At 36.0% G+C, this 72,089-nt stretch overlaps 4 pseudogenes; 2 read left to right on the top strand and 2 right to left on the bottom strand.

Moving 5' to 3' along the window:
• Positions 1-4,861: 4,861 nt before the first annotated feature.
• Positions 4,862-6,991, top strand: LOC145684134 (lanC-like protein 2 pseudogene; annotated as a pseudogene).
• A 21,958-nt stretch (positions 6,992-28,949) lies between these two features.
• On the top strand, positions 28,950-30,155 carry LOC145683154 (lanC-like protein 2 pseudogene; annotated as a pseudogene).
• A 14,876-nt stretch (positions 30,156-45,031) lies between these two features.
• On the bottom strand, positions 45,032-46,592 carry LOC145684133 (lanC-like protein 2 pseudogene; annotated as a pseudogene).
• A 21,211-nt stretch (positions 46,593-67,803) lies between these two features.
• Positions 67,804-69,937, bottom strand: LOC145684132 (glutathione S-transferase LANCL1 pseudogene; annotated as a pseudogene).
• Positions 69,938-72,089: the final 2,152 nt, after the last annotated feature.

Raw genomic sequence — 72,089 nt, 5'->3', positions numbered from 1 at the left:
AGGATACTATTTCCACGAAAGAAGCTGTGTTATCAAAGTTGCTCCACATTCTTAATCTTAACGATTTCCTGTACAATTTAAAATTCATTTTTATACCCATCCGTATTCAAATACAGTAGGACGTGGATAATCCGAACGCTGTCCCTAGAAGCATTTTACATTTTATCTTAGCGCTAGCGATAAACAAACAATAGGCGTTGTATGAAGTCAGAGTTTTTACAAAAGTTCATTCATATGTAATTGTTTGTCATACATATTTTATATTTTTATTTTCCCTTAGCGTGTTTGCACACGATACCGACAAAATCGGAGGAAGCCCCGATAATATCGGTGTCGGTGTACTTCGCACACGTCGCCGACAATATCAGTGGAAGCCCCGACAATATCGTTGACGGTGGTGAGCGAAGTAAGAGATACACACAATATATTCTGCACTGTTTCTAAAAATATCTTCTCCATATATGAAAACAAATAAAAGTAATAATAATCGGGAAAATTATTTTTTAAAACAAGGACTACAAAAACTGTTCTGAAGAGGTGTGGAGAACGGTACAAAACTTAGAAAAAATAGGTCTATGCCTAAACATGTTTAGATTTAACAGTGCTGTTTTGAATAGATGTAAACATATTATTTTCGTTTCGATGAGAATTGATGCTGCGGTACATTGCAAGCTATATTAGTTTTTAATATTTTTTTGAAACACTGTTACATATTTTATGTAGCCTATTTTGTTTTCCATGCAATTAACACTAATGTTATAGTAGATTAAATTATAAGATTCGAATTAGTGATTTTGTTTTACATTGCTCCATACATACACTAGCGCAAATCTTGGGGGGATAAAGGGGACATGCCCCCTCCAATCTTGGAACTGGAGAGGTGGTCCCCCCAATAATCCGATTTCAAATTTGTTTTTTGGGGAAGAAATTTGATTATTTGTGTCCGGTCGCCAGAAAGGAAAATGAGATGAAATTAATTTACACTCAGAATAAGCTTCAAAATTCCCGCCTCCCAATGTTGAAGACAACTCTCCTGCCCTGATCCTCCACAGCATTGTTTCTCGACCACAGAACTTTTTTGAATATCGTTATATATATATATATATATATATATATATATATATATATATATATATATATATATATATATATATATATATATATATGGGAACGATCTTACCCGTCCCCCCCCCGCCCAATGTTGAAGACAGATTTACGCTGTTGCATGCATACCTGTCGTTTCTTGTTTCTTTTTGTCCATGAACTCAAAATCATGGGCAAGGCTTGCATAAACTTCTCGCCATGCTTTTTGCTTTTCAATTCTGTCCTTAAAAGAGTCTGTTATCTTATCCCATATGCAAGGTGTACATTACACAAGTTCAATAAGGGTTAAAATATCGAATGGAAAAATTCTTGCCATCTATAAAAATCTAAGCAAAACTAGAAAGATAAGAATGCAATAATACACAACCTTTTCATCCAGTCACTGTAGCTAAACTGCAGAACTCTATGAGGGGGTCGATCCCGGTACAAAGGGGAGAGGGAAAACTTGAATACATAGCTTTGGTCTTTGTTTTCAATTGCCATTCCACATATTCTTTTAAAAAATGGGGGATTTGGGATAGTTTTAGAAGTGAAAGAAAAAATCTGCAACAAGTGAAGCATGAAGTCACATCCTTGTTGTTGAGATCGCAATCAAGAAAATGTCAAATGAGTCACTTGTCCTTGGAGCTTTGGAAAGAGTCTTTGATTATGCTGGTTTCGTTTCAAAATATAATAATTCTACTTTGACTTGTCAACAAATATTCTATTCAATCATTGCTTATTGAGTGGGACCGGGAAAAGTGATCTGCACACAATTCTGATGAAAATAAAACGAAGTAATAGTAAGCAGGATTTTTCCATATGCTTATGTTCACACAGGCACGTAGCCAGGATTTCGTGAAGGAGGGAGGGGGGGGGGATCCGCGACATGAAATACTGTGGTAATCACACCAGGGGCTTGATCATTCTAAACTATTTTCTGGAACATATATTGTTTTTTTTTAGCCAGGATTTCATAACAGGGGGGGGGGGGATATGAAATTCTGAAGGCCCAGGAAATCGATCAATCTAAACTACTTTATTATTAACATGTATTGGTTTGTTCGAACAATAAAATGAGGATATGTTGGTAAGTATTTTAATAACAAACTATGAAGAAATCTCGAGTAAAATAATAATAAAAAAACGTATTAAAAAGATTTTACAATATATACGTCCTTCCTCTGTTTATTCAAATATAACAATTTTCCTGTCATTATGACCTCAACTATTATAAAAAGTACATACTCAATAATGTCTTATAAACTATTTTACAATATCTGCATTCCTTTCTCTAATTAAATTCTAACAGAATTTTTTTCCACATAATTTTTTTGCTTTTATTATTCTGTCAACTACTGTCGGTTCCAAATGACAGGTTATTAAAGGAGTAGTAGAAAATTATTTTTGAAAAAACATTTTTGACACTGCAAGGATGCAATGACGAAAAATTCTGATAAAAAATGTCCACGCTGTTACACAAAGGCACTATGATAGTGAAGCTTGAAATCTCCCTGACTAGTAGCAGAAATTCTGAGAATCCCGTAACTTTTCTTGAAATTTCAAATTCCCTGACTCTTCCAGGATATCTCGCTTACCTCGCCACCATGTATTGCAAATAATACAAACCTCATAAGAAAGAGTAACCAAAAGCTTCCTGTAGTTTCTTTTTTTATTTTTAACGGTGATCCTTGTTTTTCTCATTTCATTTTATTTTATCCTTCCTTAATTCTTTTCATTTCTAGTCTCGAAAGGGGGGTCCGGACCCCCTTTTTGCTACGTGCCTGGTTCACAGTGTATCAAGCTTTGAAAATTACGCTTAAATTAATTTCAAAAATGTATTAAAATTTAAATGCATTAATAGATTAAAAAATATACCATCAAAGAGTGTGTGTGTGAGAGAGAGAGAGAGAAAGAAAAAAATTTAAAAAGGAGCTATTTAGAGGAAAACTAGTACTCTTCAGACTTCCAACATTTTATACTTATTTAATAAAGGGAATTAGCTACTCCAAAACAGAGACTGTAAAAGAAATAAATAAATAAATAAATAAATAAATAAATAAATAAGCTGTTCCGAAGTTGTTTATAGAACAAGATAATAATAATAATAATAATAATAATAATAATAATAATAATAATAATAATAATAATAATAATAATAATAATAATAATAATAATAATAATAATATACAATTGTAATAGAAAAAATGGAAACAACAAAATTCCAAAGACAAGAAACGAAACAAGAATATACAGCGCCTTGTCACTTACTCTCTTCATCTAACCCACTGGCCAACCGACATTATCGGCCGCAGTGCATCCAATCATAAGAAAACATTGTCCTCGACAAAATCGGTGTCGGCGATATTGCCGACAATATCGGGGGCTTGGCCGACAGCATCTGCGTGTCGGAGGATCGGCCGATAATATCGGTGGCGTGTGCAAGCTACGATTTGAGTACTTTGAAGTCGATTTCACAGCAGACATTATCGGCGCTTCCACCGATATTATCGTTGCCGTGTGCGAACGAGGGAGAAAATTTACGGGATTCTCAGAATTTCTGCTACTAGTCAGGGAGATTTTAAGCTTCCAAAAGCATAGTGCCGTTGTGTAACGGTGTGGCCATTTGTTTTGTCATAATTTTTCGTCATCGCATCTTTTATATTAACAGAGGAAAATCATATTCACGGAGAAATTAAATGTCGACTAAAAGCAGGGAATTCGTGTTACTATTCGGTTCAAAATCTCTTGTCGTCGCGAATTCTGTCGAGAAATTTGAAGCTTAAAATATACAAAACGATAATCATGCCTGTTGTTTTGTATGGCTGCGAAACATGGTCACTTACTCTGAGGGAAGAACATAGACTGAAAGTATTTGAGAACAAGATCCTGAGACGAATATTCGGACCCAAGAGGAACGGGAATGGGGAATGGCGGAAACTTCATAATGAGGAACTACATAATTTATACGGTTTACCCCTACATTGTTAGGGTCGTCAAGTCAAGGAGGCTTAGGTGGGCGGGTCATGTAGCTAGAATGGAAGAAAGTAGAAACGCTTTCAAAGTCTTGACTGGAAGACCAATCGGAAAACGACCATTAGATGGCGATCTAGGCGCAGATGGGAGGACAATATAAAGATGGATCTCCCAGAGATTGGAATACAAAGTAGAAACTGGATGCAGTTAGCTAAGAATAGAAGTCAGTGGAGAGCTTTTGTGAACGCGGCATTGAATCTCTGGGTTCCATAGGCCATAGAGTTAGTTAGTTGGTTAGTTAGTTAGTGCGAACGCACTTAGGCTTAAACAAGTTCCACCTTATGCAGAGTCGTTTTGAAGCATGATTAGAGTCATACTAAAGGCCTGACTAATGCAGGAAACATATGTTAGTCGAACTCTTTAGTATGGTACTTATCACGTGACAAAACGACTCTGCATAAGGCCTGTTAAGTTTTAAGTGTGAGTTACAAAACCAGTGTAATTTAGTGTAGAGCATGTTCTTCAGAAACATTAAATATAAGTAGCCTTACGTACTGTATAACCATTGTGTCGATAAAAGAGCATATCGTACGGTATATTTAAGCCTAAATGTCATTTTCTTGGTCACTTTCGAAAATTCGAACAATTTGAAAATGCGAACTACGTGTAGTCCCAATTAGTTAGGATTTTCGACTTCCTACTGTACAATGAACTTTTTGTGTATTTATTGTTTTGATTCTAAAGTGTAATGTCTGTATAGTAGTCAACTTTTATTACAATAGCTGGCAGCATTGATATTTTCTATTCGTCATTTGTTCAGATTCAGAGTGCTAGAAGCTACATAAATTTGACGAACGTACTTGCTAATTCAAGTTATTTTTTCCGTGTTACATAATATGAACTATTCGAAATTATGAACTAGAAATATTATAGGTGAATGTCCTTGTTGTTACGGTTATTTAATACTGGAAGAGCATGTTCTAATGTTATAAGAAACAAGTGTGTTCGTAGTAGAAGAAGGTTACTGTCATATTTCAAATTTAAAGTGGGGAATATGGAAGAGAAAAGAGAATTTGAAAACCCATATGAAGATTACGAAAGTCATCGTGGTAGTGACGTAGTAGAGGCACCAGGCGGACAAATTCGTTCAAATTTCAAAGATAGATTGCAGAATGCGGTACAGACTTTAGTTGGCAGACTAGATACAACTTTCGATAGCATGACAGATCCGCGTGATTTTTCTGTTTACACTGGAACAACAGGAGTTGCTTTGTTGTATTATTTTGCAGCACAACATGGTGTTAATGCATCGTACATGAAAACTGCAGCAGATTTAGTGGATAGATGTTTACCATCATTGAGGGGTAAAAGAGTGAGTTTTTTGAACGGAGATGCTGGACCATTAGCTTTGGGAGCTGTGATCTACCATTGTCAGGGTGATACTGGAAAATCATCATCTTTAGTCAATAGATTACTCTCTTTGTTGCCACAAGTTCTGGATGTGAAATCTGACTTGCCTGATGAGGTTCTGTATGGTCGGGCCGGCTACTTGCATGCTCTTCTGTTCATCAACTCTCAGCTAAACAGGGAAATAATCGACTCGAAAACCATCCGTCAAGTGGTCGAAGCAATTCTTGAATCCGGACGGTCATTGGCTAGATCTGAACGTCGAAATGTTCCTTTAATGTATATGTGGCATGATAAATATTACTTAGGAGCTGCACACGGCATAAGTGGTATATTATACATGTTATTACAAGCAAGAAGATATTTGCATAATGAGGAGTTGAATTCATTGGTGAAGCCGACTGTGGATTACTTGATGGGTGTGCGGTTTCAGTCAGGCAATTTCCCATCATCATTAGGAAACAATACTGATCGCTTGATTCATTGGTGTCACGGTGCACCAGGTATGGTACATTTGTGTGGGCTAGCTTATCAAGTGTATAATGATCCCAAATATTTGAAAATAGCTCAAGATTGTGGAGAAGTGGTTTGGAACAGAGGGTTATTGAAGAAAGGGTACGGTATATGCCACGGTGTAGCTGGCAATGCATATACATTTTTATACCTGTACCAGATAACAAACGATATCAAGTATTTGCATAGAGCTTTGAAGTTTGCGGAGTGGTGTACCGATTATGGGAAACACAGGTGTCGAAATCCAGATCGTCCTTTGTCGCTTTTTGAAGGGCTTGCAGGAACAATTTACATGCTTATTGATATTCAGAATCCTTCCAATGCCAAGTTTCCAGCGTATGCTATTTAAATGTATGTAGTGAATAGTACATTTTTTTTTTTTCAATCTAGTTAAATATTGCACGAATCGATAGTGGGAGTACTCAAAAAGAAGTAAACATGTTGTGCACTAATATTTGAGTTTAATTTTGCTCAATGTTTGGAAATATTACATATTGGAGACAAAGAAAAGTATGTTTAGAGAACTTATTCTTCAGATTAAGAATGGGTGTAGCAGTGTAAAATCATTTAGGATATATCCATCTCTTGGATAAAATTTCTATTTAGCAGTTTGAAAACCGACTTCGCATTGCACTATATAGGTTTGTTTAGGCACAGCATATTAATTACGGCTGTAAATACGCCTTCTTTGGGCATTATTTGACTCAACTTGTATATATATATATATAAAAAAGGAAGAAAAGAAAATGTACTTGGTTGTTGGCACGAAAAAAGTGGTTTCATGATCTAACGATAAGCACAAGTGGTTGAAAAATCAATAGCAAGCCAAGGCAGGCGAGTACCGCAAGGTTAGGTACTATTTGCGGTAAATTATTATATTTAAAAGTGTACTAGTATCTAGCCTACTATCTCTTTCCATGTTATTTGTCTTTTAAACTTTTATCGATTCGTCTCCTGTATTTTATGTGATTTGACTTAGAGATTAAAATAAGGGGTGCTCATTAAGAGAGAATTATGTATAAGATTAATTTCTACCGCTCCTACGTTTCCTCAATGTGTAGCTGTACTTTATCCTGACAAGAAGCTCTGTCCATCACGACTCTTGAGCTTACTGTAAAAATAACTAAAACTTTTCTTATCAGCGTATGTACACTTATTAAAACTAAAATACATTGTTACTGTTTTGAGAACGTAATGTTTGTGTCTGATGAAGATAATGTTAAGTTGCCGATGCCGTAACCATGTATTTTAGTTTTAATAAAGAAATGTATATATACTCTGGTAAGAGAAGTTTATTTTTATCCTGTCAAGATAAGATTACAGGTATGAAACCATTGCTAGTACTATAGGAAGATATGTTAGAGTTTATATCAGGGTGGATTGATTTAAATCACGATTTAAATCAAGATTTAAATCACTTGATTTTTTTTAATAAAAATCGCTGATTTAAATCGAATTCCGAAATAAATTAATTTAAAGTGAAAATAAGTAAAATCCCGTTTCTGTTCTGTTATTTCGATTATGGAAGTTAATAATCATAATACAACGAGACTCAAATGTACAGTATAGTATGAAAACAAGTGTCATGCAGAGGATCATTAGGGAAAATCCCGTTTTGAACAGGTAACGGAGCATTCCTGCTTTCTTCTTTTTGTAACATTGGGGTTGGGTTTTAAAATCGTTAACTATTCCAACGGGGAAATCACCATCGACTTTTAAGACGAAAATTCTTTTTTGTGCGTGTCTGTTTGCTTCCAGATAATAGGCGTATTTGGAGGGGTCCTATCCCCTCTCCATTTTTTTAAGTTTATAACTTGAGGCGAAATTTATGTATTTCATGCCGCAAGCAAGTTCTGAGTTTTTAAAAAATAGGCCCCTGCCAAATATCAGTAACTTTTGTGATAAAAAGTGTCATTTTGATAAACGTTACTGTACTTTTTCCTTAATGCTTAACCTTTTAAATTATACGACCTATTTTTAGGTGATAGGGTAGAGTCTTCATTATTCGATTAAAAAAATACCAATAAGGCTTTTTAGAACACGTTACATATGCTTTCACGCCTTTCTGCGTTGAGAGACAGTGTGTGATGACGCCATAAATTTAAGATATTTTTTGTTATGCGTATTATTATTATTTTTTGGCGGGTTACATTTTGCATTCAGAAGACTGAAATTTTGCACACTCGTTCAGTGCACCCCTTAATAATTTTCAGATCTCTGCGTGGAAATAGCGGGATCCAGAGGGGCAAAAATGTTTTAAAAAATGATATTTTTAACAAAAAAATTAGCTTTTTTCGTGATTTTTCCCGCCTCAGATGGACACATATGAATGGTACCGTTTGAAAGGCTGTTCTGTATTCTGAAGAAGATGATGTACGTACCATGCTCCTAGGATAAATAGGGATGTCTCAGGAAACTGTTACCTGAGATCTTGTTTTATAAGGGAATCTGGGGCATTTGGGTAATATTATTTTTCGTGTGCTTACTTTTGCTTCTACAAGATGAAATTTTGCACATTTACTCAGTGCACCCCTCAGTATTTTTCAGATTTGTATGAGATCTCTGCCTTAAAACAGAGGAAGGGCTCCACAGAGGTAAAAATTTAAAAAAAGATATTTTTAATAGAGAATTCATTTTTTCGGGATTTACCCCCCTCCCCCCAGATATATGATGAAGACATTTGAGGGGTACCGTTTGAAAAATTTTTTATTCTGAAGAGAATAATGTACAAATCATGATCCTAGGATAAATAAGGATGTCTGAGGAAATTTTTATATTACATCCGGGTCATCTGGGGCATTGTGGGAATATTTTTAGCTCATTGTTAAATAGTTTCCTCACTCTTACTACTCAAGATAGAATCTTGAAATTTTGTATACACATTTAGTACAGCCATTAGTATTTCCTAGTTGATTTTGAGATCTGTGCCTTGACACAGGGGAATCCAGAGTTTTTTTTTTTTTTAATGACGATTACTCTCAAAATTTCCTGCTTCAGGGACATGATAGGGAAATGTGAATGTTACCGTTTCAAAAGCTGTTCTATTCTAAAGAGAGTTATGTATGTGCCATGATCCTAGGATAGATAGGGATGATGCTGTAGCTGCTTGACAAAGTCTATAATTTACCTTTAAAAAGAGCCATAATTTAAAAGGATTAAGAAACATTGTTTGGGATTAATATAGGTTAAGGATTGGGGATAATTCAAAATTCAACCCCTATACTTTCACTTAAATGGCGTAATTAGCATTTAATACTAATTCCTAATGATTTTTCTTCAGTTCACGACTTGTATTATACGAGGAGAAAGATTTGATTTAAATCAAAAAAATCGATTTAAATCAAAAAAATCAACAAAAATGATTTTTTTTAAAAAAATCATGATTTTTTTCCACCCTGGTTTATATTAGTGAGTATTCACATTGGTTTTCGCTGCAGGATGTATGTTCTTATCAGTAAATCCGTGGGATACATTCAGACACATCAAAATAAACAATTTCAGTCCTAGTACATGTAAATAGCATGTTGAACATCATGTCCCTCTCGACTAGTGGCTAGTGTGTGCGCCTTTGGTGCATGGGATTCCGGGTTCGATTTCCGGTGGGAACACAGAAAAATTAATTTTATAGTCATTCATTGTCATTAGTCATCTGTCGTCTTGAAAATAGAGGACATTACGGTGGAACGTTAAACTAAAAATTCATTTTATTTCCGAACGCATGCTTACAACAGTATTGCACAATAACACAATGTTAAATCTATCGGTGAATCCGCGAGGAAAATATGTTTGAAAGGATATTGTTTAAACTGAAAGCACATGCAGAATGAGCACATAAAAGAGAGATGTGTATAATTCTAAGTAATTTCTAATAAGTGTAGTGATTGGAGTTTCGGGGTTAACTGCCGCAGATGGCGGCCCCGAAATAGCTGCGGAGAAAAGAAGTGAATCAGACGAAATCTCAGCATGAGACTAAGAAGAAAGGTAATAAACGCCATCATTGTAGGGTGAGTAATTATACAGAAAAATGTGTTGAGCTTAAATTCTAGAGTATGTTGCGATATTAGGTATACAGGCAATAGAGTGTAATGTGTCAGTGTTTCAAACGAACTGTCTTACTTACCAACCTAGGATGTGTATGCTGCAACAATGCAGAAAGCGGAAATGTCCAGCAAATGAAATGAAGCCGATTCTACAGCTGAGCCAAAAGATTTATTTCATGAATTGCGCATGATGTATCTGAAGTGGAACAATATTTCATGTCGAAAAGACATGCTTTGATTATTCCTGAAGGAATCAAGAAATCCTCTCCCCGCACAACCAAAGCATATGTTGACCATGAAGTTTATCCACTCTTCTCATTTATGTATATGCCCACCGTCACTAACGCGCCTGCTCCCTACTGACGCACCTCCGCGCGAATCTCCCTACTGTACTCCTGTCTGACTCAGATACCATTCGTGCTTTTCAGTGGCCTCCCAGGGCTATAAGTTGGTCTGTTTTTTATGTACTGTAATTTTTATGCTATGTGTCCAGATTGTATTTATGCCCACCCCTTGAAGTAAATCTGCACTTGTTAATACAACTCTTTCCTCAACAAACACGCAACAAAAGGGACTAACATCGTTCATGAATTCTTAGTAGCACTTGTGTAACTGCCCTCCATTGTAGTGAGAAGATTAGGATTCATTGTTTTTGTTATTTATCAATAGTGCATAGTTTGCGAAAGGTACCAGTTTAAAGGTACTAATTTTTCGCAGTAATACAATATAGACGCGTAAATATGTAGAAAAGATTGAAGAAACCATGAACATAAGAACTATTTGTGGTTAACAGTTAGGAGTGAAGGATGGAATTGAAACAGGAGTAATTAGAGGTAAAGAATATTAAAATAACTTTATGATTAGTAATACAACTTTGAAAACAGGTTCATTTGAGTGCCATCTGGGACCGCTATCAGCGTAAGATTAGCCGTAGTTTCATTATACACATTCCCACCATCGCTATCGCACCTATCTACGGACGCCTTCTTCGATGACCTACCTGTTTTGCCTTACCATGAATAGAGTTTAAATACAATTTTTGTTCGTAGTGAGAGATAATAACGTGTGTTTTTCCCATAATCCTTTCTATGGCATATTATTAATTAATCTGTATGCAATTAATTGGGTATTCGCTAAGAAAATAGTACTTTAGAAGATATTAAGTAATTATTTAACGTAAGAAAAGTGATTTCAAGTAAGCTCGTAAAGAAGCCCACTTTATTTCACGTGATCTTTGACAGTGCTTTGCAAAAACTTGAATTCTCTCACTTCTTGTCAGCAGTATGTGTCCATTACAGGTCATGTGGTTCTTCGGTAGCAGCTCATACTTTCGTTCTTGACAGCGCACAATATATTTGTTACAGAAGGTAAGGATATTGGTTTTGTTCTCTGAAATTCCATTAACCTGTTGAGTTTTCACAATAAAACGCAGAGACATAATAATGATTTTTTTTCTACTGACTTAATGACATTCGTTTGGGTTAAAAACCACAGAGAATCATGACAGTAATGACTTACGATTATTTTGCTAATGAGTTAATGACATTATTCATTTGCGTTACCCTATTTTCTTTTACTTACCTCAGTACTTCGGTTTGTAGACTTCTGTACTTGGGAATTGGATGTTGTATACAATTGTTTCTTGTAGTCTTCTCTCTAAAGAAAGTCTATAAGATACTCTTCAGAATTCTTTCTCACCACAGGGAGGGAATATTTTATGTTGCGCCAACCTCTATTTCCTGTGTATACACGAACAGGCTTTTTCACCATCTACAATTTCCATATTTTTGTATAGGTCTCCACTTGCTCCTGTACACATAAGTTGAACACTGTGATTCACCCGGAGGTGTTTAAAGCCATTTTCATTTAATGTATGATACAATTTAAAACAGTTTTTAGTAATTTTTAGTTGTTGTAGTTTTAAGTAATAGATGTATTTTCGTACATTAAAACATTACAGTAATAAAAATTCATATTAACACAAACTAGCATATATTACCCGCTTCGCTGGGTTCAAATAAATAATTTAAATGCACACTGGTATTGCTCATTTTCGATCATTTTAATGTATATCACCCCTCCTCATCCCCCAAGTGTCGGGGCTGAAAATGGACTTAAACAGCATCAGAAGTGTCACTGTTCATCTCGGCGACCGCAAGAACTATAGATTCAATACTGATATGTCATTTTTGACCATTATACATATATTTCCCCCTCCCCCATTTGTTGCTGGCCAGTTTTCAGCAGTCATACTATTTACACTAACCTTACGAATAACGTTTTTTTTTTTTTTTACTATATTTTGTAACTTTTTCTTCTGATTATCTTGTGCGTACACAATGTTCCATAGTATAATTTACACTATACATTTCTTTTTATTGTTTTAGCCACTCTTCATGTAGTTTGTTCACTACAAGATCGAGTTTTTGTGTGTGTGTGTGTATGTGTGAGAGAGTGAATGAGTTTCTTCCAATGGAAGAAGACAATTTATGTCAGACCTGATCGAATATCTAATCTGATCTGAAATTATTTTTATCTTCGTAACTGATTTGTGTGGTTTCATCTTGGCGATTCACGTGGGTTACAGACTGCTCCGCAACATTTACTTCATCCTTCGTTCCACACTTCATGCATTCTAAAGCTGAGAGAGCAACAATACTACTTCTGTTGTTAGTATTTTTCTGCGCCTTCTAGTTTTTTCTTTCTTTTCTTGCTGACAACGATATTCTTTTCCAAAATCCAGGGACCAGACTTTGGCGCGATGTTTGCTGCCTACTTCACACATGTAACGATAGAATGTTCTCTTTAGCCAAGAAAACTTCTCATAGCAAAAAAAGAATCATCATAATTTGACCCGATGTTGAAGATGATGATGATAAGATCCCTCCTTAATGCACTGGTTTTCAACGTTCTTGGCAGATATACGTTCAATTGGGGAAGTCAGTATGAGGACATTTGCTTCAGTTAGTGAAAATTTCGTGACAATCTTTGAAAGAACTCCATCAAATTGGTCTCCTAGATCTTTGGATGTGCTTTTAAAAATGTATGGAAAGGAGTCCCTTGTCTTTTCTGTTGGTGTTAAAGATTCCTGGTAATCAAAAAAAAAATCGTTATAGGAACTATATCTTTTATCTAGCGATGACAATTTCGTAAAAACAAAAATAAACAAAAAAGTTATAATTATTCAGAGGTTTATATCCAGAGAAATATTTTTGAATTCGAGTCCCATGAGTAGTGCATATATTGAAGCTTGTATCAGAGCATTTGCCTAGTTATAATAAGGGCAAAGTTATAACACTGAGAAACAACCAGAACTCAGAACGGCGGGATCAAACAAGGTACGAGTCCACGTCGGCTCGCCTTGTTCCCTAGTGTTTATCCGAGCGCAATCACTGCACCACCACGATTTGGTATTTAGTTGGAACTCAGATTATTAAAATTAATATGTAGGAAGAGAGAAAGATAACATCCGTTTAAGGTGAAAGTATGATAGTCAGTACTCAGCCTAAAACGAACTGGTCATATAGCCAGAAACAATCTGAAATAATTAACACAAAGCCTATGCCTGGGTGTGAGATATATGCCTGAATTTACTTTGAACATAGCCTTATGGTGCCTTCAGAATGTCAAATTAAGGAAAATAAACAACAAAATGATATTCCAGAAACATAAAAATGGCTTCAAATTCGATTCCCACTTTTTTTCCTTCCAGTGCAAAAGCAATAGCAGATTTACAGAGAGGAAAGGCAACTATGATTATTATTGTTATTATTATAGTTGCACAGTCTGAATAGTATATACCAATTAATTATATTTTATGCTGTATATTAATCTAAGGATGGCGTTAGTAAGGAAATTAATTTAAAGTATTGAATGATATATAATTTGGAGGGACGTATTACGTCCCTTCTTCGCCACAGACGTCCATGCTGAAATCACATTCGTTTAGTGGTTAATACGTAGCTGCAATTTCATTTTATTTTTATTTTTTTTTATTTATTTATTTTTTTTTTAACATTCTAACCTTAATGTTAATTTTTGCCATAGTGCCAATAAGAGGAAGCTCGAGCTGGCTATACCACTATCTCTAAATGCTTTTCATTCGAAAAGTTGTTTACTGATTTTACTATTTTCCAGAATCCCAGATTTTCAAGTTACCAATACTTTTATCTTTCGATTTCGTCGTCTTTTGCAATGTGATAATGATAATCAAATTTTAATAATCCGCTGAATAAAATTACGTGAATAAAAATATACTTTACAAAAACTCAAGCTATCGACTATACGTTGCTGCATAATACTGAGCTCAGCTGAAGTATATGATTTTACCTCGATCGATCTCCTCATTTCTATCACCCGTCTACACACCACTTGCACAGTGGTACCTGTCAACCGAATCTGGTATAGGCCTGTTACGTTTCATTTTTCTGTAGTGAGGAGGCAGGTAAATGAACGCTTAAGATGTTGCCAATTTGATATTCAGTCGGCTGTATCTGTGCATCGATCTCTTTTCTTGGAAGCGACCGTGGTGCGCAGAAGAGAAGGGTTCAGCAGGTATCTTTTTCCAGTTGTCTTGATCGGAACCCCGAAACAATGAGGTCGTGTGTTACACGAAGCCATATATGAGTGTAGTTACTTCGTATTTTGAAGGGCAGAAGAATATTGGGGGAATATTCCTTTTCCATCCAGAGGTGTGTCAGGAAATTTTTAAGTACAGAATACTTCCTGCTGTGTAAGACGTGATTCATATCTCCCACAGGCGCTACGTTGGAATCACTACTAGTGCCAGTGTGTTTTAAAAACTTTAGGCCAAATCTGTGGATTCTTGCTGGACGTTTAAATGTCTATATATAACTGCATTTCCACCATTATACGAATATAAGTGAAAGCATTCCTTGTAGAAGTTTCGTGCCATAGTTGTGTTCCGCTCTAGTGACAAAATATTTATCCTTAATTGTACTGAAAGTCTAGTGAGTTTGAAGAAAACTGAAAGCCATCGTTTAAGGGTACATTCGTTGTTGATATTTGATTGAGGACCTACTTTTAGTTGTCTATACTCGGTGTCAGGAATCACCTCCCAAACGTTGTTGGTGTTGTTTTGAAACACCCTGTATATCCTAACAATGATTGACTGATGAGATAATATTCATGTATATATTTGTACATTCTCATATGTTTAAGTGTGCAGTAGTGTATAGTATAACATTGATTAGGACAGCAAGGAAGACTTCTGTTTACTTTCCAGCTGTTGTAAATTACTAAATGAATACTCTTATGGAAATGTTCTATGCAGAAAAAAACTCCTGTATTAATAATATGGTAATTTCATATCATCTATGTTCTATGATTAAATTAGATACATGTGGATGAAATTTTACTATAAGTCATTCTCATTTCTTTGTAAAAAATATAACTTACATCTATTGCAGTAATAAGTGTTGAATGTGTATCTCGATATAAGTTTTACGTAAAGTATGTAAAGTTGTCTATGTAGGCATCCTGAATTGAGATTTGTACAGTATTAAATAAAAGTGATGGCTTACGTACGTTTGTGTGTACGCTGTTTTAGCTCCGAGAAAAAAGCGTTACCATATATATATATATATATATAATCAGGAAAACTTTAGATAAAAAACCTGTATATTAAGAAACGTTTATACTGTACATGTTACGTGAAATTCCAAAGTTTGGCATGGTTATAGAAGTATATATTCGTGCTCAGCGTAATTCTGTTTATATCATTAAAAATGCCATGATATTTTAACGAAAAAAAAAATCCAAAATGAAACATATACAAATCGATAAATATAATTAACTTATACAAAATAATGTGGATGATTGTAAAACCTCATGCGTAGTTTGAGAAAATAATAATAAAAATGAAATTTGGTTGTGAACCGAAAATACTATACTGTCCGAAAATCACGCTATACATATTAAAATTAAAATGAAATCTCTAAATTTAACGTTCCATAATTGTCTGTTAGAGAAAGGGAGAAGGACGATTTAGGTAAGTAAATGATGAGGGAGGAATTGGTGAAATGAAAATGCTGGGGGAAACGTGAGTATCCGAGAAAACCCATAGACACGATGTTGTGCACTACAAATGTACTTGGCCAGGGATCGAAGCACGAACCCCATACACCAGAGGCAAGCACTCTACCACTGAGCCGCCGTGTCCTACTATACCTATTAAGATGAAGCTAGTGTTGGAGTATCCCTCATTATAAGCTCTTCATTATGACACTAACAAGACAACAGTGGAAAGTATAGTTAATGAGATAAAGCTCAAAACTATCATTAACTAATGAACTTTAGTTTCCGTTTAACTAAAATAATGCCCAAAATTGATACACATTTCAGTCCATATATTACGTAGAGCTGAACGAAAAAACTAATAATTTTTATGGCGCTAATAAATATCATTCGTTTCCAATAATATTAACATTTTATATTGTGCTGGAAAAGGTTATACATACATACTAGAGTAGTCCTTAATTTTCGATTTCCGAATTTCTTTGCTCCCAACTCCCTAAATTGATTTCGTGTCGGACCAGATTAACCCATGAAAAAAAAATTGACTCAATTGAAAAATATTTAGCCGAACCCCAAGCGACCTAAACATCTGATTACATATACAATATATAGTATATGGCAAAAGTTTGGAATTACTCTTGTAACTTTGAAACGACTGAAAGGAAAGGGATCATATTTTGGATAAAGGTAATGGCGGTAGAACCACACCTGAAACTGAGTAGTATCATGATGGTGACCATCTTGAAGTCCTCCATCTTGGATTCAGACTCCAAAATTTTAAATAGAAATAGTGTTGTGTGAAGTTTGTTTTGGGGTAACTTTTCACCACAAATACACATCTGTCTATTTTTCACTTATCTCTGATCGTGTAATAGTTATTATCTTTGCAATGTAACCATACATATGTGTCATTTTCTGTAACTATACCGGAATGCGTTAATGTCGAAAGTTTTAAGGTGTGGGTGCTTCAGCTGCAAGTAGCATACAGAAGTTGACGGACTAACGATGTTTGTAACTTCTAACAGCAAAGAATGATTACTAGGCATCCCTGAAATACCATCATCTGCAGGAGAAACAGAAGCTACAGCTCTTTACGAAGCAGTGAAGAAATGGGGCATGGAACACAAAATTCAAGCGTTATGCTTCGATACAACTTCAGGCAACACCGGCAGAATACATGACACTTGTACAAACCTTGAGAAGAAGTTTGATCGTGGTTTACTGTACTTACCGTGCCGACATCACGATCTGGGCGTGATGTGGATTTTTTTTTTGAAAGATGTATGCAATCCTGGTCGTCCATCGACAAAAGTAATTACCGAACGGGATTAGATTATGTTACGGAAGATTTCCATGTCAGTATGCTGGAATTTATACAACAGACACGCCAGAAATACCATAGAGGCTATGATGTTTCTCTTGTTGATCTATGAGATGGCTATGATCTTCCTAGGCGGCACCCTTTTATGAGGAGTTTCATTTCGCATTCCTGGAGCTGTAAGCCATGCTCGGTGGATGGCAAAGGCTATATATCGCACACCCGGTGGAAATGTGTTACAACTCAAAAAAATGGAAATTTTGAGTTATCATCGCTGAAAAGAGAATTGAGAGAGAGAGAAGCGAGCTCTACCTGGTGGTATTTTTGCAGAAACATAACTAAACAAATTATCCCCTAGATGGCAGAAATACCAGTATTCCAGGAAGCGATTTTGATAGAATAACAAACTTTAAGAGTCATGTTCCCATAAATGTGTATTTTTGACTTGCAACAGTCTTCCACCGCCGAGATCAATTTGAACGGACGAGAAAAGAGAAGAATTTAATCAAAAGACTGTCCATTTTCCTTGTCCGAATCTATTCACAAGTTTGGTGCCTTGCACCATTGGCTGTGAAAGCTCCGTATCACGATTACGAGTTTTTACAGAAATTAATCGAATATAAGGAAGTGGAACAAGAAATTAGTAATTGTATTGTGTAAACACGCTAACTGTTTATAGATCTGTCACCAAAAACTGCAGCATTCGCATTTTTTGATAATGAAGTACCGCAACACGTGACGGAAAAAAAAAAGTGCTCCTAATGTAACAGAGTACAGAAGAATATAATGTACAAAACCAAGTAAAGCGATACTCTATAAATAGTGCAGAAGTCAACAGTTTTAAAGAAAAAGAATTCTCGGATTTCGTTTCCGCAGATTTTCTATAGATACAAATTTTCTAAAAAAAAACATGCCATCTACTTGGAAACAGGATACCAACTTTCAACGTGGGTTGGAGGTATTGAAAGACATTATGTTGATGAACGATGTGGCAGAGAGAGAGATGTGAAACTGATACAAGAATACGGAAGCATTCTAAGAACGTGAAAGAAAAAAACAATATAAACTGCAGATAGTCAGTGAACACAGGAAAGAGTATCCAGGTGATAAAAAAATTGGTTTAATCAGGTAGTAGAATTTCAGTAATTATTTACAGCCTTCAGCTTTTATTATTATTGTCATTTTAAACCTTGGTTAAGTATGTATTTTTACGTACTTCATGTAAATAATGTCAACATAAGTTGGTGTGCATTGGGAATGTGCTATTATATATTAACATATATAAGTGCTTTCTTGTCACTTTTATGTGCCTCTTTTTAAATACTTCTGTAAATTATGAGAAAAGACAATATAGAAGAATATTAAACTGTTATTATAAAGGTAATAACTATTATATGATCAGAGTCGAAAATAAAGACAGATGTGTATTTGTGGTAAAAAAAGCTACCCCAAAACGATGTCACACGATCCCATTTCTATTTAAAATGTTGGGTCTGAATCCAAAATGGCGGACTTCAAGATGACCGCCATTATGGTACTAGTCAGTTTCAGGTGTGGATCTATCTCCACTACTTTTATCCAAAATATGATCCCTTTTCCTTCAGTCGTTTCAAAGTTACAAGGTCCTATTCCAAATTTTTCCCATATTCTATATATTATAAATGCATTCAGAAGTTTAGGTCGCTCGCGGGTCGGTTGAATATTCTTCAATTGAGCCTTTTTTTTTTTTTTTTTTTTTCGTGGATTAATTTGGTCCGACATGGAATCAATGTAGGGGTTGGGAGCAAAGAAATAATAATAAAAAAAAAAAATCTCCATGTAATAGAGTGACCAGATTCTGACAAGCAAAAAGTAGAACACCAAAATAATAGTATATGATAGTTTACTGCGTCGGCAATACGCATGTCCTTATTTTATTTAATGTTAAGTTAATCATTCGTTTTTCTTATTAAAGAAAAAAGACAACAAAAGTATTGAAATAATTCAACACAACTCCAAATGCTTTGATGAATGACAAAGTAGTTTATTTTTACGAACGTACAGTGAAACTTCGAGTAGGGCTAAAGAGTTTTCTAAAGATCTATTTTCGGAGCGTGGGATTATTTTAAGGAATGAGAGAAAATTTAAACTGACACGAGGGAACTCAAAAAGAAACCTTTCCTACTTTACCGATATCTCAAGAAGCCCTTCTCATTGTCAGTAAAAACAGTGTATTGCAAAACAATGGTTTGTTGGTGTTCTTCCCTAATCTTTTCAGGAGTGTTAAAAATACAGCGGTTCATCATTCAGGAAAAGTGTGCCTGTGATTCAAAATGTTGTGAATAAAGAATGAAACTAAAATATTGCAAATAAGTTAACTCAGGTCATTTATAAAAAGAAGGACAATTCTCGATTTTCTAGGCGTCTTCGCAACACGCAGGACAGCTCTTTGAAAAACAGTACTATACTGCGAAATTCAGTACGTATGGTCACCCTACCGTATAATATATATACACTATCTATTGTATCTGAGCTCTCCTAATAGTAACACAAAAGTAACAATGAGACAGATACTCGTAAAAGGTACGCACATACAATAATGTTCTCATTTGATAACCATTGGTTTATATGGACACATTTTTGCCAGTGACAAGTGGGAAATATTTTTACTTTTAATTATTTAAATGAGTGATGTTTTAATCTATATCTGTTATATATAATTCTGTTAACGTTCCAGTAGATGTAAGTAAAGCTTTTGATTGAGGGAAGGAGGAAGTTAATTTGTATTCTTCACTGATTTCGTCTCCACACAATATATAAAGCGCTGATTAAAAGTCTTCGCAACTTTCCTTTAACAATTTTCGAACTTGTAAATTTTCGATTGAAGCTAGGCTATATAAGGCGTAGACGTACAGTTTTAAGATGAAATCTGAACCACCGTTATTGGTTTATATTTCAATGCTCTCTCACCGAAAATCTAACTCAGGATCCAATACACCGAAGAAACGCACGTGCTATCCATTAGACCTGTGAGGAAACCATGCAAACTTTCGAAACCATGATGCTTATTTTTTTCTAGTGATCACAAGTTACTGAAAGTGTAACAGTTGCTGAGAGGCTTAAAAAGTTTCAATGAGTTGTAATGTAGATGATTTTTAAGTATTTTTTTTTTTTCTCTGAAGATAAAACTAAAACTGTTTCGCAAATTTGCACTTTTGGAAGTTAGAAAATCTTGTGAGTAGATGCTAGATAATGAAATTTAAATAATTAAAAATGTTTAACCAGTCCATGAATTGAACCTGGATCTCAGGTATTTTGTGCAGGTTGGCAACTACTATTCTTACCAGCTGAACATTTTCATTCTTGAGATTCGTGTTTAGCTGGTTCTACTAGTCAGAAGCGAACTGGGTAGCCTAATAGTTAGTGCACCAGTTCCGTAAGCCAAAGAATCGTTTCGATTTCCGATCAAGTGCAAACATTTTTCAAAGTTTTAAATTTCGTTAAACATAGAGGCTATCGTTTTTTAAAAAAATAAATAGTTTGTTTCTTTAATTTACTACGAAACAGGTGCTAGGCAATTTCTACATTGGTGCTGTCCTGTTCAAACTTCTTTTTCGTTGATTTATTTCTTCTTCTATTTTCATTTATGAAGGGCTTATTCCGGTTTGCCATGAGGACCACACTGTGTCACGTGATCAGGTCAAAAGTCACGTTGCGTGCTAAATCGAGTCTGGAGATTCTAAATCCAGATGTGAAATATTTCAAGCACGTAACCTCAGCGTGGGGCGCCCTGGGTAATTCGAAGAATATGGATATACTTTATAATTATTGTTGATTTTACTCAAACAGCTTGACTTTTGAGAATATGTTATATCCATATTTAGCTTATGTCCTATACATCGTCTTTAAGCTCTTCATTATGTCTTTGCTATAAGCTTTTAATTAACCATTTCCTTAGTTTTTTTTTTTTTTAATAAGTGGACGACTTCATTTTTTTCATTGATTTTCCATTGACTTTAACCCTTTAATGGGCAAGCACTGATAGCATTACTATTAAAATATTTAGTTTATTTTTATGGTTGAACCATGTTTTCCTGACCATAATTTCGTAATTTTTAAAGTATTTTTGAATTTTGGATACAAAATACAGGGTGTTTATTTCAAAGCAACATTGCCATAAAATAGGTCTTATTTGTATCTATTGAGCAGCATTGCCCTATTATGGTAAAATGTCATAAGAATACTCTCAGTAATTACCAACAGTTTCGTTGAAATATTTTCCTACAGAGGAAGAAACCACAAATAATAATAATAATAATAATAATAATAAAATAAAAAAGAGCTTTCGCGGAACGTAGGAGATAAAGCTTCTATAATACTAAATTTGACTGTCCCCTGTTGACGAAGATTAGAAGTATCTAAAGAAGCGACCCGCAAATCATGTATAAGAATATTTTATGAAAGCAATAATACCAAGTAAATGATCACTGAAGTTATAATTCGTGCGGATAACGCAATAGAATGTGATGTTGCTTGAGAGCAACACTGCCCATTAAAGGGTTAATTTCCATGTTTCGTGATATATTTTTTTTTTTTTTTTAAATATGTTTCATCCATTGTAGGACAATTTCTTGTTTGAATGTAGAGTCTATATGATCTGTTCTATATTTAAGCTGAATTTCAGCCATCTCCCTCTTTAGGTTTTGAGATAAGTGGAGATTATTTGGTTTAAGTTGATCTTCCATTAGTGTTAATGTTTCATGCTTTATTTATTTATTTATTTATTTTTGACTTATGTTCCATCCATTTTAGGACAGTTTGTTTTTAGAATATAGAATCTACATGGTCTCTTGTATATTTCAGCTGAATTTCAACCATCTCTCCCAAAGTCTGTTCACATTATTGCAATTGAATAGGCCCTTACTTGCTTTAAAAAAAAAATGTTTATTTTTAATAATAATAATTTCATATAAGAAGCTGAAACTAAGCAACCATTTTAAAAATATCTATACAGAAAGAAGATCCATTTCTTTTGACTCTGATGGGAATCTATTTCAAGTAATTAAAATTATGTACGTTTTACATTTTCGAATTTATAGCCTATGTAATGTAAGAGGCCAAAGGAAAAACCAGAAGTAAAAATAATAATAAAAGAGATAGTAAACAAAATTTGCAGTTACAAGACTCTCTGTTCACTTCAGATTCAGCAATTATGTTTGCCAAAAAAGGAATAGAAAATTGGTGTAAATGAACTTTTAGTCTACTGTGTCCAATATACAGGGTGACTCCAAAGCATGGGAGGAATTAGGAATTGTCTCCTGGGGGTGCAGACCTTTTGTCTGCTGGGGGGCACGGTAAATACAAATAAGGATTGAAGTATCTTATAGGTGGCAATTTTATTCTTTTTTCCAAAAAGTTGGGGGGCAATGCCCCCCCATAGCTCCGCCTACGCTCCAAAGTAGACCTACAACCTAGCATTGTTCAAGTATGACATTTTAGTTAATAAAATAATGAATTTATTTATTTCAATCTGTTCCGAGCTTAAGGTGTAAGTGAAAAGAAGTTAAGAACAAATAATAAAAGAAATTAGATCAATATCTGTATGGATAATAATAAGAAATTATATAAATTGCCATATGCAAATTAGTATACCTAATTTTGGGCCACCTTGTATAATGTATTATTAAGTTTATTATTTCGGAGAACACTTCCGTCAACAGATATAGACAGCATTCTAAGAAATGAGATGAGTTGCGCAGATCTGCTGAGGAAGATATCAAGGGACACCGAAAAAAGTGCAATTAATAGTACATTAGATATGGGCGCAGTAAACAGAAATAGCACTTATACAAATTATCGTGAACATGTGTCAGTGCATATCCGTATACAACTTGGTGAAGATTGAGCAAGTGCGAAATAAAGGACTTTATTATGTAAGATTTTTGAAAATCTTATTCTTCTTGAATAGTTATTATTTCCACACGACGAAATACAATATCCCGTTTATCATGATAATATAAACAAAGAGAATTAGCACATGAATGCTAATTCATGGTCTGTAAAAAGGAAACTATTTCAGGTAACATAAAACCAAACAGCGGAAGCTACATACGAGGGAAAGGTAAGAATGTTGTGCTAAGTTTTGGCATTTGTGATGCAGTTACAGCAAATCTTGTACAGTACATGCATTATGTTGCCTAGTTAGGAATATGACAAGTGTGAACAGGTCATAACAATCAGGTTACGAGTAGTATAGCTAAACGGGGGAATATGCGGTGATCAGTTGGTCCAATGTCGCGGATCAAATAATGCACAAACATAAAGTTCATGTGTAAATTGAGGAAATCTGCTTCAGATACTTACTTTGACAGCCTTAAAAATCAGTTTACGGTGTCAGTTGCTTTAAGGGGAACAGTACTGATACCCGTTTCGCCATTGCAGGGGCGGATCCAGGGGGAGGCAATGCCCCCCCCCCCAGAAGAGGAAACTTCTTTATTTTATATATAATAAAACCCATCCCCTAGTTTGATGCTCTTAAAAGTAGCTCTAAGTACTAGTATTACAACCTACCGCCCCCCAAAAGTCCATCCTGGATCCGTCCCTGCGCCACTGTAGAAGATACCAAAAGAGGATTTTCGTCGATGTTCTCAGCAATGGCAAGAGCGGTAAAGGAAGTGTTTATGTTCCGAAGGTGCCTACTTTGAAGGCGATTAAGTAAATGCGCACTTAATATTCTGGGAACTTTTTGACTACTCCTCGCACGTCCTGTACGACAGTGGTGGATCCAGGGGGGGCAATCGCCCCCCCCAGAAGAGGAAACTTCTTTATTTTATACATATAAATAAAACCGATCCCAAAGTTTGGAGTCCTTAAAAGTAGCAGTATGACAAGCCCCCCCCCCCAGAAGTCGGTCCTTGATCCGCCCCTGCTGTACGAACATACCAAGGGCTGTGAAATTCCCTTTAATTGTCTTTGAAAGAGAAAAGAGTCTATTATGCTTTCTGTGTCAATGCAACTGAAACAACAGCGGAAAAAGTAAGTCGTAAGGAAATTCAGCGTAGTTTACAATGAAGTTCATGTGTCTTAGCTGGTCGACCTGTCTTAAGAGATTCATTGTTCTCAGTTTTTCCACCGGAAAAGGTGAATTGTAAGGAAATTAATCGTAATTGGTCAACTACTCTGAGATTAATCGTGTCAGTCAACTCTTCGTGTGTCATTTGGTCGCCCACTGAGATTCACTCTCACTGATCTTTCTGCCATTTTCCGATGCATAAAAAACAATTGCTACCCATATTCTTACAATCCTTCGATCCACAGTATCGTTATCATAAATGGCTTGTAAATGACCATGAACGATTTTTTTTTTCTTTGTTAAAATTTCAATCACTCCACGCTCCTTTAGCCGTGTTTAATATAACAGGCACACTTTGCTTTACTTCCGGAAAGTGTAAACGGAATTCACAAACTTTGACATGTTTGTAGGAGTTGGGGAAAGAAGCCACCAGGCGATAATAGGTGCCGCTTTGTTCACTTTTCTAATCGTACTTTTCTTCTTCCTTTGTTAATAACCCAACCCTGCAAGATTTGATCCACTATTCGATTTTGAGTTAAGAGTTTGTTATCGAAGGATAAATGTGCATTTATTAGGAATTATAGTATAACAACATCCTAGCCTTACGTTATAAATTTCGAAAGTGAAGTTCACCTTCCTTTAGTTGACATTTAACAGTGTTAGATAACTGTGTCATCCTTTTTCATTTTATCGTTCTGTTTTCTTTGAGATTTTAATTTTACTGGAAAGGTTAGAGATATGGTGTTTGAAGCTGATGCACTAAGGTTGAAATGTGCGCCATATGTCCGGTTACACTCTTTTATGAGCTCTTGGGATACAGAGTTTAGTATTTTATTTCAGTACACAGAGGTAAGGCAAATTACATTAATTAAGGAATAAAGAAGTCACACACTTTCAGTTTTCTTTATTGCACGGCATTGAATTACTGATAAAACTACCTAACAAATATAATAAAAAGTGTTAAACTCCTTGGTGTTACAGATCATGAAGAACTATGACCGGCTAGAAGACATACGTTCAACAGAACGATGTGTGGTCACCGCATCGGTTACCAGGCGTCATTATTTCTAGCTTTCTGGATAGAAGTTCCGTTATCTCCTAATTCATTTCGCTCTCCGATTACCTCATGATAAACACCGGATAACATTTTGTAAAACACAGTCTTGTAATCTACCTATTGTACATAGAGAAAGGTTTATACAAAATTTCAAACTTCTATGCGTAATAATATCGTAGACTTGGAGAAAAAGAAAAGAAGCCCCTTTTCCAGAATTAAAATTATTTCGTAAAATCTCGTCTCATTTGCAGCCTAGGACCAGGGTCGGCTCTACCATATATGCAACACTTGCATTTGCGTGTGGCGTCAAAATCTGTTATAACTATATTATTTAAATTAAATATCCCTTGTTGCAAACAGACTTCATGAATTAAATTAGTAGTTAAATTAGTAAACTGACCTATTTGAATACTACATTCATAAATCATATTTAGATCGCATTACTTTAAGGTCACATGGACAGAGAGAAAGCAAATGATCAAAAAAAAATCCTAGCAATAAGTTGCTTGATTGTTGTCTAATACAAGAACTCAATTCTCGAACAGTAACGAACACCTGTTCCATTTAGTTAGTTATCACAGTTTTGATATAATAACTAGTCTTGTCTTTGTCACAAAGAAGTTCCTTATTATTGCAGGTGGAAATAAGTTGTTTTTTTAAAATTGTTTTTAACAGATATAGAAGGTAAATCAAGAAATAAAGATAAAAGAGCTAGTTGCACTGGAATTGCAAACTGATATATTGAGACTGAAGTTCGATACTGCAAATTATAATTTAAGATTATCACCTTCTCTCTCCATTGTCTTCACTAAGATAACAGATTATTATTTAAAGAAAAAGACAGACACAACGAGATTGTATTTGTAGTGTTTAGGCCTTTCTGAGTGCGAGTGCTTATCCATCCCTTTTATGATGGGGTAACATAATTAAAATCGTGGCTTTTGAGATTTGTTTTTCCTGGAGAAAGGGGAGGCGGCAAATGATGCCATTGCACGGGGCGACAAATTGCCTATGCCGGCTCTGCCTAGGACCTAGGTATAATAGCTTCTAAATTAAAAACAAAATTTTTCTTAAATGTACTGAAAAGGTGAAAATGACTTTTTTGATAGAATAAAATGAAATCACTGGGGTCGATTTAACGCTGATAAACTATTTCACTGATAAAGTAAAGTACATGACACCTAGAATGAAACCTATTGGTTACAATGGATTATAGCGAACCACTTCCTTAATTTCAATAAAAGCTGAATCTCAACCTTAGGAAGAGCGCCTAATGCTTGTAGCGTTAGTGCCATTTCTTAATTTTTCTCTCTCTCTTTTTTTTTTTAAATAAGATTTTCTGGGGGCTCTCCCATTTTCTTCTACTTCATCATTCCATTATCATGCATTCCTTTTTTTTTTTATGGCTTTTGTTCTCATCCGGTATCTTATCTGATGAACTTAGCTTTTTATGAGAAATCTCAGTGTACCAATTTTAGTGCTGTGTGGTGATGATAGAGACATAGTTACAGAGTCAAAACATAATTACATTCATTAACATGGCCCAACTCGACGCTTCACAGCTTCTTTCCTGCTTTTCCTTTCTACTTCTCTGCATCCTATTTGATGAAGCATATAACGAAAGTATTTATAACGACTATTATTAGTGTATATTATTATTTTCTTTTAATCGCAAGAGCTGCTTTTAGACTTAAAAGTCTAAGTCTGAGCCGTCTTAACACATTTAGTTAGGGGGCCATGCTAAGCTGCATATGTGAAGCACTGTGCGAATCGACAGGGAAATGCCAGTGACAGGCACGTAGGAAGAAATTTATTTTCAGGAGGAGTCCAGATTAAGTTTAAGGATAAATGATAACTAATATTTATAAAAATTGTTCTAAATTTACAGAAAAGTCGGGATTTCGGTAGAGTTCCGGACTCCCTGGACCCACTCCGTGGCTATGTCCCTGGTTTGAGACCGGTTAGCAAGGAGGTGGGAAATCAGTTCTCTGCCTCAACAAAGATGTAGCCAGTAGAATAGGAAGAGCGCAAAACTCAGAAGGATGTGTGCGTGGAAGAGAAAGATAAGGTGTAAGGTTATTATGAACATGGAAATGATACTCAACAATCAAATTTAGAGAGTGTGTTAAAGATAGGTGACGAGAAAAAACATCGGATTGTGTGAGGGGAAAGAATTACAATGATTGCCTATTACTTGGTGGGTTACAACGACGCTCCATCTGCTCCAGGAACTAGTACGACGACGCCACGAATCATTTCTCAAACCACAAACTACAACGTAGACATCAAGGTGCAGATGTTGCAAAGCCAGGTGTCGATTTCGCGGCATCAGGGTTACCTTCTCTTTGATCAGAGATCGCTATTCCGCTTCACTCTCAAACGAATGTGCTACTCCATTCAACCACGGCAAAGTTCTGATTCTTCCTCTGACCCTCCGGGGGGCTGAATCGACGTTGGACTCTCTATCGCAGAAACCGGGTGGTTTTAATCCAAAACCACAAGCAGAATGACAGACTACGGTCATTAACAGTGTCAGACCACTGACTAGAGATAAATAACAGCCGCAAAGCAAACGACCACTTGACGAAACACAGATCAAAAGATTCCTAGATCTTTGTAATTTGTATATTTAAGAGACGATTCCGTGGGCGTCACGACGGCATGACGTAGGTCACTTCTGCCAAAGTGTATCCTTTCTAGTAATGACGATGTATCAGATATGTTGACAGTGGAGAAACTTTGGAATTGGATTAAGAAGGTGATGACTTATAGAAAAGTGATTGTTATTTTGACAACATATGGACAGGAGAGGACAAGTTCTGCAGACTTTATTATATTTCAATCGATTTCTATAAACTTATGTAATGTAAATTATCTGACTAAATGGAATGGCTTATGTATCTGATGAGACGTTGAAGCTTTCTCCCTCGCTGTCTGGGGCAATGTCATGCCGTGTCGCTGGTTCGATAGCCGATGCCAATCAGTTCCGTTACAGCATTGCACTTATTCGAAGAGATTGTCTTTCCAGTATATCGTGAGAACTATATTCAATTTAAACAAATGTGTAATATTCAAAAGTCGTTTAGAGTGGGAAAAAAAGTAGAACTTATACCCGAAACACAAACAAGTTGGTAAGAGTAAGTGTCATCATGGCGCACTAAAGAATGTTTACGATTGCTTTAATTATTATTATTTAGATCGATATGAGAGTTAAATTGAAAAACCGAGATTCATTTGCCATCTTTTGTCATCATTTCCATAATTTTACATTAAAATTACTATTTATGACAAAATTAGTCTGCACCTGAAGATTTGAAACCTGAATTTAGGCTAAAAAAGAAGAAAAATTATTTTGATAGAAGAAAATGTCTTAAAATCTTTACCTGATCTTCTGCAGATATTTTTGTTTTCTTGGATAAAATGAAATACTGAAATCTTTAAATCAACCGACTAAACAATTGAAAAACAATGTCTAAACGAGAATTTCAGAATCCTTATTTTGATTATGACTCTAAACATGGTAGTGATGTAATGCATTCAGATGGCCGCATTCGTTCCGATTTTCGACTTAGGCTAGAAGACACAATACGATTCTTGCTGAATAAAGTAGAACATTCCTTCCACAAGACTGACTCGAAAGACCATTCCATGTATACAGGTGATACAGGAATCGCTTTTATGTATTATTTTGCTGGAAAACGAGGTTACGGAGATTCATATATTGACAAGGCGATGGAAATTGTTGATTATGCTGTAGACAAATTAGACGGTCAAGATGTGAGTTTTCTAATAGGGGATGCTGGACCTCTTGCACTTGGAGCTTTACTGCATAGATACTATGGTGATTTTCGTAAGTCTAATGAATTGATACATAGAATAAGATCATTTTTACCTGATGTCATTGATAGAAATGCAGACATACCTGATGAAGTATTATACGGCAGAGCTGGGTATCTTTATGCTCTTCTGTTTGTGAATGATCATCTACGGAAGGAAGTGTTTGAAGAGAGTATGGTCAGAAAGGTAATTGAAACTATTCTCGAGTCGGGAAAACAATTATCGAAACGTAGAGAAAGCCATTCTCCTTTAATGTACATGTGGCAGAGTAAGTACTATTTAGGTGCTGCTCATGGATTGTCCGGAATACTATTCATGTTACTTCAGGCAAGAAAATACTTAACCGACCATGAACTAAATAGACTAGTTAAACCATCTATAGATTATTTAATGAGTAAACAATATCAATCTGGAAACTTTCCTTCATCTCTTGGAAGTAAAACTGATCTTCTTGTACACTGGTGTCATGGCGCTCCAGGCATGGTTCATCTATTTTGTCTCGCGTACGAGGTTTTCCGTGACCGCAAATATCTCGAAGTAGCAAAAGATTGTGGGGAAGTTGTTTGGGAAAGAGGCTTGCTGAGAAAAGGTTATGGAATATGCCACGGTGTAGCTGGAAACGCTTATACTTTTCTGCGTTTGTATCAAGTTTCCAAAGACATTAAATATTTTCATAGGGGGCTGAAATTTGCTGATTGGTGCACACATTATGGAGAACACAAATGCAGAACCCCTGATCGACCATTATCCTTATATGAAGGCATGGCAGGAACTATTTACATGCTGATCGATGTACAGGACCCTTCGGAGGCTTGTTTTCCAGCATTTGAAATCTAAATATATATGTAATGAACAGTTTGTAAACAAATATTTTATAATTCTCTTAACAGTAATATAAATGTCCATTCAACAGCTAAGAAATTGAGATTATTTTGAAAATATTATATGTTAATTTGCAATGCTGATATTATATTGTAACAAAGGTTTTTCTGTCGAATAAATTAACATTTTTAGAAGAAAAAAAAACCGTAGTCTCAAATTAGAGCTCAATGTGATATTAATTTTACAATTCAAACTATGTTATGCGTAAGTAGTACGGAAGGCCTTATACAACGGTTATGTCTATCGACAGCAAAACCGGTAAGATCTCTCTCTCTCTTTTTTTTTGGGGGGGGGGGAGGCATACTTTTGGAACTGGAGGGCCAGAATATTTTGCTTAAATTTCGTACTTTCTTGCTATATTTTCTGTATTTTTTATGTTTTGGTAGGTTAGGTTAGGTTAGTTTAGGATATTTGGATTTGGGGGTCCAGAATTCTTTGCTTAAAGTTCGTACTTTCTTCCTATATTTCCTGTGTTTTTGATGGTTTAGGATATGTTACGTTAGATTAGGTTAGGTTATGTTAGTACTTAGTAATTACACTTACGTAACATCAACTCATTTATCCTGTAAACATGGTGATTTTACCTGATTTTGCCAATTCCAAAATTATCCTTGTGTGTGTGTGTGTGTGTGTGTGTGTGTGTGTGTGTGTGTGTGTGTGAATAGTGGGCCATCCCAAAAATAGGTCACTATTTCTTTCTTTATCTTAAACCGGAACTGACAGAATTACAGTAAATCATTTCTGGTTTCAACGTTCATCACCATAAAACAAAAATGGGTAATAGATAGCGAGAAGCGATTTTTGAAATGGATCCAGCGTCCCAAAGGGCAGCTTCAACTTCCAGACTCATCCCTCCACTACTAAAACCGAAAGTGGAAGAAAACTACAACTTCCGGTTTCAATTCTAATCCCTTTAGAACAAGAACGGCAATTAGTAGTGAGAAATTGTTTCGTCGTCGAATTTATAATCTCAACCTCTGATCTCAGCATCCGGAAGTGATAGATGTACTGCTTCCGGTTTCAATTTTGAACTCTCGTAGTTTGGAAGTTTACAGTAGTTTTGTAATGTGAAACGAAACTTATTCGTTTAAAGTATTATTTCTCAGTTTATACTGAGAATTGTAATTCTATACCTATATTTAAAAAAAAAAAAAAAAAAAAGAAAGAAAGAAAAACGATATGGAATGGAAATCAACATCGAAAATCATGAGAATATCCCGTGGAAACGCGATCTTACGGTTCAGAGTAGAACAAAGAGAACTTCAAGAGGTCAATAATTTCAAGTACGTGGGAAGTATGTTTATAAGAAACGCTTAAAAGGTCAGGTCAAGAATAATTCAACAGAAGAAGATCACTGATAACTCGCAGGCTCAATATTGAACTAAGGAAGAGGTTGGTCAAGTGCTATATATGGAATATTGAAATGTATAGTTCAGAGACTTGGACATTATGGAAGTTAGAGAAGAAATATTTAGAAAGCTTCGAAATGCGTTGTTGGAGGAAGATGGAGAAGATAAATTGGACAGAGAGAGAGAGTAAGAAACGAAGACGTTTTAAAACGAATAGGAGAGAAGAGTCAGCATCTTTCGTAGGAAGCCAATTGGATTGGACACATCTTGCGAAAAAAATTGTCTTCTTCATACCGCCATGAAAGGAAAGTGAAGAATAGGAAGTAGAAGGACACAGCTGATCGATGATTTAAAAAATAGAAGAAAATATTGGAAGTTAAAAGAGGAAAGTGAAGATCGAGAAACGTGAAAGAAACATTAACATTATCAGGCCCAAACCTAAAATTGAAAACAAAGGAACCCCTCCTTAGTCCCAGAATCTGCTAAAATTATTCCCACTTGAATGGAAAATACATCATTATTCAAGAGGGATATGAACTACAACGAGCTCTTCTCTGAATCAATAGTTTTCTCAAAGATATTATAAGAACATTTTTAATAATTGTGGGTTGAAAAGTTCGTCTTTACAAAGATGCGTGTAGGAATGTGTAGGAGAATGAACGAAACTTAGAACGCAGAACTTAGCGAAAGCAATTGAATTCCATTCCTTAAAGCAGTCCAATCCGAAAGCAAACCATTCCTCAAGTTATACAGGGTCAGTCCTTAAAGTAGTAGGACTGAGTCAATTAAAAATAAGATATTGACATAAAAAATACTTACGCTTAATATTCTTCGAAATGTGATCCTCCTACATCCACACACCGCTCCCAGCGGGATTTCCAGTTTTCATACGCTTCCTGGAAGGCCGAAACTGGAATGCTGTTCAGCTGCCTCGTCACGGCCTGTTGTAATGCTTCCACCGAGCCGTGATGATGCCCTTTCAGGTTGGTTTTGAAGCGGGGGAAGAGGAAAAAGTCTGGTGGGGCAAGGTCGGGACTGTAGGGTGGCTGAGGCAAGGTTGCAATGTTATGTTGGGCCAGATACGCCACCATTCGTAAGGCTGTGTGGCTCGGCGCATTGTCATGATGCAGTCGCCAGGAGTTGGCGATGGCTGGGCGGACGCGGACGATGCGTTTCCTCAGCCGTTCCAGAACCTGGAGATAAAAAACTGCATTGACAGTCTGTCCATGTGGAGTGGATCATTCCTTGTGAATCCAAAAAGCAAATGAACATGCTTTTCACTTTTGATTTCGTCATGCGCGCCTTTTTGGGGCTTTCGGGTGTGCCATTCCGCGCTTTGACGTTTGGTCGCAGGGTCATACTCAAACGTCCACGTCTCGTCCCGAGTCACCACATTGTCTAACAAGTTTGGATTTTCACTCACTTCTTCGAGAAGGTCCTGGCTGATCCGTTTGCGAACGTCCTTTTGCTCGCCTGTCAGCACTCGCGGCACTAACTTCGCACAAATTTTCCTCATTTGCAATTGTTCGTGCACAATTTCGTGAACTTGGGTTTTAGTACAATGCCAAGTTCATCGGCAATCATGCGAACAGTTAATCTTCGCTCACTGTCCAGCAAATTCTTCACTCTTGCAACATTTTCCTCCGTTTTGAAGCTCGAAGGTCGTCCTGACCGTGCAGCGTCTTCAACTTCTTCTCTCCCCTCCCTAAACAGCTTGTGCCACTCAAACACACTCGATCTTCTAACCCTTATCGGATCCCATGGTACAATTTGTACCATACGGGTGTTTCATGGTACATTGCGTTATTTCTCTTCTATTTGAGCTTTTTCGTCCGTTTTTTTGTTCTCCAAGTCCAGAGGCCTTGTAGAAGACATTACGCATGGTTTCAGACCGTCCTGCGTCCAGACATAGGAGGCGATGACGTCATAAGTCAAAAATTTATTTTCTCATTTTCTAAGCCTATGTTCAATATTTTTTAGCGGGTTTATTTTTCTACGTAGAAGATTGAAATTTTGCACAAACATTCAGTCCACCGAGTAGTATTTACCAGATTTTTTGTTCCGATGTCAGTGCTAAAACAGGGTGGAACCAGAGGGGCAAAGGGGTAAAAAAAAGGGGATATTTTTACCCCAAAAATCCCGTTTTTCAGGATTTTCCCGCCTCACATACATGATGGGGACACGTGAGTCATACCGTCTGAAAGGCAGTTCCATTCTGAAGAGATCAACGGTTGAATTATTATTCTAGGGTAATTAGGGCCGTCTCAGTGATTTTTTGAAAAATATACTTCTATATAGGGAAAAGAGGGATATGGTGGGTATATATTTTTTTTTTTTTTGGCGGGCTTACTTTTGCACCTAAAAGATTGAAATTGTGCACAAACATTCAGTCCACCGAGTAGTATTTACCAGATTTTTTGTTCCGATGTCAGTGTTAAAACAGGGGGGGAACCAGAGGGGCAAAGGGTTAAAAAAAGGGATATTTTTACCCCAAAAATCCCGTTTTCAGGATTTTCCCGCCTCACATACATGATGGGGACACGTGAGTCATACCGTCTGAAAGGCAGTTCCATTCTGAAGAGAATGACGGTCGAATCATTATCCTAGGGTAATTAGGGACGTCTCAGGGATTTTTTGAAAAATATACTTCTATATAGGGAAAAATGGGACATGGTGGGTATATTCTTTTTTTTGGCGGGCTTACTTTTGCACCTAAAAGATTGAAATTGTGCACAAACATTCAGTCCACCGAGTAGTATTTACCAGATTTTTTGTTCCGATGTCAGTGTTAAAACAGGGGGGAACCAGAGGGGCAAAGGGTTAAAAAAAGGGATATTTTTACCCCAAAAATCCCGTTTGCCGTCATTTTCCCGCCTTACATACATGATAGGACCACGTGAATCATACCGTCTGAAAGGCAGTTCCATTCTGAAGAGATCGACGGTCGAATTACTATTCTAGGGTAATTAGGGCCGTCTCAGTGAATTTTTATCCAAATATACTTCTGTATAGGGTAAAAGTGGGGCATGGTAGGGAATTTTTTTCTGGCGAGCCTATTTTTTTCACGTAGAAGATTGAAATTGTGCACAAACATTCAGTCTACCGAGTAGTATTTACCAGAAGTTTTTTTTTCGATTTCTGCGTAAAAACAGGGGGGTCCAGAGGGACAAAAGTTGAAAAAAGGGAAATTTTGTCCCCAAAAATCCCTTTTTTCAGGAATTTCCCGCCTTAGATACATGATGGAGACATGTGAATGGTACCGCCTGAAAGACAATTCTATTCTGAAGAGAATGATTGGCGAATTATAGTCCTAGGGCAATTAGGGATGCCTCAGGAATTTTTTTCCCTGAGATCATAGTGTTTTATGGTAATTTGGGGCATTGTGGGAATTTTTGGTAAAAATTCTCTCGCCCTTACTATTCAAGATAGAAACTTGAAATTTGGCACACACATTCAGTATACCAAGTACTATTTATCAGATTTTTTTAGATGGCTACGATTACACAGGGGGGTCCGGGGGGGCCAAAGTTCGGGAAAAAAATTTTCCCTCCGAAATTTTCACTTTGACATTTTTTCCCGCTTCTGGTATATGGTATGGGCATGCAAGTGATACCATTTGAAAGCCAGCTCTATTCTGAAGAGAACGAGGTATGGACCATGATCCTAGGATAAATAGTGACGATGCAGTAGCTGCTTGACTGAAAGTCTAAAAAATAGCCCAAAATGCCAGGATCCTAAAGGGGCTAATGGCGTTATCACCGTACGCCGTCTTGATCATTTCATGAGTCTCTTTCCGAGTTTTACCAAGCTTCACGCAAAATTTGATGGCGTAACGCTGTACCAAAAGATTGGCCATGACGCAGCGTGACGAGGGTCACTCGCAGAGGTTACGATAACGAGCGATCTTTACCCTGCTATGGCTGGCAGCCAACTGGCGCTGCTTCCTGTCTTTCCTTAGACTCACCTCAACCAACAACAGGTGGAGTAACCGCCGTCAGTCTGTAGAAAGAAAAAAAAAATCAGTCTTACTACTTTAAGGACTGACCCTGTATATATATAAGTAAATACTTTAGCTATTAAAAACACTATATAGCAGTTGAAAAACTAATGCGTAATAGTTTTAAAAACGCATCGTTATATTGGACTGCCTTTCACTTGAAATTTGTCTTCTCACTGATTGCTCTCTCTTTCTCTTTGCGCCAGGCACATCAGTAAATTGATGTTAGCGTGTCTTGTGTGATCATCTGAGCGTGGGTGAGAGGGAAAGAGCACTGTAGTTTTCCCCCCAAAAATATATAAAATTAGATTGTTATTTTTTGTATAAATACAATTATATATATACGAGGTGTGTTCGAAAAGTATCGAATCTTATTTTCTTCCCGCGTAAACCATTGAAGCACGGGAGACTTTCCCCAGCGTAGATGTAGAGGGGGGAATATGCCATGTGTACCTCACGCATAAATGAGTGGTACAACTGCTTCAAAGATGGCCGCACATCAGTGGACAATGAACCCCGTTCAGGTATAGGCCCTCAACAAGCCGGGATGATAATGCAATTGAGTAAGTGCGGACTATGGTCTTGTAGGACCGTCGTATCACAGTCCGAGTTGAGTTGAGTTGATTTGGGGTTTAATGTCCTGTGCAGCAGCAAGGCTATATGAGACGTGGACTTACTGATTAACGTGGAATCCAAACCACATGAGCTCCCGCCGGTATCACAGTCCGAGAAATTGCAAATGATATAGGGGTAAGCATCCAATCGGTACATTTAATTTTGAACGAAAATATCGTCATGAGGAGAGTGTTCGCGAAATTTTATTTAGGCTTTCATCGTCAAATACAACATTCCTGTGTGCTGTCCGGTTCCCTACACACCCGATATGGCTCCGTGTGACTTGGTTATTTCCCAAGCTGAAAATGCCACTAAAAGGGATCCGATTTGAGTCAAGAGAAAAAAATCATGCGACGGCACGGTTGCCCACCATTCCAAAAACTGCGTTCCAGAAGTGTTTTCGACAATTACGGGAGCACTGGGAGAACTGTGTGCATTAGTGAGAAGACTACATAGAAGGGGATTACTATTTCGGACTTCCAAATCAATAACTGTATTTTTGATACTTTTCGAAACACACACACACACACACACACACACACACACACAGACACACACACACACACACACATATATATATATATATATATATATATATATATATATATATATATATATATATATATATATAGATAGATAGATATAGATAGATAGATAGATAGATAGATAGATAGATAGATAGATAGATAGATAGATAGATAGATAGATAGATAGATAGATAGATAGATAGATAGATATGATCAAGTGAGGGGCTAAACCATAGTTTGCAGCTTTGTCCTTTGTAAAGCAGGATTGAAGACCATCTTATCCAGTGTAAACCTGAGCGTCAAGGAAGGGGGCTATAGCCCCTTTTGGATCCGCGCCTGTATATATATATATATATATATATATATATATATATATATATATATATATATATATATATATATATATATATATATATTACAAAATTGAAAGTGACTATGTGACTGTTAATCTCTGGATCCACTCCCCCGATCTCTGACGTAAATGCGGTTCTGGGCTGGGAGTGTCTTTAGCTATTCACTTTGACGGTAGAACTTAGGGAAGAGGGTGAAATAGAAGAAAATAAATAAAACTTAATAACTCTTGAATCCAGGGGCGGATCCAGGACGGATCTCTCGGGAAGCGGTGGGTTGTAATACTGCTACTTAGAGCTACTTTTAAGACCTGCAAACTCTGGAATGGGTTTTATTTATATATAAAATTTTAAAAAAGTTTCCTCTTCTGGGGGGGGGACGATTGCCCTCCTGGATCCGCCACTGCTTGAATCAAACGACCGATCTCGATCAAACTTTCAACATAGATAAGGTACGAACTTGGATTGTTTCTATCATTTCACTTTGTCGGAGCAACGTAAGGGAGGAGAGGAGGGGGAGATATACTAAAATCAATAAATATAAAAATAAAAGTGAACATCTTCATGAGTTAATAACTCTTGAATCACTCGATCGATCTCAATCAAATTTTCAACATAGATGAGGTTCGAAACTGGGAAGTTTTGTATTATTTCACTTTAATGGTGGATCTAAGGGGTGGGGAAGGGAGGAGAGGAAATATGTGAAAATGAATAAAACTTAATAACTCTTTAATAGGGTGGTTCGAAAAAAAAATCATTTTTCTATTTCCGGAATGCTATAGTGCGCAAAAGTTGCCGTTGGTATAAACAAGAAAAAACTCAAAAAGACAAACTTTTATTTATATATCCTCCGGTCCCGCATCGCCGTTGAAATTTGAAAAATCCGATAAAAACTATAAATTTTTAATATTTTTCTAAAAGAACTGAAGAATATAGGATCATGACTTTATATAGCCTAAAGGATTCTTCAAGTATCTAAAAACAACTTTGAAATAAATAAACTATATTTATGGGATATCTTCTGGTCTCACATCGCTGTCAAAAATTTGCAAAATTTGCGAATTTAGCAAAATGTGAGACTTTAACATTTTTTTTAAAAAAATTCTTAAAACAAGTAACAGAAGGACGTTATTCTCCATGAGGGGATGGCTACACTTGGAGCTCCACTACCCAACCAGCCTTCCAATAATTATGGTGTATTATTTCAATTGTATTTATAAATTTATAATTTCCCATAATTCGTCCCCTTCAAATTTCCATTTCCCCTATATTTTTGTCCATTACTAATAACTTTAAACTGGTTTATGCGGAGGCACAGTAGTAGAGCGTTAACCTCTTGTATATCGGGTTCTTGGTTCGATCCCAGTTCGCGCCAAGTGAGTTTTGTGGTGGACAAACACCGTGTGTGGGATTTTTCTCGGGATTCCTCTATTTCCTCCCACTTTCTTCATTCCACCATTTCATTCATTTCTCATCATCACCGTCTACTTCAGCCTAGCCGGCATAAGCGTGGGACGTAAAACTTAAAAGATTCAATTTTTCATTTTTTTTTCTAATTTCTGCGAAAATGTAGGCATGGATGATTTTGACAATTGTGTAGCTCTGATAAAGCCGTCTTTAGCTCTGTGTCCACACACTATACCGAAAGCTTCCGTCAAAAGCTTAACGTATCTTTCGACAGCATGAGTATGACATGGGAACTTCGTGAAAGTCTTGAAAGTCTGCTTATAAACTACTTTATTTCGTAATTAGTCAATGGTCTTAACAAACAAGGAGAAGTAAGATTACAAACATTCCATTGTATTATTTCGGTGTAATCTTCAGCTACAAAGTTCATGTTTGGTGGCAAAAATGTCTAATAGGATTACTTTCAAAGGCTGCTTTCCTTGCCTTCAAAAGTCGTCTGTACCTAAGCTCTCGAATGTGATTTCTGTCATCAATGACCATCCCCAAAAGCATATTTTCGAGATTAGCAAAGTAAGCATTCCATTCTCTAACGGGGTCTACCACTGATTTCAGCTCTTCTGACAAAATACCGCGTTTTCTGAATGGTCTAGTAAACATGTTGTGGACTTCCGGTCAAATTGTTGCCCAACTTAATGGCAAACCACATAGGCATATATAACTTTAAGGTAAAGGTGACAATTTACTTCATTATCTGAAGGACTTTCCACACTAATATATAGTAGCAGAACTTTATTAGCTGATAGTGAGCCATCTTGAATGTAACAAAAGGCCGGAGTCACGAACTGAAAAGCCTTCAGAGGAGTGCCCTAACCAGATGACTTTTGATATGTCCAGTAAATGCAGGTGGTTTTTGCTGAGTATCTGGCTGTTTACTTCAGGAATCACACAAGTGATAGGTTCAAATTCAATAACTGGTAGAGTGTGTGGACACAGTGCTAGAGACGGCTTCATCAGAGCTACACTATTGTCAAGATCACCCATACCTACATTTTTGCATAAATCAGAAAAAATGAAAAATAAAACCTATAAGTTTCACGTCCAACGATTATGCCGGCTTGGCTATAGTAAATGGTGATATACAGGGTATCTCAAAAGTCCCTTACCACCCCTATTAAAATCCAAATGGATGTACTTTCAGCGAATTTGATGTGGTAGGTGAACTTGAGGGTTAGGGAGACACTTTCTCGCGTAGCTTACGCAGACGGCCGCCATCTTGAATTTAACGTTTTTATTACAAACGCTACGTGGGTCATGTGATACATGACCATAGGCTAGAATTTCACCAGAAAACCGAATCTGAAGTCAAAATGCATTTATCTTTATGTCGTAAACAGTTATCCACAATTGAAGATGTGAATTTGACTGCGTTTCTCTTGTCTTGCAGGTTGTAAATCATGCCGTTAACGAGGGACGAACGCATTCAGATCATCAAAATATGGGGCGGGAGGAGTGCCCGCGCAGTGGGCTGTCGATTTCAATGCGCGTCATCCACAATGAGCACCTGTATCGCATGTTGCAGTGAGACGGTTATTGACCAAATTCGAGGAAACGGGAACAGTTGTGGATAGACCCCGTAGTGGATGGCCAAGGACAGCCACGGGCGAAGAAACAGTTACTGCCGTGCTGGCCTCCTTCTCGAAGTCGCCGCAGCGAAGCACACGTCGTTTAGCAATGCGGTGTGCCGTGAGTTACAGTTCAGAGCACAGGATGCTCCAAAGGTATAAGTGGCATCCATATAAGATACAATTGCAGCAACATTTGTTGGAGGACGAGCCCGATAGTCCGTCCAGTTTTGCGAGTGGGCTATTGAGCAATTGAGGGTAAATCCGCAGTTCGCTATGCAGATACTTTTTTTGGATGAAGCCCATTCCTACGTAAATGGTGAGGTCAATAGGCGAAAGAAACGCAGTCCCGTGACAACATAGTGCCGTCCCAATGCACTATTGGTCCCGTGATTGGACAGATCCCTCGAAAATGAACGGTGCAGGGGAAACTATGGTATGGGCTGTCATATGGGGAACAAAGATCGTCGGTCCGTTTTTTATTCCAGGAACGTTAAATGCAGACCGATACCTCGCGTTGTTGCAGGAGAACAAAATGCCGGCTCTGATGTCCGAGGATGGTACCTTCCCCAAGTTCTTCCAACAAGATGGTGCACCTCCAAATTATGGCATCCAGGTGCGTCACCTCCTGGATGAACAATTCCATGTGACGTGGATTGGTCGACGTGGACAAGTGGAATGGCCTGCCCGATCACCAGACTTAACCCCCCTTGATTTCTACCTGTGGGGACATTTGAAGGCTATGGTGTATGCTGTGAAAATTCATGTTCACCATCTGGAACAATGTATCATGGCTGCCTGTGAGCAAATATCTCCAGAAACCTTAATATGTGTCCATAGCAATTGGGAGAAGCGTCTGAACACGTGCATTGCCCAGCACGGACATGTTGAGCACATTATGTAATACGAAAGTCACACCTGCAATTGTTGATAACTGTTTACCAAAGAAAGATAAATGCATTTTAACTTCAGATTCGGTTTTCTGGTAAAATTCTAGCCTATGGTCATGTATCACATGAACCACGTAGCGTTTGTAATAAAAAAGTTAAATTCAAGATGGCGGCACCAAGATGGCGGCCGTCCGCATATCCCTACGCCAGAAAGTGTCCCCCTAACCCTTAAGTTCACCTACCACATCAAATTCGCTGAAAGTACATCCATTTGGATTTTAATAGGGGTGGTAAGGGACTTTTGAGACACCCTGCATATATATATATATTGAAATAGCGCAATCAAGAAAATGGGAAGAAACGTGAGAATCCGGAGAACCCCCCCCCCCACACACACACGATGTTTGTTCACCACAAAGCTCACTTGGGGCGAGGTGGGATCGAATCAAGGACCCCCATGCACCAGAAGTAAACGCTTTATCGCTGAGGCCGCGCATAAATCAGAGTTTAAAATCATTAGTAATGGACAAAAATAAAGGAAAATGGAAATTTGTAGAAGACGAATTAAGTAAAATTATAAACTTGTTAACTAACTAACTAACTCTATGGCCTATGGAACCCGGAGGTTCAGTGCCGCGTTCACAAAAGCTCTCCACTGACTTCTATCCTTAGCTAATTGGATCCAGTTTCTACTTTGTATTCCTATCTCTGCGAGATCCATCTTAATATTATCCTCCCATCTGCGCCTAGGTCTTCCTAATGGTCGTTTTCCTATGGGTCTACCAGTCAAGACTTTGAAAGCGTTTCTACTTTCTTCCATTCTAGCTACATGACCTGCCCACCTAAGCCTCCTAGATTTGACGACCCTAACAATGTTGGGTAAACCGTATAAACTATGTAGTTCCTCGTTATGAAGCTTTCGCCATTCCCCATTCTCGTTCCTCTTGGGTCCGAATATTCTTCTCAGGAAACTTGTTAATACAATAGTAAATAATACACCCTAATTGGATGGCTGATTGGGAAGTGGAACACCAAGTGCAACCATCCCTCATGGTGAGTAGCATCCTTATCTTACTTGTTTTAAGAAAATAATAAAAACATGTTAAATTCTCAAATATTGCAAGTTTTGACATTGATGCGCGACCACAAGATATAATATAAATATATTTTATTTATTTTATTGCTTTTAAATACTTGAAGTAACTTTTAGGCCATATAGGGTCCTCGTCCTATATTCTTTAGTCGTTTTAAAAATATATAAAAATTTATTGTTTTTACCGAATTTTTAAAATTTCAACGGCAATGCGGGACCGGGAAATATGTAAATAAAAATTTTCTTTTTGTATTTTTTCTTGTTTATACCAATGGCAACTTTTGCGCACTATAGCGTTCCGGAAATAGTAAAATGATTTTTTTTTCGAACCAACCTACTCTTGAACCACCGGACCAATCTCGATTAAATTTAAACCTAGACGAAGTTTAAACCTAAGATGTTTTTTGTCATATCACTTTGACAGTGTTACTTAAAGGTGAGGGAGGGGAGAGACATTTAAAAATGATCAAAAATGGCCGATATTAGTGTCGAATCCAGCTTTCGGAGTCGCTAAGATGAACAGTGACACTTCTGATGCCATTTAAATCCAAATTCAGCCTCGCAGCTTGGGGAAGAGGTGAAATATAAAAAAATGATCGAAATGAAAAATAGTGTCGAATTCATAGTTTTTGGGGTCGCTGAGATGAACAATGACATGCCCGATGCCTTGCCCCGCAACATGGCGAGGGAAAGGAGATATATAAAAATCATTGAAAATGACCGATATCAAAGCGCGTTTTAGCAGTAGTAAAAATGACTGACTAACGGACTAACTGACTAATATTACTATTTTTTCTTAATTTAACCCAGTGAAGCGGGTATTTGATGCTAGTATATCTATGCATTACTATATTTCACTACACTGCTCCCCATCAGTAATTAGGCCAGTTCCACACGGTGCAGAATTATTACCTGTACCAGTACCTCCTACTCATCTTACGGTAAATGAGGATTACGTACTTGAGGGAACTACTGAAGTTCCAAATGGAGATGATCCTACTTACCTACATTGAATCCCTATCTGATAACTCAGGGTGAACTAAATGATCTCGGACGGGATTTAAAACTCTCCAAGATACAGGCAGAACCTCTTACTTCTAGACTTAAAGACTGGAATCTGCTCCATCGTGACACTAAAGTGTGTATTTTTCGAAACCGTCATACAGAGTTTCAATACTACTATTCTCAAGAAAATGATTTAGTGTATTGTAATAATGTCTGTGTTGTGATGCATACACTTGGACATGCACATATAAGTACAGAGTGGAGATTGTTTATTGACTCTTCCAAAACTAGTTTGAAGGTTGTCCTTTTGCACAATGGCAAAAATTTCCTTCAGTGCCTTTGGCTTATGCAACTAATATGAAGGAAACCTATGAAAACATCAAAATAGTGTTAGAAAGAATTCAGTATGAGAAATACAAGTGGACCGTTTGCTGTGATTTAAAAGTTATTTCTTGGGTTTGCAGCTTCGTTATACGAAATATTGTTGTTTCCTCTGCGAATGGGACAGCAGGAACAAAGCGGAACATTACATCAAGAAGGAATGGCCAAAGCGTGTATTAACTCCTGGACAGAAGAATGTTGTTTATTCCTCACTGGTGAGCCCTGATAAGATAAAAAAAACCTCCTCTTCACATAAAGTCGGGGCTCTTCAAACACTTTGTTAAGACAATGGACAAAAGTAATGCAGGATTTTGTTACCTCAAGGAAAAATTTCCTCGGGTTAGTGACGCTACAATCAAGGAAGGGATTTTTGTAATAAAATAAAATGTTTGATTCGTGACCAAAAATTTGAGGATCTCTTAACTCTGGTTAAGAAAGCAGCTTGGTGTTCATTTAAATGTTTAACAGAGAATTTTTTAGGAAACCAGAAAGCCCCAAATTACCGTGAAATTGTGAGTGATTTTCTGCAATCATTCAAAGAAATGGGTTGCAACATGTCACTTAAAGTTCACATTTTAGACTCCCACCTACATTTCTTTCCTGAAAACCTTGGTGCTGTTAGTGATGAGCATGGGAAACATTTTCATCAGGACAATTCCTCCAAGGAGAAGAGATACCAGGAGCAGTGGAGTTCACAAATGCTAGCTGATTACTGTTGGACACTCAAAAGAGATGTTCCAGAAGCCAAACACAGAAGAAAGTCGACAACTAAAACATTTTAGTTAAGGTAAGTAAGTGTTCGTTTATTAAAGAATATACCACTCACTTCTTTTGTATTATTTATTAAGTAGACATAAAATTGTTTTAGTGCAGTTCCTGTTACTGTATCACTATATACCAATAGCAAGTTAAGACAAAAAAATCTTATAAACTACTTTTTGGAGGGGATTTCCCACAAAATCCCTCTGGAAATTACCTTATACAAAAAATGGTGACACGGTGTATACATCATTGAAAATATGTTTTATTTCAAATCCAATGAGGTATAAACCGTGATTATATTGTAATTTTCGTGGAAATTATATGTGATTTTATCTGCACTAATGAATATGGTAAAATGAACAGTACATATAGCATATTTTTATATGTTTATTTCTCTAGAAAGAATAATGCGATTTTTATGAAACTTAGAGGGCTTACTAAGTATAAATCAAGCTAACATACAATATAATTTGTGTTTATATACCTAAGGGTACCCGAGCTACACGTATGAATATGGTTTTCAAAAAAGGGAAATTTCCCGAAAATCCCTCTGTCACGGGAAAACTGGGGTGATGGAGAAAAACTGATTGCAGATTCGAATTCTACGTGAAAATTTCTATTAGAATCATGTATTATCTTCCGTGTGCCAGAGAAAAAGTATTTTTTGTCGAGGTTTATTTTGTGTACATTTTATATATTTAAAAATACTATGTAAAATACGAATCAGTCAAGAATATTATTAAAATCTAGAATTTATTTGATACATATATATAGAATTACATATTTTGAATTTATATATTATCAATGTATATAGTCATATAATACCGTATATATTACTTTAAAACATATATGTATGAGAAAAAATTTAATAATGAAATTTTTATAACATGAATTGATATAGCTGTATCACAAGACCTAGTAGCTATTTCAATATATTATGATTAAAAAGAAGAAAAGAAAAATGCAAATGATAAAAATTAGTAGAAAGCAAGACAATATGATTTTCGTTATCCATATTTGAGTACATGTAACAATAGTTCAAATCGTATTTTGTTTATGTAACCCTTTTTCATACATACCATAAACATTAAAAAAAAAATACGTAGTTATAGTGTAAATGCTGGAAACTTTGCTGATTTTGGATCCTGGATGTCAATCAACATATATAAGGCTCCCGCAAGACCTTCAAACAAAGACCAAGGATGGTCTGGAACCCGATGCGGTTTTTTCCCATAGTCCATACACCATGCAGCAAATTTCAGTGCTCTGTGCAGATATTTAAGATCGTTTGTAATTTGGTACAAGTACAGAAAGGTATATGTGTTTCCAGCTACCCCATGGCATATACCGTATCCTTTTTTCAGTAGACCTCGTGTCCATACTACTCGCGCGCAGTCCTCTGCTACTGTTAGATACCTCTCGTCTTTGAAAACTTGATAGGCTAGTCCAAACAGATGAGCCATTCCGGGAGCTCCATGACACCAATGAACGTGTACATCCGTGTTATTTTCTAAGGATGATGGGAAATTGCCTGAATGAAATCTTAGAGTCAGCAAGAATTCTAAAGTTGGTTGAATTATTGTTTTCAGTTCATCTTCAGTTAAATAGTCTCGTGCTTGAAGCAACATATATAATACCCCTCCAAGTCCGTGACCCATACCCGTGTAATGTCTATCCTTCCATAAATATAGCAATGGTGATTTGCTGCCCTCATATTTTGCTTGCTTTTTTCCTGATTCGATAATGGCGGAAATTACCTCTCTTATGTGATCCTTGTCAAATATTTCCTTGTTACACTTCTTATTAACAAACAAAAGCGCATAAAGATAGCCTGCTCTACCGTTCAAAAGTTCGTCACTCACATCAGAGTTTAGATCAGTAACATTTTGTAACAAATATTTTATTCTTTTAACGTTCTTCACGGCTTCATTTTCATTTCCAAGTTGGTGATGGAACACAATCCCTACGGCTATAGGGCCAACATCCCCATTGAGAAAGCTCACCGTTTCGTCCTTACTATATAACAATGCCTTCTTGACTATATTGAAAGCAGTTTGAGAGTACGACGGAGAAAAGTTATGTTTTGCTGCCAAGGAATATAATAATGCAAGTCCTATTGTTCCCGTGTACGTTGTGAAATCCTTGTCGTATAATATACTATCACCTTTGCTATCTAATTCATGCATTAAATTTGTTATTGAGCTACGAAGGTTGAGTTTGAACTCCGGACGAATTTCTCCATTCTTAAGAATTACAACATCGCTTTCAGAATCTCTTCTACAATCATCGTATGGGTTTCGGTATTCTCTTTTTTCTTCCATTTTCCAGAAGGAAAAATACACAACGAACTGGTTACCAAATACACAAATACCAATTATAAATGTTAAACTTCATTTTTTCTTCTTCTTCTGAAAGGGAAAACACTTTTTTTATTCTGGGATACAGACATAAGTCTGTGTGGCCATTTTCACAAATTTGTTTGGTTCTTTTTAATTTTCTTTTCCTCTCTCCATAGTGCAGGTGCATAAGAAAATATTTCCTAGTCCGTGGGATTTTGAATGAAGAAATATTATGACTATTCGTGATATATTTGTAATGAATCATATGATCATTTACTACCAAGTGTTTTGCCTGATTTCATTATAGACGGGCTGTAACGTCATAATTTCAAGATGGCCACCAAAATAGATCATAATATCTTTTCTCCTCTGTAACTCGTTTATGATTAATTCTATGCAAATTTTGTAAATAACATTTTTGTTCGGAATGAAAAAGGAAGAGAAAAGGTTATTATAATATGTTTGATACCTCTTACCACTTAGTTTTAAGTTTTTTCAGTTGTTCTTCATTCAATAACAAGATCATATATCAATATATTTCACTCGAGGGGATTTTGAGTGGGGAAATATTGACTATTCACGATATATTTGTAATGAATCATTTACTACTAGGTATTTTGCCTGATTCCATTGCAGACAGGCTGTATAACATCATAATTTCAATATGGCCGCCGGAATAGATACTAATATCCAAAGATTGTCAATAAGATCTCTCTTGTCTCATTCAAAAACTATGGGTACACTAATATCTCGCAAATAAACCCATATTGCATGCACAAAAGATTAAACAAAAACTCATAGTTGGAGGAATGAGGCAGTCATCAGATGAAAATGATATTAGAGAACTTCAAAACACTCAATAGGAAGCTGATACCAAAATTCTTCTATATTCGTTGCACATTTCAAGTCATTCTACTAGCCTGCATATACTGTACATTCACCAGACACAGACGTTTTCATCCTTACAGTGTGGTGGTCGCAACATTTTCCAATAGACACTATGTTTGTCACCGGATTTGGTGCTAATAATTGTTTTTATTGATATCAATCTCGTTTATTCCATTATGGGGCCGACAAAAGTTCAGGCATTATTACCTCTTCATGCACTTTCGGGCAGTGATATTACCGGGTTCTTCAAGATAAAGGCAAACTTTCTGGAAAGCTTTCCATACAGCAGAGAAAGAAGTTCCTCAGGCTTTGGCATTACTTCGATCTCTAGAAGAATTTAAACTAGAATATGAGCAACTAGACGAGCAATTCATTTGCCAAGTTTACTTGCCAGAAAAGAAAAATCAGACATAGGTAAATTGCACTGGTGGATGTTTTCAAGAAAAGATGTGCAAAGTGAAAATTACCTCCAACAAAATCCTCCCTGACACCACATGTTTTAAGAGTGCATTATCAAGTATTGGAGTGGGGCAATGCTGAGAGCTAACACCGAGACCTCTCAGAACAATCACAGTTTGGATGAAAAAATCTGGAAACAAATATTCTCCTATGATGAGTTAGATGTCATGTGCATCAGAATGGTTACTAAAACTAGTACATTGTGGTTGTGGGAAAGGACGTTCTGTTGTAAATTGTATGTGTAAAACACGGACTTTACCTTGCACAGAAATGTGTAAGTGTGATGGCGACGAAGAGATATGTGATATTCGAATTGGCATAAGAATATTCACCCTCCAAAATATAGGTTCATGCAACAAGAATAATGATCCGAACGGATTTTACGAGGGAAGGTGAAGGGGTGTATGTAACGTCAAAATAATCGAAAACGGTCGTGTTGAATCCATAGATGTTGTAGTCGATGAAGTGTATAATGACACTTCTGATGCTGTTATCTTCAAGTTTAACTTGGTAAATTTTTAAATCATATATTTTGAAATCTTATAGAATTCGTGAATTTGCATTGCAAAGACTGACTGGTATATCTAATGTACATATATACATATTATGTATATCGCGTTGTGGGGGAGTTCCAAATTTAACAAAAAATCGCTGTAACTGTTTCATTGTAGCAACTATTCAGTGCAGCTTTCCTCCGATCTGTCTCAAGTGTTGAGGGCCACAACTAGATGCTCATACAAAATCATTCTAAATATTTGGTATAAATCGATTCAAATAGGGGTGGAGAAATAGCCCGCAGAACAGATTGATAGCCGTTGACAAAATACAAAAAATTGAAACATCCTGTATATTTCACTCGATCGGTTTCAAAATTTGTAGGGCAGAACAACCTTAAATTTGTAGGACATTACAAGGTTACTCATCAAATTTAGTGTAAGTCGGTTGAATAAGGGCTGAGAGAAAGCACCCCCCCAAAAAGGGGGTAAAAAGCCTTCAAAATTTCCCCATTGTTAGAAACTATCCGTTGAAATCGGCAACATCGCTCTTCTTAGTTATGAAACGAGTTGTATAACATGAGTGACACTCAAACCATTAACATATTTCCTTTTGTACAAATTACGGAATCTACCTCTGCCGGTAGCCTTGGCCGAAAGGGTCTTTTGATATGAAAGAAAAACAACTGAGAAAAATCTATGACTATATCTCTGAAACGGTAACAGATGTAATATATATATTGAACTTTTCTCTACTTTTTTCATTCCGAACGAAAAAATGTTATTTACAAAATTTGCATAGAGTTAACCATAAACGAGTTACAGATGAGAAAAGATATTAGTATCTAGCTACCATCTTGAAATTATGACGTCACAGCCCCTCTGCGATGGAATCAGGCAAAACACCTGGTAGTACACAGTGTTTCTTCCAGACCTGTTTTTTTTTGGGGGGGTTTGCCCCCCGGAATATTCAGTGTGCCCCCGGAGGAGACCAAAATAATACGTCTATAATATAGTAATAAATAGAATAGTTTCAGCAGTGTCCCCCGGAATACTAAGTGTTACCCCCGGAACATTGTTTCTGGAAGAAACACTAGTAACACATGATTACATGCTTCATTACAAATACATTGTTTAGGTTTGGTTTTTGGTTCTAAATGACAAAAGTCATTATATAAAAAAAATGGACTGTAATTTGAAAAGATGTTACACTTTTGCTTCAATTTTACACTACAGTAAAACAATTCAGTGCCGTCATAAGTCCGCAATTATGGCCTTGCACACCGCCATCGAACACACACACACATTTCTTTCTTTTCAGTGTTACCAGATCTTATTTTCTAATATAACAAACTTAACTAAAATACATGAAACCCAACATACATCGCGATTAGTCATAATGTTTCTTCATTCAAAATCCCACGGAATTATATATGCCCCGGGACTACCAGTTGGGTATGGGATATATCTATCTATCGTGCTATCCTATGTTATGGGCGCATAGTGGAATTATTTCTGCACTTCTTTCATCACGAAATGAAATTGTATTAGCTTAATAATTCTTTCTTAAGTGACTTGTACAGCGCCAAAGAAATCTTGAACAAGACCATTCAAGACTCCAAATTTACATGTACAAAGGAATATTGTTCAAGACACTTGAATAAGTGTCTCGAACGAATTGAAATACCGTTTGTTCACGATCAGAAAAAGTATTGAATCGTGTTTCATATACTTGTTGATAGGAGACAGTCCAAAAACAAGTGAATGACAATATGCAAACAGGTGAAAGCGAACCTGCATGTCGATTTAGTTCAGATTTGCGTGAGAATAACTATAATATTAGCATTTTTATTTCCTAACTTTCTGCAGACATTTGGAATCTAATAGATTATATTAAACCTTTTAGAAAACATCTCAGTTAATTCTGTGGGTACGCCAGCAAACTTTCACCAAGTATTTTGACTAATACACATTGAATGGAGGTTAGATTAGGTTACGTGGAGAGTACTGTGCTGCTTAGGTATGAAATCGTCTCTTGTACTCTCATTTTTTAAAATTGTATTCTCCATATGGCGGACGGTAAACAGAATGACACCCTAGAAAAACCGTTGCCAAAAATTGCCCATCAACGCCACGAGACAATGAGTGTCTTTTGACGTTATTTATCAAGGATGTCATAAAATAGAGGATCTGCCCATACGTAGCTTCATCATATAAACTATATGAAGCCAAAAAACAACTGAATATCTTCCGAGCTGGCACGTCTAATTGGCTACTTTCATTTCCGCCATGATAGTTTGGTCGGAACATTGTGATCTTAGTGGCTCGGAGCGGGCAGAGTAGGTGTCGCGAAGCTGTGACGTATGGTTTCACAATTTTGCTGTAGGGCATATGGGCAGATCCTCTATTTTATAACATCCTTGTTATTTATGCTATTACTTTGTTTTAGAGAAAAGATGGTGAAAATACAGGAAACCAAGCAAAAAACGTAATAACATTGATAATATTATTTTTTTCTACCTACTGGACTTACCGCCAGGTTCGTATCCACGGGGGGGAGAGGCACGGAGGGACCGGGCCAGCTCTAAATTTTTAGGGTCCTCTAAAATTTTCACGGTTGGCTTGTAAATGAACTATAATATGGCGATTGTAACTATAATATGAACACTAATAGGGTTGGATCGCCCCCCAACTTCTACCGCTTCCCCTACATTTTTGGGATGGCTAGGGGCCTGTACCGACTTCTTTCACAAACCTAGCTGATATTCGTGTATGGTGAATTCTCAAGAGACGAATTAGTACTTGCACCTATCATCACCTTCATAATTTTAACAATAACTGTGAGAATGAATACAAGCATTGCAAGTACTAATTCGTGTATAATACTATCAACACTATTCGTAATATCTTCCATTGCGGATATTCATTTTTGTTTATTATGATAATGTACAAATTGATCATCATATCAACATGGAAAAGATTCATAAAAATATATATTAATTTAACAACTGCCGCTCTGTCCTACAATGGCAACATAGTTGTTTTCTCGGTGAACGGGAAAAATGGCAAACGAAGAAATGGCAAAGAAAACAATAACAAACGGAAAATATAGACAAGAAAAAAAATAACAAACGAAAAAATATTGCAAGGGAAGAATGGCAAGCGGAAAATATAGCTAAATTGAGAACCAGATATGAAGATAGACTTTTACTTTTAAAATAGACCCAGAAGAGAGTGTGCCTTGCATCACGTAGCCATGTCACTCATACTCAATACCTTGATAAACATGCTGAATGAATATGGACACCACGTCAAACAAATATTGAAGTAGACTCCTGTATCCTTATTCTTCCAAAATATTATTTATATATACCAAAAATTGAATGTAACGACCACGATTATCATATTTAACTTTAAACGACACCATTTACATGCATCACGATCTATAAAATCAGGAGATATTTGGCAAATTTTCTTATTGTAAATTTGGGTGCATATATTCGGTCTTTTTTCAAATTTGTTCTCAAGTATATACATAAAATATATTTCAAAAGAAAAAAAAATAGTACAATGAGAAATTGGCTATAAATTTACCGAGTTTCATTGAAGTATGGTTAGTAGATGTGAAAAAGAAATTCCAACATTGTATTTCGAATGGAACAAGATCCTGCTCGATCCTTAATTACACTGTTCAACAACGAAAATGTAAATTAAATAAAATCACCTAACTCTTATTGATTTTGTGGTGCTGATCACGAGTGTGAAAGCGAAAATCGATTATTAACTCTGGTTTTTGTTTTACATTCATGTCTAAAAATAACGTTATAATAGTGAATACGTATACACGGTGTATTCCTTTCATTTGGGGTAAAAATGTCCCTGATCTGGCAACACTGGAGGAACTATACAAATGCTCTGTTTCTTTCTATTCTTTATCACAGTTGTGTTCTGCTATTGTTCGAAACAACAACGCTATTGCAGTTATCAGAGTTGTTGATGTGATTTTATTGTAGTGCTGCATGTAAAAAGACACAGTTTTACAAGCATATTTTTGAAAAGTTCCTCTGAGTTTCTTAAAATAACATTTTGAGTGTTTGAATAGACGAAAATGTCCCGACATTGTGTGCATAAAGGGGACAATTTCTGCTACGTGTGTGAAGTAACATTTTCTTTACAAAAGCAGCATATAACATCATTAATAAGAAAAGCTTATGAACTTTATTATAGTTGTAAAATTGGAGATCAGGGTAAGGCTTGGGCACCCCACATGGTTTGTAACAATTGTGCAAGCAATCTGAGAGATTGGATTAGTGGGAAGAGACGTCCAATGCCTTTTGCAGTGCCTATGATTTGGAGGGAATCAAGCGACCACATCAAAGATTGTTACTTTTGTATGGTTCCTTCTGTCCAGAAGGGAATTTCCAGGAAGAAGAAATGAACCTTGGTATATCCTAATATTCCTTCTGCAATAAGCCCCGTTCCCCATAGAGAAGGACTACCTGTTCCTGACCCCACAAAGAATACAGCCTTTCTTCCGATGATGATCAAGAAGTTGTAGCTCCTGAACCAAGTACTTCGAACAATCCTGACTTTGTGGTCAACGACCTCCCAAGTGAACCACACAGACTCACTCAAGAATAGCTAAGTGATCTAAACAGGGATTTAGACCTACCAAAAAGCAAAGCAGAAATTATCGCGTCACGGTTACAACTAGTGCTGTCGAATTTTTGTGACATTTGCGGTTTTCTGTTTTTGAGAAAACCGGTTTTCTTAAAACCGAAACCGCAAAAGCGGTTTTCAAAACCGAAACCGCAAAAGCTCTTTTCGAAAGCGAAAGCCGCCCGAATCCGAGTTTGCGGTTTTATAAGCGAAACCATGTTAGAAACCATGTTCTGTTAATTACCACGTTGCACTTTAAGTTTCTAAGCTTTGTAACTCAAAACCTCCATTTTTCACTTACTTTGTTATTGCAGAGGACCCTTCAATTATACATGTTGCACAATTGTGTGAGCAGAAATATACAATATTGATTGTTGATCAAGCTCTTCTTCCACATCTTATGGAACTGAAGTGGAAGAAGGAGGAATGCAGAACTATATTAACTCCCCGACTAGAAGGTTTATATATTTGTATGAACTTCTTGAAAGTGAAAGGACAGGATATGTATGATTTTGGATTGGTAAAAAGCAATCTTTTTAGTGAAACCACAGCTACAAATGTGCTACTGAGAAAAGATTATGCCAAAGGAATTAGAGTTCAACAAAATCACGTTGCAAGCTATGTGGCAACTTCTCCTTGTGAAACTTCTTAATTACATCAAAGAACATGATAATGAGCTCGATCAGTGTTTGTTAAATGGCATGGAAGAGACAACGGATCGTGATTGCAATAGTCTTATAGATTCATTAGGAACAATCAATTTCCAAAGCATACTGTCTAAATTCTTCGAAGACTTTACAAGTGAGAAACCGAACTTTCATTTCTGGTGTAAATATAGGCTATGAAAATTGTTTGTATTCTTTTACTTTTCATAAGAGCCGAAAGGGATGGAATATGGAATTTGCACATATATGCATTTAAGAAGATGTTACAATATTTCTTCAGTTACAACCACACTAAGATAGGGAGATAGGGAGGCATATACAGTATATTGCAGAGATGCATATGTAACCGACCGATTAACGGTTGTTTACATTCTATTTGAGTTGGCTCCTGGATTGTAATGTTTACCCGTATTGTAATGTTTACCGGCTGCTTAGGCAGCGTTAAAGTTGGTCCGTGTATTTTAATACTGCACCCGAGTGCCTCCAAAGATTCGTAGAGTTATTAGTTTTATATGCGATATCCAAAACACATATGAGATACGCAAACACACCAATAGTTTATCACAAAATTTCGAATTGTTTCTTTTTACAATGTTTTTCGCGTTACTGTAATAATTCAACTCAGGTTATAGCTTAATATAGTGAAAATTTAATTTACATTTTTACTCTACTTTAATTTACCTTAATTTACTTTACCTCATAATAATATCAATCCAGAAATACGATCGTACGACAATTTTATTCATCATGTTATTTCTCGCTATTGCTTGCCGTCATTCTTTTGTTAAGAGCATAGCGATCATTTCGGTTACGGTCGCAAGAGGGCATAGAAATTGCTATACGTAAAGCTAACATCGCCAAGATGGCGATTCTTCTACATAGCGGGAACGATAGTTGTTATAGTGATATCAAATAACTGCAAGAACTAACTAAGTGAGTTGTAAAACCTTTATTACAGGAGTACTTTTAATACTCGGGAGATGTTATTTAAGAGGTAAAATGATTGTTTATTTACCTAGGGTTTTGTATAATAATAGAAGGAGTATAAATTTGTTTTTGTTCGTAGTCAACTATGCAATATTAAATCGCTATTATTAAGGTCTGGTAACGCGAAGATGATGACGCAGTGAAACGCCGTTTTTACAACATAGAAAGAACGATGGCTTAAGTCGGTTCCTTAAAAATAGAAATTTTGTAATCAAAAGTGTAAATTTTGGACGTTAACCTACTATAAATTATTTATTGGAAAACCTAACTTAGTTTGGGAGGAAAAGAAACACTGAGGAACCGACAGAAGTGGAAATTCATTGAAACAATTTTTGGCCAAAGCCATCGAATATCACTTCCGCCATTACGAGTAATATGAAGTAATGGGGCAGGAAGTGTAGCAGTTGGAGTTCATCTCGTCAGATAAAGGGACCAAGTCCCATATTCAATAGGACGTGGAACGATTATCCGAAGAGATAGATTGCGACGTGTAATAAATAGGTTTGGTAACCTATTCTGTCCTGTGAAGCCAAGGATTCAGGTGACAAGGACTGAGAGGAATATCTTGTAGGAACCCCATCGATTTGGTAATCTCTATCCATTTTATCTTATTTTCTTCTTGTTCCGATCATAAACAGATTCATTAACTCAACAAATGGAGTGCTTTGAAATAAATATGTGTAGTTAAAGTAAAGGGCGTTACGCGTTTAGACAGCTCATCTCGTTACCACTCAATAGCATGATAATTAACATTTTCCATGTAACAATTGATACGATTTTCTTTACTGTTAGATTAAGTGATATTTTCACTTAAGATGTCATTTTTAACGTGTACCTTATTAGATAATATATTTTAATTGCGTGTTAGGTTAGGTAAGATTTAAATTGAACGTGTCCCACAATATACAGCTATTTGATTGTTAGGTTAGGAGATTAGATTGTGTGTTTACTATTAAACAATGTCATACTATGTTGTCTCGTGATATATTTTGGGAAATGTATACTTCGATTACTTGTTTAGGTTAGGTAAAATTGAACTTGTGCATTTACGGTTAAATAGTGTCATATTGTTTTGTCTCGTGATATATTTTGGAAATGTATATTTCGATTACTTGTTTAGGTTAGGTAAAATTGAACTTGTGCATTTACGGTTAAATAGTGTCATATTGTTTTGTCTTGTGATATATTTCGGGAAAAATATATTTCAATTGCTTGTTTAAGTTAGTTAGATTGAACTTGTGTGCTGACGGTTAAACAATGTGCTATTATTTTGTCTCGTGATATATATTTTGGGAAATACATATTTTGATTGCTTGCTTAGGTTACGTAAATTGAACTTGTGTGTACGGTAAAATAATGTCCTGTTATTTTGTTTCGCGATATGTTTTTTTTTGTTTTAACATGTATTTCCAATTGCGTAGGTTAGGGCTTTATGTAGGTTAAGAATTTATATTTCGAAAATGATTTCGTCCATATGACTCGGGTCTTAAATGTGAAAAGGGTTTTGGTAAATTTAGGATAGTAAATTTACCGGTTTTTTTTTCATTGCTGTTGTCTCATGATATGTAAGTGCATACTCGATCTATGCAGATTTCAGCTAACCTTCAGTTGTAGTTTCTTTTATTTTGTTTATACTTAAAATCTTGTTAAAATACGCGTCCGTGCAAGACTCTGTCTTGGGCATATATTTATTTTAAGGGTGCCATTCACGCGTCATTCACGCACAATCTAAAATTTATCATGTGTCCATTGCTCTTGAAAACTTTATGACATTATAATGTGAAGTTAAAAATGATAATAATGTTGATAATGACGTTCTAATCTCTCATAAAATATGTAAACCCTGGCGTAGAGAAGTAGAAGTAGAGAATTTTTTTTTCTTTCATTTGTAAATACATCATCTCATTAATAGTAGATTTGTTTTGTTTTTTTTTGTAGATGTATTATGTACGATTGATACATGCTACTTACTTGTGCTAGAGTGCAATGATAATGTAGTAGCAGTCGTGTAGGCTTATGTTGTTGCCTAATTCCAATAATATGGACAGGGTTATGGATAATGAACGTCTATTTAGCAATAATTTTAATAATGATAATGTCATTTTGTTAAATGGATAATTAGAGCATATGGACTGTCGATCTCGAGTGATTACGAACTGAATATATATTGTAAAGACATTGAAATGTGAGAATGGATACGACTCTGATGTTAAGTCAATGTATTAAGATAATATCGTAATTGTTTGAAAGTACTGCGATGTAGGCAAATAGTTAACCAACTTTATTCTATTTAAGTCAATGTATTAAGATAATATCGTAATTGTTTGAAAGTACTGCGATGTAGGCAAATATTCAACCAACTTTATTCTGTTGTTCTTGATAATTACAATGTAACTGTTGACTGATTGGCACAAATAAACATCACGACCAAATTTCAATTTTATAATTTCGAATACTGCTCATAGAGTTAAGCATATGTAAGTTTGATTTTTTTTCTTTCTTTTCTTTCATTTAACTTAAGTTAACGACGTTGAGTCTTTCATTCCGATTAGCCACTTAACAAGAATTTGGAATCTTTTGATAAAAGAATTTGTTGCGCATGCTTATTGAATTTTTTTTATATATATATAAATTGGTTTATTCTTGAGATTTTCTCATCCCCTTGAAAAGACTGTTATAAATCGGCGACCCCTTTGCTATAATATGTGAAGCTAGGCTGTTATAATTGACGAACCAATTCAGGATTTGCCTGATAGGTATTCATTTCTTTTATGATCGTGAAAACGGTGTGTTATAAATTGACGACCTTTAGCCAAGGATAATAATTAACTTTGCTATAATATGTAAGGCTGAAGTTGTTATAAATTGGCGACTTCAGTATTCTGTTTTGTGTGCTAAGCGAGATGAAAGCTAAATAATGAGTGGATATAACGATGATGAGTTGTTAAACGCGTGACCCAATTAATATGATGTAAATAAATGATGTTAAGTGATTCTGCCAGTGACGATCAGGAATTTCAAGTTTGTGTTTATTGTAAAGAAAACCTAGATCGAAGTAACGTAAAAACGATGGCATGTGCGAATTGTAACAAAGAAGTTCACTTTGACTGTTTGAAACTATCACAGCCCGGAGTTGAACAAAGTATTAAAGTAGATTCATGCTGGGTTTGTGTTCCATGCCAACAACGCATAGTCAGTACTATGGATGAGTTATTCGGTGAAGTAATTTCTGAGGTGAAAGCTCTTAAGCATGAATATTCATATGAGATGAAAGTGCTGAAAAATGAATTATCGTCTAATATGTTAGTCTTTCGAATGGAAATGTCACCAGTATCAACAGTTAAGAATGATGAAGTAACGGAACTCGCTACTACTAAACTAGAAATCAGAGCTATGAGGTTATGTGAAACTGATAGTGTTGAAGGCACAGATTTACAATTAGCAAATAATGATTGTTGTGATGTTTTAGATAAGATAAATAATAATTCACAAAATGATATGGCTGCATTAGAAGCGCCTGAACTTAGTTCTCATTTAAATGTTATTAATGATGATGTAGCTAATGAGACTGAGGATTATGATGAAGTAGATGTAGACGTAGATTTAGATTTAGATTTAGTATTTAGTAGTAGGTATAGGATATGTGCCAATAAATATTTGTTATGTGAGCCCCAGATAATGCATGATAAGACTAATGATAGCTCTTTCGGGTATGCTTATTGTGAAAGAAAGAAGTATGATAGGATAGCGAATGGTAGTCGAGTGAAGAATATAAAGCTTCATATGCTAAGTAGTGACAATGTTGATACTCCTTTTGATATTGATGACGAAAGAATGGATAGATTTCGAAAAGGGAGAAAAGATGTAAGAAACCTTAATGGGATACCTAGCGCAGATGCTAATGTAAACAGATCAAAGCTGTTTAGGTGGTTAATAGGGAATTGCTCTAGCCAGGGGCGGAGACATACGTTAATCGGAAAACACTGTTGCAAGTGGCTAGAAGCACTCCGTAGGATAAGACAGGCAAAGATATCACCGCCTGTATTAGCTCCTCCTACAACTGAATTTGTAACCCTGCCTTTTGTTTTCTTTTCCTTTTGTTGTGTTTCTAGTAGTTTAATTTGTGTTCATGATGTTTTGTGAATAATGTAGGAGGTAAAAGATTATATAGATATTCAATAACAAAATGGGAATTTAGAATCTTGATCTATAAACTTCTCTTTTAGTGGCTTTATTGAACCTAAGAACTGAAATTGTGTGAAAGAACGGCAAGTTGAGTCAAATTTGTTTAGTCAGTGGGAATGATAATTTCAGCTTTTTTTTTTAAAAAAGAAAAAAAGGTTAAACTCGCGGAAAAAGATATTTTCTTTTTGAAAAGGGATTATTCGGACTAACTTTGAATATTCAGGATTTGCTTACGTATCAGTATAATATGCAGTATCAGAAATGTATAATCTAACAGTATAACCTACCTGTCAATTAATTTCTTTTGGGTCCAGTGATTCCTCTGTCTTTTTCAAACGTACTAATAGGGACTCCGATCACATCTTCGTTATATCGCCGTATTCTTTTGTTGCAGCGAAGCTGGTTAGTAACAATAATGATAATAACAATAAAGTTTCCCATTTTGTTAGCTACTTTGGTCTCAATTCGGGAAAATGGATTGAGCAGTTGGTATTAAAGGAAAGCGATAATTGCTCGACTGAACTTCTCTCCTCGAAATAATATTTTGAAAGTAAAATGCATTCGTTTCGAGAAGAAGTGAGTTGTACTGTCTTCCTCAAAGATTTATTGACGTATTTTGTTCTGAAGGAAGAAGGAGGAAGTACAGCGAATCGAAATATAAGTAAAATGTAGCTTGAACACAGGAGTCGAGCTGAACTTTCTAAATTATAATATTTGGCACACCTTTTCAGAATTCTTTTCGTTCGGTTAAGATCGACCTGTGCTTAGTAATTATATATTTAAAATGCGGTTTCGGGAAAAAGATAGTCTTCCTCTAGTACATTTAAAGTATACCGGTAATTATAGCTAAAAATGAAGGCTGAACTATTAATAGGTTCACTTCTCTTTACGATTTGTGATGTGCTTTAGTTCTAAGTTGGACGAACACTTTAGTTATTTGGAACAACTCTTTGAAATTCTAACTTTTGGAAATTTTGCACTAAATTTCAAGAAGTGTCAGTTCGTCAAGTCTGAAATTTTATTTTTGGGACTCATTGTGAATGGGAAGGAATTAAAGCCGAATCCCAAGCAAAATGAAGCGATAAAGTATTTTCCGATACCGAAAACTAAGAAGAAACTTCGGTCCTTTTTAGGCATTCTTTCCTGGCGAAGAAAATTCATTCCTCAGTTCGCTGCTCTAACAGCGCCGTTTTTCGATTTGTTAAAGAAAGACAAGAAATATTGTCTAACTGAGGAACTGCTGAATAGATTCCAACAATTGAGGGAATTGTTGAGTGAGCCTCCAGCGCTCAGTCAACCTAATTTCGATCAACCCTTTCACTTATTTTCAGATGCGTCTCTAGAAAATTTGGCCGGCTATCTGGCTCAGTATGATGATACTGGAGAACTTCTCGTTATCGGATACGCAAGTAGAAAATTAAAGTTATATGAGGTTTCCTATTCGATCTTCCAATTGGAGTTGCTGGCAGTATTGTTTCTGTGCGAGCATTTCTCGTATTGCATTTTAGGTAGAAAAGTCACGATTCATTGTGACAACAGCGCAGTGACATACGCTTTTACGTTACAGAACCTAGATCCCCGAACCACAAAAATTTTGTTGAAGTTACAGAGGTTCGATCTTCGGTTCGAGCACATAAAAGGGGTGGACAATAAAATAGCCGACATATTGAGTCGCAATACTCCGGAACTCCCTGCCGAACCTGAAGAATACCATGTTAATTCTGTTAATTTTGTTAATTTTGTTTGTTATGATGAGAGTACGTGGTTCACTGTAAATGAGTTAATGCAAATGCAAGCGGGTGATAAGTACTGTAACGAATTAAAAGCGAAAATGTCAGACAGTGCCGATTCTCGAATTCGTATAGTGAATAATTTGGTCTATATCCAAAATTCGAAAACGAAACGTTGGCTGCTAGTAATCCCAGAGTTATTGATTGGGAGGACGATTAGGAAGGTTCATGAAACGGGGCATTTTGGCGTTAGTAAATGTTTGAAATTAGTTCAGGAATTGTTTTTCTGGAAAGGACAAAAAAACGTACGTTCCAAAATTTCATCAATAATTGTGAATCGTGTGCCCGAACGAAGTTCTCCAATAGAATTATAGCTCGTGAGGATTTACATATTGAAGCAGATAAGCCACATATCAAATTATGCATAGATCTCGTGGGAAAATTGCTATGTAGTTATGGATTCTACTACATCCTCTCAATTGTTGACGTCTATTCACGGTTTCTATGTTACTTACCGTTAAGGACTGCCACAGCTGCTGAGATTGTTCGGACGTTAGAAAAGGAATATTTCTACCTCTTCCCTTACCCAAATTTTATTATATCCGACCAGGGCCCACAGTTCCTCTCGAACACGTGGAAGACTTATTGTAATGATCACCAAATTCAACACATCTTGCTCTCGCCATACAACCCTTCTGGGAATGGCATAGTGGAACGTTCACATCGAGAACTCAATCGAATTATTCGATTATTGTGCAGCCATAACCACACTAAGTGGAAAACAGTGCTAAAAGTAGCACAAGACCTATTAAACTATTCTTACAATAGTACCATTGGATGTACGCCTGCTGAGGTGTTCATCTCTTTCTCGGCTGCTGATCGATTCAGAGAAAATTTTCCATGGCCTTCTGAATTGAAAACAGTAGAAAATTCTAAACGGCATATTCAGGTGGAACCCCGTTTGTTATCAAAAAGAAAACGAAAGTCGCAAAATAATGTGATTGAAATTAAGGAAATGGACTTGATGATGGTTAAAACCCATTTTCAATCGGACGCATTTAAGAAGGTCACACATAAGTACATGCCTGTATTCGCAGGGCCTTTTGTTGTGACTCGAGTGCATCACAACTCTGTTTCTTTAAAAGATTTGGAGGGGAGAGAAGTGCCGACTCAAAAATTTATCAAATATAAAATTGTTCAATTGCTCTCCAGAAAAGAGAGAAGAATTGTTAAAAGACTTTAAATAGTCGCAAAAAAAAATAAAATAAAATAAAAAAAATAAATTAAATGTTAATGTTTTAAGTAGTTAAAAAAATTTATTTTTTCTAAAGCCGCCGGGAAATTTTTTTTTTCTAAAGCCGCCGGGAAAAATGTAACCGACCGATTAACGGTTGTTTACATTCTATTTGAGTTGGCTCCTGGATTGTAATGTTTACCCGTATTGTAATGTTTACCGGCTGCTTAGGCAGCGTTAAAGTTGGTCCGTGTATTTTAATACTGCACCCGAGTGCCTCCAAAGATTCGTAGAGTTATTAGTTTTATATGCGATATCCAAAACACATATGAGATACGCAAACACACCAATAGTTTATCACAAAATTTCGAATTGTTTCTTTTTACAATGTTTTTCGCGTTACTGTAATAATTCAACTCAGGTTATAGCTTAATATAGTGAAAATTTAATTTACATTTTTACTCTACTTTAATTTACCTTAATTTACTTTACCTCATAATAATATCAATCCAGAAATACGATCGTACGACAATTTTATTCATCATGTTATTTCTCGCTATTGCTTGCCGTCATTCTTTTGTTAAGAGCATAGCGATCATTTCGGTTACGGTCGCAAGAGGGCATAGAAATCGCTATACGTAAAGCTAACATCGCCAAGATGGCGATTCTTCTACATAGCGGGAACGATAGTTGTTATAGTGATATCAAATAACTGCAAGAACTAACTAAGTGAGTTGTAAAACCTTTATTACAGGAGTACTTTTAATACTCGGGAGATGTTATTTAAGAGGTAAAATGATTGTTTATTTACCTAGGGTTTTGTATAATAATAGAAGGAGTATAAATTTGTTTTTGTTCGTAGTCAACTATGCAATATTAAATCGCTATTATTAAGGTCTGGTAACGCGAAGATGATGACGCAGTGAAACGCCGTTTTTACAACATAGAAAGAACGATGGCTTAAGTCGGTTCCTTAAAAATAGAAATTTTGTAATCAAAAGTGTAAATTTTGGACGTTAACCTACTATAAATTATTTATTGGAAAACCTAACTTAGTTTGGGAGGAAAAGAAACACTGAGGAACCGACAGAAGTGGAAATTCATTGAAACAATTTTTGGCCAAAGCCATCGAATATCACTTCCGCCATTACGAGTAATATGAAGTAATGGGGCAGGAAGTGTAGCAGTTGGAGTTCATCTCGTCGGATAAAGGGACCAAGTCCCATATTCAATAGGACGTGGAACGATTATCCGAAGAGATAGATTGCGACGTGTAATAAATAGGTTTGGTAACCTATTCTGTCCTGTGAAGCCAAGGATTCAGGTGACAAGGACTGAGAGGAATATCTTGTAGGAACCCCATCGATTTGGTAATCTCTATCCATTTTATCTTATTTTCTTCTTGTTCCGATCATAAACAGATTCATTAACTCAACAAATGGAGTGCTTTGAAATAAATATGTGTAGTTAAAGTAAAGGGCGTTACGCGTTTAGACAGCTCATCTCGTTACCACTCAATAGCATGATAATTAACATTTTCCATGTAACAATTGATACGATTTTCTTTACTGTTAGATTAAGTGATATTTTCACTTAAGATGTCATTTTTAACGTGTACCTTATTAGATAATATATTTTAATTGCGTGTTAGGTTAGGTAAGATTTAAATTGAACGTGTCCCACAATATACAGCTATTTGATTGTTAGGTTAGGAGATTAGATTGTGTGTTTACTATTAAACAATGTCATACTATGTTGTCTCGTGATATATTTTGGGAAATGTATACTTCGATTACTTGTTTAGGTTAGGTAAAATTGAACTTGTGCATTTACGGTTAAATAGTGTCATATTGTTTTGTCTCGTGATATATTTTGGAAATGTATATTTCGATTACTTGTTTAGGTTAGGTAAAATTGAACTTGTGCATTTACGGTTAAATAGTGTCATATTGTTTTGTCTTGTGATATATTTCGGGAAAAATATATTTCAATTGCTTGTTTAAGTTAGTTAGATTGAACTTGTGTGCTGACGGTTAAACAATGTGCTATTATTTTGTCTCGTGATATATATTTTGGGAAATACATATTTTGATTGCTTGCTTAGGTTACGTAAATTGAACTTGTGTGTTTACGGTAAAATAATGTCCTGTTATTTTGTTTCGCGATATGTTTTTTTTTGTTTTAACATGTATTTCCAATTGCGTAGGTTAGGGCTTTATGTAGGTTAAGAATTTATATTTCGAAAATGATTTCGTCCATATGACTCGGGTCTTAAATGTGAAAAGGGTTTTGGTAAATTTAGGATAGTAAATTTACCGGTTTTTTTTTTCATTGCTGTTGTCTCATGATATGTAAGTGCATACTCGATCTATGCAGATTTCAGCTAACCTTCAGTTGTAGTTTCTTTTATTTTGTTTATACTTAAAATCTTGTTAAAATACGCGTCCGTGCAAGACTCTGTCTTGGGCATATATTTATTTTAAGGGTGCCATTCACGCGTCATGGAATTTCTTATATATTTGCCTCATCGGAAGTCAGCGTAGCTAACTGATGCGCAACTTTACTGATAAACATATACGTATTTACATTTAGTCAATTTGTCGTTCTTAAACACAATCTAAAATTTATCATGTGTCCATTGCTCTTGAAAACTTTATGACATTATAATGTGAAGTTAAAAATGATAATAATGTTGATAATGACGTTCTAATCTCTCATAAAATATGTAAACCCTGGCGTAGAGAAGTAGAAGTAGAGAATTTTTTTTCTTTCATTTGTAAATACATCATCTCATTAATAGTAGATTTGTTTTGTTTTTTTTTGTAGATGTATTATGTACGATTGATACATGCTACTTACTTGTGCTAGAGTGCAATGATAATGTAGTAGCAGTCGTGTAGGCTTATGTTGTTGCCTAATTCCAATAATATGGACAGGGTTATGGATAATGAACGTCTATTTAGCAATAATTTTAATAATGATAATGTCATTTTGTTAAATGGATAATTAGAGCATATGGACTGTCGATCTCGAGTGATTACGAACTGAATATATATTGTAAAGACATTGAAATGTGAGAATGGATACGACTCTGATGTTAAGTCAATGTATTAAGATAATATCGTAATTGTTTGAAAGTACTGCGATGTAGGCAAATAGTTAACCAACTTTATTCTATTTAAGTCAATGTATTAAGATAATATCGTAATTGTTTGAAAGTACTGCGATGTAGGCAAATATTCAACCAACTTTATTCTGTTGTTCTTGATAATTACAATGTAACTGTTGACTGATTGGCACAAATAAACATCACGACCAAATTTCAATTTTATAATTTCGAATACTGCTCATAGAGTTAAGCATATGTAAGTTTGATTTTTTTTCTTTCTTTTCTTTCATTTAACTTAAGTTAACGACGTTGAGTCTTTCATTCCGATTAGCCACTTAACAAGAATTTGGAATCTTTTGATAAAAGAATTTGTTGCGCATGCTTATTGAATTTTTTTATATATATATAAATTGGTTTATTCTTGAGATTTTCTCATCCCCTTGAAAAGACTGTTATAAATCGGCGACCCCTTTGCTATAATATGTGAAGCTAGGCTGTTATAATTGACGAACCAATTCAGGATTTGCCTGATAGGTATTCATTTCTTTTATGATCGTGAAAACGGTGTGTTATACATAATCTTCCTCTAGATGTATTGCAAGAATTTAAAATTGGAAACTGGGTCGTTGAAGGTTCAAATGGAACCTTCAATGAAATTGATCCAGATCACAGCCAAGAATGACTTAATGCAACAGGAAAGAGAGGAGGAGGCATTATTGGAATTACAAAATCACATTCAGCACTTTATAGCTGGTCTTTATCGTATAATTTATGTGCACAAATTGCATCTCAGAAAAGATAAATGTTTTCTCTTGGACTTGATCAAATGATTAGAAACGAATTGACAAAAGCAAGGCAAATGAGAGATCATTTCGATGAAAGTAGAATAGTTCAAACAATGGAAAGGTCCCATGTTTTCTAGGTAGACTCATCTAAATCCAATCTTCATGCACTTGCAACAATGGACATGACAACGTCTGAAATTTAAGATTCATTAATCGACGCCGAGAAATTAGATCAAGATCAAATATTAGAATTTGTTAGAAAAAGACTAATGCTAGGAAAGAAAACCTCTCTTATGAGAGTTTCTACTTTTCACTAAAAAGATCAAAGCACTAACATTTACTACTCTTTATACCGCTAAACAACTCAAAGTTAAGAACGTTGTTTTAAAAACAGATAGAAATACTTTGCATCGGTTAATTATGGCGTATCAAGCAGGAAGGGTAGTGAATCTGAATAAAATATTACAATATGAATTATTGCCACTGCCCGTTTCTAGCAAATGGAGATCTCAGAACTAGAAATAAAGACATAGCTTTTGCAGATCTATTAACAAGTTATACAACCTTCTTCCCAAATGTGACTTTAGAAGGTAACTCGTGTCCTACTAGTTAGATGGTCTAGCTTCTTTGAAGAGTATAGGGAAACCGAGTACTGCCAAAACTTTCGGAGATGTGATGCACTGCTTATGTGTAAATTATGTACTTCATCTTGGTGACAGTTTCGACAGAATTGATATTGCATTTGCTTGTTATAGGTCACAATCCATAACAGAAAGAACAAGACAGAAACGCTTCAAAGGACTTACATCCGTTAGAACATCGGTTGAAAACAGAGACGTTCCTTTTCCAAATAATTAGAAAAGATATTTGGCACTTCCGGAAAATAAGGCTGATTTTGTCCGCTTGATTTTAGAGGAGCTAATTATTTAAGCTCCTGGAACAAAACCATTATTGTTCCTGGAGAATTCAAAAAAGAAGGCATGGTGAAATCTTCAGAATCATATTTAGATACAAGTTCTTTAGTTGCCGAACATGGAGAAACAGATACGAAAATTGTTTTACATTGTCTACATATTCAAGCTGATAATGTTGTTTTAGCACGAGATACTGATGTTTTGGTACTTTTAATAGCACAGTACAGTCGACTAAATTGCAAATCACTGTGGCTAAAAATGGACACATCAGTAAAACCAAAATGCACACCTATTTACACACTTCGAGAGAAGTTGTCAATTGTGATAAAAGATCTGAGTTCTTTAATTCAATTTCATACCATTACAGGCTGCGATACTGTTTCTCACATAGCTGGTCATGGTAAGAAGAAAACGTGGATAACATTCTGTCAAAATTACCAGCTTCTGCAAAATCTTGGTAAAGCTGCACTTCAGGCAGAAACAATCAAATCGGCTGAAAAGTTTGTATGTAGAATTTATAGTTTTCAAAAAGAAGAGACTTATGATGAGGCAAGAGTAACTTTGTTTCATAAATACCAAGCGCTTGAAGCCCTTCCTCCACCAACTGATGCCATAACATTCCACGTACAAAGCACATTACCAAGCTATGGTTTGGAGACAGGCGACGTCCAACATTCCCAACTTGCCTTCACCTGAGGACATGGGTTGGACAAGGAAGATGGAAAACTTGGGCCAAGATTATGTCCTTACTTTCCATACCAAGTTCTTGTGTAGAAATAATTGCATGTGGCTGTTGTACCGGATGTAAATCTAATAGTTGAAATTGCAAGAAAGGAAAATACTGGAGATCTTCGAGCACTAAAATTAATTTGTAAGTGTGATTATGAATTAAAGGTGTTAAGAAGAAGTAATGGAATGTTTGTTCATTAACACGTTCGCTGCTGAGCACGCCCTTCGGCGTCCAGTACTGAATTTGGCATATGCGCAGGACGCCGCTCGGCGCTTGTCCCTGCAGCTGATTCACTTTCCCGCCAGCGCTAGTGCAGGTAATTGCGGGCGTCCTCAGCAGCGAACGTGTTAAATAACTTACTAACAGTCCATGGCTGTAACAGTTCTCATCTTCATAATCTAAAATGTACCTGCAGGATACGAATATCTACTCCGAAAATTTTGGATATTGAAAAACCTTATTTCTATATTTATTACAATGTAAAGAATAACAACATAATTAATGTATTAACGTTGTTTTGGATAAAATCATAAGTAATTAAATTTTTCATTTGCACACAGAATAAAATTTCTTACATTTTAGCCGCCATTTTGTTTTTCTCACCACAGCATGAAAACGGCAGACACCAGTGTGGCAAACAACATATTCTTGCTGAACATACCAAAATCAATTTAAAAAAAGCACTATACCTGCTTTTCACCACAAATGCCTCCTACATCCAACTTTCCACAAAATAGCACTAGTCTATTCGGAATGTACTAGTCTCAGGTTCGAAATCTAAGACCAACCAAGTTTTGTTGTTTCAAAAATGAAATGAAATTTCTAGTGTTCCACAACTGTCACCTTTAGAGTAAGAGAAATGGGAAATTAATGAAAGAAAATGATTATTAATTCATTGGTAGAGTGAAATGTGAGAGGAAACTGGGAAGCCCGAGAAAATCCACAGACACGATTATGTTCTCTACTCTAAAATCACCTGGCCGGAGATTGAACCATGAACCCTTGCACTAGAAGTCTTGATTCCTAATCTTGAGTCACCGTGCCGCTAAGTTTTCATTTATTACTTTGGTTTCATTAGACGAATGCTGACCTTAAAATATAGACTTTAGCAACTACGTTACAAAACTTTCCTATCGTAATGCCTGGTTAATAGTTTCCAGTTCAAAATGGGTTCACAAATGTGCCCAAAACTTTTTTTTAAATAATTAGGCCACACTTATGCTTCACTCATACATCTACTTACAACAACTACAACTAATAGATGAAATCATACATTATGCATGTGAACAACACCCAAGCAAAGATTTGAATTACTGAAAGTTATAATGTAAATGCTGGAAATTTTGCTGACAATGGATTTTGGATGTCCACCAACATGTATAAAATTCCTGTAAGACCTTCAAACAATGACAAAGGATTGTCCGCATTTCTGCTTCTATGTTTTCCATAGTCCGTACACCATTCAGCGAACTTCAGAGCCCGGTGCAGATGTTTAATATTATTTGTGAGTTGATAGAGATATAGGAAAGCATAAGTGTTTCCGGCCACACCATGATATAAGCCATACTTTTTCGATAACCCTCGTGCCCAGACTACTCTTCCACACTCTTCTGCTATTTTTAAGTATTTTTGGTCTCCAAAAACTTGATAGGCTAATCCAAATAGATGAACTACCCCGGAAGCTTCATCGCACCATTGAACACGCCCATCGGTGTTATTTTCTAGCGTTGGTGGGAAATTACCCGAACGAAATTTTAGAGTCATCAAGAAGTCCACAGATGGTTTAACTAATGTATGTAATTCTTCATCATCTAAATAGTTTCGTGCTTGAAGCAGCATGTATAATATTCCTGACATTCCATGAGCTACACCCACATAATGTTTATTTTGCCACTGATACATCAACGGTACTCTTCTGCCTTCAGACTTTGATAGCGCTTTCCCTGAGTCGAGGATGGCTTCGAGTAGATCCTTTATGACCTTTGTTTCAATGACTTCTTGATTAAAATGCTTATTGACAAACATAAGTGCATAGAGGTAACCAGCTCTTCCATACGAAAACTCATTAGAGACATCAGAATCCAGAGCTTTCGGTAATAGAGCTGTCAGTGCCTTGACAAATCTCATAGATTCGGGTTTGTTTCCTACTCGGTGATGAAGCACACCCCCTAAGGCTAAAGGGCCAGCATCGCCTAATAAAAAACTCACCGTTTTTTGATTTAAGGATGACAGTACCTTTTCCACCATGTCCAGGGCAGTCTGCATATATGACTCAGAAAAATTGTGTTCTGCTGCGAAGTAATAAAACAGTGCAATTCCTGGTGTTCCTGTATATATAGTGAACAACTTAGGATCAGATATGCCTTTGACTTTTTTGTCTAATTGGTTCATTAAATCTGTCACTGTGGTATCTAGTTTGAGTTTAAATTTGGGGCGAATTTCCCTATCTCTCGTCACTACGTCACTGTCATAGTTTTTTTCATAATCTTCTAATTGATTTTCAAACTCGGCTTTCCCCCCCATATTTTCTTAATATTAGAATTCACAATTTCAATGTTAGATCTGTCATTTTCTTCTTCATTAAGCTCGTTTGAGATTTTATGTCTTTCGGTGCAGACCCAGATTCCAGTCACTTATATCAGTGAGTTTTGTTGCAAATCTTTTTCTTTTGTTAAATATTATTCTTATTCTTATTCTTATTCTTATTCTTATTCTTATTCTTATTCTTATTATTCTTATTATTATTATTAATCACATAAGGAACTCATATAAGGAACTCAGAATCATGGATAGATGTGATACTGGTATCCAAGGAAGAACATGTAATTAGCCACGGTCAAATCCACACACCGGGCATCTCGTACCATGATATGCTATATATATATCCTACAAACTTCGAGTTCCGCAATATAAAACTAAATTCACATCATACAGAGACTTTAGGTACATGAATGAAGTAGACCTGAACATCGACGCTGCCTGCTTGCCGTGGCACTCAATAAACTGCCTCCCCACAGTTGACGAGCAGGTAAATACTCTAAATTCTTTAATAATAAATTTGTATGATAGACACGACCCTATAGTTAAGAAACGTGTTTCGCGACCACCATCATCATGGTTAACCGATGAATTACGTTCGTTAATGGCGCGGAGAGATAAAGCTTATAGAGCATAAAGGAAACATGTTAAAAATAGTGATCCTTCCAGCGATAGTACAATAAATTCCAATACAAAATTCGAAAACTATAGGATATTAAGAAACCGTTGCACTCAAGAAGTAAGGAAGGCAAAACGGCGCTTTGCCTATGAAATACTTGAATTCGAAAATAATGGAGCAGTTCTTTGGAAACGACTAAAAGTATTAGGTGTTGGGAGAAACATAGCCAAGAACGCAGTTAACTATACGCCAGATGAATTGAACATTTTTTTCTGTCAAAGCCATATGATACCAGCCTCCATGAAACTGCAAACAATGAATAATATTGTAGCTTCGGAAATTAACTCTCTGTTCTCGTTTTCTCACTTACAGCCTGCACATGTATTAAAAGCGATCCAAAGAATTAAATCTAAAGCCACTGGTACAGATGATATTTCAATAACCATGATTAGGAAAATCCTATCGCATGTACTTAATCCTATCACTGACATTTTTAATTACTCTCTTGCCACAGGTACTTTTCCCACAGTATGGAAACTCGCTAAGGTCCGCCCACTTCCAAAAAAGAACAACGCTGATAATATTGCAGACTATCGTCCTATCAGTGTCCTTCCCGTGCTTTCAAAAGTTTTTGAATATATTGTAAATGATCAAATTCGGGAATACTTAACAACAAATAATTTACTGGATACATTTCAATCTGGTTTTCGAAGTAATCATAGCACATGCACTGCACTAGTAAACGTAACGGAGGATATAAGATGGGCTATTGATAACAGAAAACTGACGCTCCTTACTCTACTTGACTATAGTATGGCATTTCAAACGATTGATTTTGACATATTACTTCAGAAATTATCATTATTGTTTAATTTTTCTGAATCAGTGGTTAAATGGTTTCATTCTTACCTTCACGAACGTAAACAAAGAGTAGTGATCAATCAGGATCACATATCGACATGGTATTGTATCAACAGTGGAGTGCCGCACAGTAGCGTACTAGGTCCCCTTCTCTTTGCCCTTTACATTAATGATCTCCCTAAAATTCTCAATATTGTAAATACCATATTTACGCTGATGATTTTCAGTTATATGCTTCTTTTCCCCAACAAGATATTAATAATGCGATTGAGAAAATAACTACCGAGTTAAACCAAATCAGTGACTGGTCTACGGCTCATGGGTTAAAATTAAATGCAACAAAATCGCAGTGCATCTTAATTGGCTCCCCAAGAATTCTTTCTTCTATTAATATCTATCAGCTCCCAAATATAAAATTGTCCAATACTGTTATTCCATTCTCTACAACTGTCAAAAATTTGGGAGTCATACTAAATCAACATCTCTCCTGGTCAGATCAAATAAATGGAGTTTGTAAGAGAGCATTTGGTGCCCTGCATACGTTAAATCGACTAAGAAATTTCTTACCAATATCTTTGAAGATCAAACTTGTCAAGGTACTGGTGTTCCCACATCTTGACTATTGCGACTCAGTCTATTCTGATCTAACAGAAAATCAATCAAAGCGCTTGCAAAGAGTCCAAAATGCCTGCATT

The sequence above is a fragment of the Thermobia domestica genome, chromosome 4, assembly GCF_964235325.1.
Source record: "Thermobia domestica chromosome 4, izTheDome1.hap1.1, whole genome shotgun sequence".
Lineage (NCBI taxonomy): Eukaryota > Metazoa > Arthropoda > Insecta > Zygentoma > Lepismatidae > Thermobia > Thermobia domestica.
The sequence above is the reverse complement of the archived record's forward strand: the minus strand, read 5'-3'. Positions and strand labels throughout refer to the sequence as shown.